The sequence below is a fragment of the Taudactylus pleione genome, unplaced genomic scaffold (assembly GCF_031769625.1).
Source record: "Taudactylus pleione unplaced genomic scaffold, aTauple2 ptg000634l, whole genome shotgun sequence".
Classification (NCBI taxonomy): Eukaryota; Metazoa; Chordata; class Amphibia; order Anura; family Myobatrachidae; genus Taudactylus; species Taudactylus pleione.
In genome coordinates, this window is record NW_028285036.1 from 3,160,680 (window position 1) to 3,221,627 (window position 60,948).

The 60,948-nt window shown below is 48.6% G+C and overlaps 1 protein-coding gene across 1 annotated transcript; it reads left to right on the top strand.

Annotated features, from left to right (window-relative positions):
* Window positions 1–35,152: 35,152 nt before the first annotated feature.
* On the top strand, window positions 35,153–59,637 carry LOC148479188 (guanylyl cyclase inhibitory protein-like). The gene is made up of 5 exons (XM_088454848.1): window positions 35,153–35,229; window positions 42,590–42,722; window positions 47,335–47,484; window positions 51,075–51,180; window positions 56,149–59,637. The coding sequence occupies exons 1-5, from the start codon at window positions 35,162–35,164 to the stop codon at window positions 56,301–56,303; spliced, it is 612 nt and encodes a 203-aa protein (XP_088310974.1). The 5' UTR covers window positions 35,153–35,161; the 3' UTR covers window positions 56,304–59,637.
* Window positions 59,638–60,948: the final 1,311 nt, after the last annotated feature.

The window sequence follows — 60,948 nt, forward strand, 5'->3', positions numbered from 1 at the left end:
AAACGCCCGCAAAGTTTTGGGGAAAAAGGACTTTGCGTTGCTCCTGCAGCAAATGCAGCTAATGCATCAGTCCCAAGCCAGGGAAGCAGAGGAATGTGCTGCTGCTGCTGCTGCTGCTAGGGAAGCTGCCCGAGAGGTTGCAGAATGGGAAACAGCGGAACGTGAGGCAGACAAGGAAGCTGCCCGGGAGGTTGCAGAACGTGAAGCTGCAGAATGCCAAGCAGAGCGCTTATACCAGCTGGACCAGGCTGGATTACAGTATCAGCCTGCAGCTAGAAACTTACATGTCACTCACCCAGAGAATTTCCTTGAGTTGGAACCTGAGCTGAGAACCCCATCAGCACCACGGGATCAGAGTGAGCATGTTGTACCAGATCCAGATGATCCATTGCCCACGATGAGTATAGCAGAGCTAATTGAAGAATGTCAGCTGCAAGGTGTTTCCTGCCACAGCAATAATCGCAGTGAGATAATCAAGCAGCTAATATCTGCACAGGAAGACCCAGCCAATGCGTTTAGCGATTATCGCATGAGTACTATTTCTCCAGGCGGCCCAAAGATGAGTCTTGCATACCAGCTGCAGTGTCTAGAGGAGAGTTTTGAATGCGCTTTTCAAGGAGCATGTGATTGGGGGAAACTCCATACCCCATTTTGGCAAGACCAGTGTCGCCGGGTGGATGCTGAAAGGCACCGCCTGCAACAGCTTATTACACAAGCTAGAGAAGCAGCCACCCAGCCTACAGAGGTTGCCCGCAAGGAAAAGATGCCCTCACCAGCTACAGTTAACATGGAGTATTCTGCTGAGTTATTGCGTCCGGAGGCCAAGTTCACGCTGCTGAGGAAAGCTGATGGTACTAGCAGCGTACCACCACAGGACGCCCAGAATTTGCTACTGGGGGAGGCCAATTTTGCACAGGACATAATTGTTCAGAATCCTACTTCTATGAGAGAGGTGGGAATGTCTGCGAATAATCCCACAAATGTGTTAGTGAACACTGAAGTTGGACGATTCTTGTCCCAATATGTTCCTGCAAATGTTCCTGCTATCTCTATTGCTTCTATTGCACCGTGTGACTCACCTGAGGTTGTATGTGTTCATACTGAATCTTGCAATGTTGTGACTTTGTGTCAAGAACCTGAAATGCTCAGTGATCCTTTTGCATTTTGGAAGGTGACAGAGACATGTGAGGATGATGTCATTGCTGATGTTGATAATGCTGCGATCATAATACAAGCTAACCCTGTTTTCACCCAGGTGAATTATGATGACCAGTGCAATTTGGGTATAACAGTATGTGATGACAAAAATATTGCTGATCTGTCTGTCCCAGAAACTAACCCTTTGCAGATTCCCAGTGCAGAATCTAGGCAGGCAGAACCGTGTTACATTGCAAATATGTGTGATATGGGGTTAGCAAATGATTTGATAACTGTTCCCTTATCAGTATTTGAGGTTAATACTGTATGCAACAATGAATCCAATGTAACCCCTTCATTTACAGTAATGACCCGTCTCACAGCAGCACAGAGGGGCTGTGAGTTAACCCTTGCAGGTGTGGAAACCAGCTCAATAGAGGTTAGTCCCCCTCATTCCCCCCTCCCTCCTTGTACACAGGTCAGTCTCAGACACTGAATTGGGAAAGGGAGGGGCAGCTGCTGCCCTAACTCCTCACAATGACCAGGTATTCCAGAGGGAAGCTTTCAAAGATGAACAGCAAACTGACCCTAGCCTGGAATCTGTAAGAGCAAGAGTTAGCCGAGCAGAGCTAGAAAGAGGAAATTTTCAAAATGGAATCTGGTAGGGTCAGTAATGTGTTAGAGTTTACCCCTGTTTGTATGGCAACTGATGGTCCAGGTATCAGGGCCAAAGTATATAGTTCCCAGTATGTGATGAATCTCTGTGCTAAGATGGGTCATGACGGGGAGGAAAGGATTCTAGCCCCAACTAACTATGACAGAGAGAACCTTAGCCTCATACTTCCTGCTGCTGAGCTTGTGAACCTGTCACACACCAATGACCCAGTCATGAGCCATACAACCCCCACTGGGCTGTTGGATAAGGACCTGACTGGAATGCTGGATAGCAATGCATTAGATGATCCTGTGAGGGAGGAGGGGGTGTCAGAGTCACAGCTGGCACTGTTAAGCATCCTACCCCTTGAATTAGAAGTGCAGGCTGGTGATCAATTTTTTAAAAATGTGGTGTCGTACATGGTGAAGTTCAGGGAGGAGTTACAGTCCCTAAGGGGAATGGCGCAGAATGACCTGAACCCTTCGCAGGTGAAACAGAAGCTCTGGTATGACGGCAGCATGAGGGAGGACACCTTTGAGTTAGGCCACCAGGGCCTGGTGCTGAGCCCTATGCAGCTGACCAAGCTACAGGCTGCCTGGGAAAGTCCCCAGCTACTAGTACCACATCTCCAAGATATCAATAATATGTTGGCACAAGGGGATGGGTGGAAGAGGCAGACTGTGCACCACAGTAATTTGCTCATAGCTTGGCATAACATGGAAGCTTGTGTAATAGCCACGTGTCACCTAAATGAAAATGATCAGAAATCTGACCCCTTGGTGGATTTAGAAGCTGCTGCGCTGCCATGAGAAGACATGGTAGTGGGGGTCACAGGAGAGAATGTGATAGGTGGATCACTGTCTCTCCTGTGCCCATCTTCAGGGGGAGGTGTGGCGTTTATTCCCGAGAATAATCGCCAGGAATGATGTAATGTAAATGTATATATATATGAATGTGTGTATCAACATGGTTTCTAGGCAGTGTCCTGTATTTGACCTGTAGGAATACAAAGCTTGGAGGAGATTTGTCTTCCTGGAACCAGGCATCTAGATAACCATCTCTTCTCTCTACAGGCCATAAAGTTTGGGGGGAGATACATCCTTAATGCAGATGGTCAGACCTGGTCAAGCCAGGTCATGGGATATAAAATCCTTTAGGAGGGAGATGACAGGAATATAGGGTATGTTACCTGCTTATTGGTTTCTAAAGACCCCTTCACACTGTTTCAAGACCCCCTACTTCCTATAGACAATATGGAAGGGTGTGGCCGATTTCTTAATGCCCAGTCTACAGCAATGAAATAGTGAAAAACCCAAAAGTGGGGGCTAATGAAGCTGTGAGGGTATAACTATGCATCTCCCTCAGTGATAAGGGTTCTTGTGCCCAAGGAGAGTCCTGACGACTGGCCGGAATCCAATGCTCCTGTGTCTCCTTCACAACAGGGTCTAGATGTAAAGACTCTGGGTTCTTTTTCATTTTTAATTCCTTTTACTTTCTGAAACCTATTTGTGATATATTTGTATTGTCCATATTTGTACTACCTTTTTCTGTAATCAATAACCTTGGAAATATTTTTCGGATTAAACATTCTTAATCCAGTGTATTCTCCGTTTTCTTGTCGAATTCACGAGCCTGTGAGGTCAAAGCTACATACCTATATGTAAGTGAGTGTGCAAATTGAGATTTGAGCGGAGAACCTAACGACTCCCGTTAACTTCGTTGGTGGTGGCAGAACCGTGTTATAGTAACCGCACGTGCTGAGGTAACCATAAGTCACAGTTGGCGATTCTCAGATTGAGGTATCTGGAGAATCGGCCGGCTGGTCGTGACATAAGGTGATAGACTTTGTGCCAGATAATAAGAGAGGTGGTGATCGTGCTAAAACTTTATTACAGAAGGAGACATGGTGGATACACTATCTAAACACGGGTAAACCTTTTGGGGTGAATGAATCTTTTTCTCTGGCATGCTATCTGTAAAAGGTTTATAGGTAGTTATTGCTATGTTTCATTATGTTCTAACTTATTCCCTTCAGATCTCCGCTGTCATGGTGATAGGGCTTTTGATAATAGTGACATGGTGCTTGGGGTCCCGGTGAAGTCTCTGCTGCTGCCACTGACACTGCTGATGACATCAGCCTCTCCTCCCGAGCACACGTGCTGCTACTCCTGTGGATGCCGGACAGGGTGATGTCTCCTCTCAGCGTTGTCCCGAAAAATAACAAATACTTGTGGTGTCTTGCGTTGGAGAGAACTATTGTAAGTATCGGGAGGCAGCGATGTGACATCATCACATAGCGCTTTCAGCCAGACGGACGCCGCAGCACGAGAAACATCCAGCCGAGAAGCAAGCGCCGTGGAAAAGATAGGCAGAAGTAGGGATAGCTGAGACAGCCCACTCTCCTGCCTATACCGGACAAACTTACCCAGCATGGAGAACGCTTAACCCAGCACAACACGTGGATCTCAGCTACACCCGTTCTTCCTCAATTAGTCACTAAAAGACTATAAACATCACTTATTGATTTGTAATAAAGGTATTGCAATAATACACACTTCATACACTAATAGCGCTTAGTTTTTATTGTCTATGATTCCTTGTATTTATTACGAAGCAGCTTACACAGCCACATTACAGCGCGGTGCCACTACTTATCAATATATACATGGCAGTCAGTGCCGGCTCTCATGCTGGGGATGTAGTCAGTATCCGGGTGAGCGGGATGCCGACTGTCACACTACACAACCCGGAAATACTGACAGCTCCACCCGGCTCCAGCATCCTGACTACCAGCATCCCCAAGGTAAGTATCAGAGGTTATCATTAGGCACCAAGGGGGAAGGATTAGGTTTGGTTTGCAGGGAGGGAGAGGTTAGGTTTAGGGTTAGGCACTAGGGGGAGGTTAGGGTTAGGCACTAGGGGGAGGTTAGGTTTAGGGTGCGGGGAGGGAGAGGTTAGGGCTAAGCCCTAGGGGGAGGTTAGGGTTAGGCACTAGGGGGAGGTTAGGTTTAGGGTGCGGGGAGGGAGAGGTTAGGGCTAGGCACTAGGGGGAGGTTAGGGTTAGGCACTAGGGGGAGGTTAGGTTTAGGGTGCGGGGAGGGAGAGGTTAGGGTTAGGCACTAGGGGGAGGTTAGGGTTTGGCACTAGGGGGAGGTTAGGGTTAGGCACTAGGGGGAGGTTAGGGTTTGGCACTAGGGAGAGGTTAGGGCTAGGCACTAGGGGGAGGTTAGGGTTAGGCACTAGGGGGAGGTTAGGTTTAGGGTGCGGGGAGGGAGAGGTTAGGGTTAGGCACTAGGGGGAGGTTAGGGTTAGGCACTAGGGGGCGGTTAGGGTTTGGCACTAGGGGGAGGTTAGGGTTAGGCACTAGGGGGAGGTTAGGTTTAGGGTGTGGGGAGGGAGAGGTTAGGGTTAGGCACTAGGGGGAGGTTAGGGTTAGGCACTAGGGGGAGGTTAGGTTTAGGCACCAGGGAGGGAGGGTTAGGGGTAAAGGTTAGCGTTAGGGAGTTTACCTTGTGGTGTCGGGATTATGTCAGAATGCAGCTGTCGGTATTCTGACTGTCGGCATCCCAACCGCTGGGATCTTATACCCAACCCCTCATGTAGATGTAAGCCTGCTTATGGTTATACACAGCGCCGTATTCAATCAGACTCACATGCTGCACTTTTTGCCGACTTCACGTGTTTTGGATGTGAAAACTTATCGTGCACGTCTCTGCTATTCGCCATATTCAATTACAAAGGACGCGAAAACCGCCCCCCAAAAAGTCCTGTCAAAAATTGGGAGCTCAGCCTGACACTCAGCCTGAAGCAGTATTTTTAGGGCCGTAACTAGACTTTTTGGTGCCCTGTGCCAGAGAGAGCATTGGCGCCCCCCCTCCCCTATTTTTTATATAGGGACATAAGATAGTGCACCTGAAATAGGGCCATGGCCTCATGGGGAAGGGCCAGGGAAGAGATAGGAGAGGCCACGAGATGCTGGGGATAAATAGGGACAGAAGATAGTGCACCTGAAATAGGGCCATGGCCTCATGGGGAAGGGCCAGGGAAGAGATAGGGGAGGCCAGAGATGCTGGGGATAAAAGAAGAGGAAACTACAAGCGACAATGATAACAGGAAAATTACAGGCTCATACAGCACCCCCTGCCCTGCGGTGCCCTGTGCCATGGCACTGGTCGCACTACCCTAGTTACGGCCCTGCTGGCTCCTGCCCAGAGCCGGATTTACACTTCATGGGGCCCTAGGCAAGTTACTGGTCTGGGCCCCCCCCCCATCCCATCCCTACAAGAAAAAAAATATATAAAAATTTGACGTAAACTAAAAATACTCTGCAAGGAATAAAGCATTGTATAACTAAATGTAATCTGCTGAAAGAACCGGTATTGTGGTGATACAAGTCCTGCTGTAATACCTGCGCTGTCCACATGGGGAAGCGTCACTGGTGACAGCTGCCATATATTACTGCCATCAGGGTTCTCGCCAGTGACAGCAGCGTTATAGAGAAGAAATACAATAATACAGAAGATTGTGCTGACCCGCCATGCTCAGGTGCCCCCACGCCATTTCTGATCGTCAGCCAGCAGGACTCCATCACCTTCTGTAGAAAAGGAGGCGGAAGGTAAGGGGGCGATGGAGGGACAAGTGACAGAAGAAAGGGGGTGGGGGAAGGAGGAGCAGGGTAAGAGGTACAATGGTTTGTGAGGGGCACAATGGAAAGGTGGGTGGTGGGGGATAAATTATAAAATTAGGTAGGGGGACAGATATAAAAGGAGTGTTGCACCCAGCAGGTAAATACTAAACAGTTCACCTTGTGACCTGTATGCTCGTAGCAGGTTCTTCGGATGAATTCGGAGAGGTATGGAGGATGGGAGTCACACAGAGGTACGGATAAACAGTTCCTTCCCGTAGAGCGCGGTTTTGTTAGTAAACAGACTGTAACTCTCACAGATTACTGCAATAATCATGTAACATAGAATTCTTCACAATACGTTCACTTGGCAAATCTTACTTTTCACAAACAAACAGCTGGTCATAAAATGACATCACATTGACGCCGGATGTGCGCCGGACCATTTTTACCGGATTTGGATTTGGTTCTAATTCGTCGTCCGGATTTGGATTTGCCAAACTGCGGTGACTGGCTTTGGATTTGGATTTGGATTTTTTTACAAAAATTTACAAAAAAAGCTAAAATCACATAAATTGGTCTTTTTTTTCTTCCTAGAGTATTATTAACCTCAATAACATTAATTTCCAGTCAATTTAGACCATATCACAGCTTATAATATTGTTTTCAACATTATTGGCCAAAGGTTGCAGTAAGCTGACTGGTTACTAAGCGACAGAGCAGCGGCACAATGACACAGACACCACAGTATAAAGCACATCTATGACACATTGCCACACAGCAGTGGCAGAAATGAAAAGTAGTGCACCCACCCAGTGGGGTACGGCCAGCAGAATCACAGTACTTGTTTACATAGTGGGCTACGGCCCAAGGAGTCACAGTGCACAATCTTATTCACATTACACCACACATAGGGCCTGATTCACATTACACCATAAAGTAGTGTCTCTTATTTATGTTACAACACACAGTAGTGCCCCTGATTCACATTACACCATAAAGTAGTGTCTCTTATTTATGTTATGACACACAGTAGTGCCCCTTTTACACAATGCCCACAGTAGTGATTCTTTTAAACAATTCCTACAGTAGTATGCCCCCCAGTAGTATGCCCCCCCAGTAGTATGCCCCCCAGTAGTATGCCCCCCAAGTAGTATGGCCCCCCAGTAGCAGGCCCCCAGTATTATGCCCCCCAGTAGCAGCCCCCCCCAGTAGTATGCCCCCCCAGTAGTATGGCCCCCCAAGTAGTATGGTTCCCCAGTAGCAAGCCCCCAGTATTATGCCCCCCAGTAGCAGGCCCCCCCAGTAGTATGGCCCCCCCAGTAGTATGGCCCCCCCAGTAGCAGGCCCCCAAGTAGAATGGCCCCCCCAGTAGCATGCCCCAAGTAGCAGACCCCCCCCAGTAGCTGTGCCCCCCAGTAGCACCCCCGGCCCTTACACACATAAAAAAAATAAAAAACTTACCTGAATCCCCGCTCCCGCGCCATCCACTCTGCATCCACGTGCCGAGGAGGGAGTCGGAAGACGGAGCTCCTGAGTGAGCTCCAGCCGGCTCCCTCCGTGCAGCAGCCAATGAGAGTCTGTGTGACTCTCAAGGGCTGCTGTAACAAACACACAGCTGCCGCTGGCGGCTGTGTGTTTGTGTCTGTGTAGGGCAGAGCGCTATCACAGCGGTCTGCCCTACACAATAGGAGCCCTGATGTCGGATTCTCGCCGACATCAGACGGCCGCCGTTCGGCCCCGAACGGGGATCCGAGTCAGGCGGGGAACACCCGAACAGTGTTCGGGTGGACTCGGATACCCAATGTTCGGAGCGGTTCGGATTCTGTGGAATCCGAACCGCTCATCTCTAATTGACGGCAAATATGGTGTGCAAAATACAATTCAAGTGATCTCACAGTGACCGGTAATACTGCATAGTTACTATTTTCATTGTTACTTCACATAACCAATAACTTACATTGCAAAACTCTGATAAACAATCCCACAACCCATTACTAGTGCCCACGAGAATAATACTCTAGGCTGATCAGCACGTTGGGGCCCAAGGGTAAGTATGAGAGGTGATTTATTCTCCTTATATGACATATATGTCCTTGATGATTCCGGTTATAACTACCAGGTGACAATATCATAGTGGGATAGTGTATAATAGCTATTCTACCAGGAAAGTTACTGTAGCTTCGCTCCAAAAACAGGCTGTCCCAATGTACTATGGCAATAATAGTGTCCGGGGCGTATGTGAGTGTGCTGCTTAACCACTTAAGTGACGAATTCTTTTTCCAAAAACCGCACCAAAATTGTCGGTTTCTTTTATGATTGAATTAGGTCACAAACATAATTTTAAACTTATCCATCACTATTTTATTTGAAAATTTTTTTTTTTTAAAACACAGTGGGCCTGATTCAGAGCCGGACGCTATTTGCGGACGGTCGTTCTGAAAAAGGGGCCGGATATTTAAATTAAGTGCTCGCTCTTTGCGGTCTGTGGACGCCTCTATGTCTGAGCGAGCGTCCGAAAAATGCGCTCGCTATTTTGTAAAGACGCCCCTTTGCCATTCGCATCATACGTCATCTCCTGTATTTATTAGATTAATCGGGAACATCGAAAGGCGTCTGAACTGCTCGCAGTGCTTGTGGTAGGATTTACTACCCCCTATCACTGCGAGCAGTTCAGGCTAAAAGACAACCAAGTGACGTGGTCGATGACGCTGCATTGTTAATTATGCACACCCATTAAACGCCGTTTTGACCGTTTGGCACGCCTGCGTTCGGATCTCCACTCCCCCGTTTTCAAGCACCTTCCCCTGTTACCACCCACAAACACCTCATTCTGTCACTCAAATTAGCAGCCCCTCGCTGTTTTACGAGCGCACGATTTCCGACCGCAATGACTGGTTTGCGCATGCGCATTACGACCCATACGCATGCGCAGTTGTGCGAACATCGCTCAGAGCGAACAGCGGCCGCTTACGAGCGGCTCTGAATCAGGCCCAGTATACCATAAATATAGCAATTTTTATGTTATACTGTAGTGATGGCCATTGACGGCTGTACCATCGATGGTTCAACCATCGTTAGAAGCCATCAATTGTTTCGTGATTGATCGAGATCTGTGTAGACCACAACTGCCGATGTTTCCTAAACATCGATTGAGGGTTGCCATCGATGGTGCACCATTGATGGCCACCAGCAATGGCAAACCCACTTGTTTTCACTCAGACCATCGATGGTTTGCAAACCATTGATGGTCGGTTGCCATCCCTAATCAGAGGCTCTGCGATATCCATCGATCGAGAGATATATATATATATATATATTGTGACACAGTTAGGTAAGGGGTCCCTCTCCTGGGTAGAGGACTCCTTCCTTACACACACACACAGCAGCAGGGAAGCAGCACACCAGTCTGGATGCAAGTACAAGCTGGTCGCGCCAGTCTTTATTGTACAATGTCAGAAACATAAAGAAAACATAAATATAAATCCTAGCCCTGTCGGGGCACTAACTTCACAGGTAGTTCCCTCACTACCAGAACCTGGCAGGGCCTAATGCCCTCGCCAGCAACAAAAGCACAGCACAACACTCACGGTTAGGTTTCCAAGTGTCTCTGAGCAAACTCCCTGCCTGCTCTCCCAGGTGAGACAATCAGCCCTAAACACACTAGGCTTATATTGGCCACTCTCAGGTGGAAAACTAACAATTTGTTACCAGGCTGCGAGAACCAAAACCTGGAGTGGCCGTGGGTGGAGCCCTCCCTCTCCTCTCACCCACAACCCCCAGGTCCCAAACCGGCTTTTCAAAAAGCCGAAACTCAAGCCTGCTACACTGCAGACTTTCTCCTGGGGGTTTAAAACACAAAAGACAGGAATCTGGGACAAATGTACCTGCCACAAACCACTTTACCAGTGATCCTATCACAATATATACAAAACAATCAGCAGCGGCAAGCGAGGGAATGCTTGCCACTTGGGGGCGGCCCCACTGACATCACGAGTGATGACAGTGGAGAGCTTCCGGCTCTGTTAGAGCCGAAAGCTCTCTGGGGCTTGCGATGAATGAGACCCTACCACAAGGGTCTCGTCGCAAGCCCGATGATCGCAATGGTCTTGACCATCGCGACCATCATCATGGCCACTCGCAATAGCTGTGGGTGGTCACCCACAGCTATGCGAGCGGCCAAGAGGCCGCTCCAAAAAAAAAAAAAGCCCAGCCCTGATTCAGAGCAAGCAGTCTGTCAGAGCGAGCAGCTCTGAATCAGGCCCTCTGACTGGTAGTATCTGATACGACCATGCCAGGCAAGTGGTTAATGTCACAAAGTTCAGAACTCACCACAGTGCTGCCTGTATCGCTTTGTAGTCTGTCTCTGGGGGAGCTGCCTGACTCACCACAGTGCTGCCTGTATCTCTTTGTAGTCTGTCTCTGGGGGAGCTGCCTGACTCACCACAGTGCTGCCTGTATTTCTTTGTAGTCTGTCTCTGGTGGAGCTGCCTGACTCACCACAGTGCTGCCTGTATCGCTTTGTAGTCTGTCTCTGGGGGAGCTGGCTGACTCACCACAGTACTGCCTGTATCTCTTTGTAGTCTGTCTCTGGTGGAGCTGGCTGACTCACCACAGTGCTGCCTGTATCGCTTTGTAGTCTGTCTCTGGTGGAGCTGGCTGACTCACCACAGTGCTGCCTGTATCGCTTTGTAGTCTGTCGCTGGTGGAGCTGGCTGACTCACCACAGTGCTGCCTGTATCTCTTTGTAGTCTGTCTCTGGGGGAGCTGGCTGACTCACCACAGTGCTGCCTGTATCTCTTTGTAGTGTGTCTATGGTGGAGCTGGCTGACTCACCACAGTGCTGCCTGTATCGCTTTGTAGTCTGTCTCTGGTGGAGCTGGCTGACTCACCACAGTGCTGCCTGTATCTCTTTGTAGTCTGTCTATGGTGGAGCTGGCTCACTCACCACAGTGCTGCCTGTATCTCTTTGTAGTCTGTCTCTGGGGGAGCTGGCTGACTCACCACAGTGCTGCCTGTATCTCTTTGTAGTCTGTCTATGGTGGAGCTGGCTCACTCACCACAGTGCTGCTGCCTGTATTGCTTTGTAGTCTGTCTCTGGTGGAGCTGGCTGACTCACCACAGTGCTGCCTGTATCTCTTTGTAGTCTGTCTATGGTGGAGCTGGCTCACTCACCACAGTGCTGCCTGTATCGCTTTGTAGTCTGTCTCTGGTGGAGCTGGCTGACTCACCACAGTGCTGCCTGTATTACTTTGTAGTCTGTCTCTTTCGGAGCTGGCTGACTCACCACAGTGCTGCCTGTATCGCTTTGTAGTCTGTCTCTGGTGGAGCTGGCTGACTCACCACAGTGCTGCCTGTATCGCTTTGTAGTCTGTCTCTGGTGGAGCTGCCTGACTCACCACAGTGCTGCCTGTATTGCTTTGTAGTCTGTCTCTGGGGGAGCTGGCTGACTCACCACAGTGCTGCCTGTATCTCTTTGTAGTCTGTCTCTGGTGGAGCTGGCTGACTCACCACAGTGCTGCCTGTATTGCTTTGTAGTCTGTCTCTGGTGGAGCTGGCTGACTCACCACAGTGCTGCCTGTATCGCTTTGTAGTCTGTCTCTGGTGGAGCTGGCTGACTCACCACAGTGCTGCCTGTATCGCTTTGTAGTCTGTCTCGGGGGAGCTGGCTGACTCTTTTAATCAGGAGCTAGCTGCAGCCTCCGTTCACTGCTGTGGTACAATAGTTGCAAGGATAGGGGAAAAGGCTCCCAGCTATGATTGCTGTAGATAGCTTGTAGAAGTGTCATCCACTCTGCTGTCTGCACCCTGGTGTGATTGCTGTTAGGATAATGCAGCTCTCCTAGCACTCTGCCTCAGCCATCCACTGCCTGTCTCCAGGGGTCTTGCTCTTCTCACACTGCTGCCCCACTTACTGTAACTACAGGGGCTCCAAACACACAGTACTCCTGCTCTCCACTTGTCCTCTGGTCACCACATGCTTTCCCCTTTGCTCACACTTCCTGGGATCTCTCTCAGTCAGGGCACAAGCTGCTTACACGTGCTCCCTGCTACAGCCAGCTCTGGGTCCTAAAGTCCTCCTCCTTCCTCCAAGCACACTGCAGTCCTGGGCTATTCACGTGAAAGGCTGTCAGGGAGTTAACCCCTGTTTTCCCTGGGGGAATCTTTCAGGGGTGTCACACTATTACAATGCAGGCGGCCAAACTGGGGGTACAAAATGGCATCCGATATAAGGCTTTGGATGACAGTAGACTTTATGGCCTCAAGCAACGCCAGAGTTGGGGCAAAAAAAATAAAAAAAATCGGGGGAGTGGGGGATTGAATGATGGAGCAAGAATTACCCAGAAGGGTGTGCTAGGGACTGAGCCCCAGTTACCCTAAAAGTCTGAACCCCAAGTAACTATCCTGACCTATATGGGGGACACAGTGTGCCTCTTTTTCCAAATCCTGTGGGTGGCCTGAAGGTGTAGGGTCACCCTGAAAATGATTGTGCAGGTGTTTCCCTGAGAAGTGGGGGTAGCAAAAGTCTCTGAGGGGGCATCATGTAAACTGGATCCAGGACCTGACCTAGCAAAGATGGAGGCTGCGTCATGTATGTAGCAGCTTGAAGAAGGGCAGAGCTCAGCCACAGAGGAGCCCCCGTAAATGCTTATTGAGCGCAACGGACAATAACGCTGCCTGAAGACCAAACTGTTAATGTGCGCAGGGTGAAGCTGATGAGAAACCATCCAACGTTATAAGGTTGCTGGAAGATACTGGAAATCCAATCAGCGTGACCACATGATGGACGTAACCCCACAAGACAGTGCTGTCTCTGTGAGACTGACAGAGGTAACTGAACTGGATGGAGATAAAAGTAGACTACTCTAAATTACTTATTGCCCCCTTTAGAGGGCTGAAAGGGACTCCGGGTGAGATGTACTAAGACTTGGACAGAGTGGACAGAAAACACCAACCAATCAGCTCCTAACTGTTATTTTCCAAACACAGCCTGCAATGACAGTTAGGAGCTGATTGGTTGGTACTTTATCTCTGTCCACTTTATTTCTCTCCAAGTCTTAGGGCCTAATTCAGACCCGCTCGCGAGCGGGTCGATGTTTGGCCACTGTGCATGCTCACGCCGGGTCATGAGCGAGACCCGGCTAGCGACGGGTGCTCTGTCACTCCGGGTCTCGCACCAAAAGGGGGCGGCTGTTGATTTTGATCGACAGCCCACACCGTTTTGGAGGCGGGCAAAGGGGGTGGCTGGCCAAACGGAGGCGTTCCCGACGGAACGCCTGCCGTTTGGGGGCGGCCCCACTGACATCACGAGTGATGTCAGTGGTGAGCTTCCGGCTCTATTAAGAGTCAGAAGCTCACTGGGTCTTCTGGGAATGAGACCCTACCGCAAGGGTCTCGTCGCAAGCCCCGATGGTCACGATGGTCGAGACCATCGCGACCGTCACCTGGCCACTGGTCACCTGGCCGCGCCAAAAAAAAAACACCCTGATTCAGAGCGAATCAGGCCCACAGTACAACTTTTAGTACATCTACCCCTCAGTTTGATGGGGGGAGTTTTCTCGGCCTGGGCACCTACTGGACTGGTACCGGAAACATTAAGCTGTTTTAAGGCAGTTGCGGTAAAGATATGTCAGCTGGGAATGGTAGTCAAGTGGCATGGTGGGGTGGATGAAGGAGACTGTGGGCGGGATGCATCAAAACATATTTTGCGATCAAACCTCAGAAAATTACGCTTTTCGGAGGTTTGGCTGTCTACCGCATAAGCACCAAGCTTCGGAATGCGATACATTCCTGAGCTTGGATGTGGTGTGCAACGCCATCTAGATGGCGTTACCCAATAGAAGCTTATGGGCTTCCATTTGCATTACCCCCTGACAGAGATCCAGTCGGGCTCAACGCATGCGCAGAAGAACTCCCGGTCCTTCTATCGCAAAGGACAGCTCTTACCGGGAGATTGATTTTATTCAAGCATGCAGCATTAGTAAACGCCGTTACGCTTGCGATAAGTGGCGGGATACATCACATTCAAAATGCGATGCGTCATCCATCCCGCCCTGTGAGAGCTCATATAACCAGGCTGATGTGACATTAGACAAGATGGCCGCTCGGCTGATAGTGAGACTGCTCTCACCACAGAGGAGACAGCAGAGGAGTCTTTGAGGCAACGTCGTGCCAGCAGCTTTGCTGATGGTTCTGCAGATGACATCACAACAGAAGAGGAGGATCCAACAGAAGCTGCTTCTGGACAGACGAGAGCCAGAAGCCAAGGGCGTAATTTGCTCTAAGACCCAGCCCAGCTGTGATCTGTCCCCAGTGCCCTCTCTTAACCAACAAGAGAGCTGGAACAACAACCTACGTACAAAGAGACCTCTTAATGGGATTCAAGCGATTTATAATGGAAAATATTTCAGTCATCTGGCAAACAACATTTTAGAAGTTAATTTAGTTCCACATTCAATTTCTTTTATTCTAATTTGTTGTTTAAAAATGTGAATTAAAATACAAATGTTCAAGGAAAGATTTTTTATTAGACAAATTTTCTCTGATATTTTTTCTCTGTGAAACCTCTGGAAAGTTATTCTCTGGCCGCAGAACATTTCAGTGCTGAGAATCCAGCTCCGCTGTCATTTGGCTGAGCAGGTTATATGGATAGGAAGAAGTGCTGAAGTATTTGAAGCCTGGAATTGTGGACCTGATTCAGACCCGGACGCGAAGAAGCGTTTGCTCGTAACTGGATGATTTTAAAATTTCTGCCCATGCGTATGCATCGCAGGGCACGTGCGCGAACCAGTGCGAGAGGTCAGGAAGCGGTCGCTCGCTGCGCATAGACTGCCCAGCAGAGTGAGTGACGGGAGAAGCCGTTTGTGGGTGGTGACAGGGGCTGACTGCTAGAAATGGGGGAGTGGAAGTGCGAACGCAGGCGTACCTGCAGGGGCATATCTGCAATGGGTGCAGGGTGTGCGGGGAACACGTGCCCCTGGGTCCAGGGGGGGTCCGCACCACACACTCTGCAGAGAAGCAGAGAGGGGGGCGGAGCAACGGGCAGAGAAGCAGAGAGGGGGCGGAGTAACAGGCAAAGCAGCAGAGAGGGGGGTGGAGCAGTAGACAAAGCAGCAGAGAGGGGGGTGGAGCAGTGGGCAGAGCAGCAGAGAGGGGGTGGAGCAGTGGGCAGATCAGCAGAGAGGGGGACGGAACAGCAGGCAGAGCAGCAGAGAGGGGGGCGGAGCAGTGGGCAGAGCAGCAGAGAGGGGGTGGAGCAGTGGGCAGAGCAGCAGAGAGGGGGGCGGAGCAGCAGGCAGAGCAGCAGAGAGGGGAGCGGAGCAGTGGGCAGAGCTGCAGAGAGGGGGCAGAGCAGTAGAGAGGGGGCGGAGCAGTGGGTAGAGCAGCAGAGAGGGGGGTGGAGCAGCGGGTAGAGCAGTAGAGAGGGGGGCGGAGCAGTGGGTAGAGCAACAGAGAGGGGGGTGGAGCAGCAGGTAGAGCAGTAGAGAGGGGGCGGAGCAGTGGGTAGAGCAGCAGAGAGGGGGGTGGAACAGCGGGTAGAGCAGCAGAGAGGGGGGTGGAGCAGTGGGCAGAGCAGCAGAGAGGGGGGCGGAGCAGTGGGCAGAGCAGCAGAGAGGGGGCAGAGCAGTAGAGAGGGGGCGGAGCAGTGGGTAGAGCAGCAGAGAGGGGGGTGGAGCAGCGGGTAGAGCAGTAGAGAGGGGGGCGGAGCAGTGGGTAGAGCAGCAGAGAGGGGGGTGGAGCAGCGGGTAGAGCAGTAGAGAGGGGGCGGAGCAGTGGACAGAGCAGCAGAGAGGGGGGCGGAGCAGCGGGCAGAGAAGCCAGAACAAGTGAAGATTTATCTACTTCGTACACATAGGGGCCCTAACAACATTTCGCTGTGAGGGCCACAAATATCTTTTTATTCCCCTACAATCTGGACTTGCTTCTAGGGCTTTGGCCATGACACCGATATACAGCAACACTAGAGCTGGAGAATTGTGATTCCAGCATGGTCTCAATCAGGAGACTTTATAAAACACAGTAAACTGCGATTTTCCATGACCTAATTAGTACCTCAGTTAATTTGATTTAACCACCGGTGCTCAACCATGGATATCTCTAACCTGAGCTGTCGGGGTGCCTTGGGGACCGAATGGGAACCTCTGCTCTAATGGTAGGGCAAAAAGGCGCACTTGAAAAAAAGAAATAAGGAAACCCCCCAGGAAACTGGTAAAGAAGTGACCTTATATAGTAGAGCGGCTCATTTTTTATATCTTGATTGAACTTGAATTTGCTCTTTGAAACTGTTGTTTGCAAAAGAAAAGTGGGTGGCCTCGTCGTACGCCATGAGTACACAAGCTGCGTATACCATCGCAGTGGCTAATTTATGCACGCCCATGCAACGGCGTTCCAACGGACAGGCACGCCTGCATTTCTCCGGCCATCCCCCCGTCATCACCCCCAAACAGCCTGTCAATCATTCTGCGATGGCTCTCCCTGGTCTGCGTGATCGCAGTGATGCCTTCACGCACTGCGATACATACGCACGCGCGGTACGCAACAATTGTCCGTCTGCGTACGCTTTAGCAGTTGCGATCGCTGCTGAATCAGGTCCAGAGACCACAAGTGTTGCTGGAATGAACAGGATTTTTGCCTTGTTTCCCAGAGTGCTGTTTTGTTTGCAAATGTCTCCAGTAGATCTTTTGAATACTGTAATTTATGTTTTAGGATTAGTGGCCCTTTAATGAGAAGCTAACAACTTCTAATTGCTTTGTTTGCATGTTTGGTGTCTTTTTTTCCAATTAAAGATAGTAAACATTCGCAGCACATAAACATGGCAATGAGCCATGGGAGGGGGATCAGGAGAGACAGACTCTAGTTATACAACTGTCTGGCACTGGCTGTGATGAGATTATCCCCTTCACTGGTTCACAGGTCGCCGGCTCATTCTGATCAAGACGTTTAACTGGAGCGAGAGAAGAGTCAGTGGGTGATCACTGCGGGATAGTACATTCCTACAGAGTCCTGTCCTAACAGTCCTCACCTAACAGCCTGTATGTTGGCCCAAATTCAGCTTAATAAACTGCTTTGGACCTCACACGATTAACTAACAACTCCTGACTAGTACAGTAGAAGTTCTCGTGTTTTGTTTCTCTCTCTCTCTCTCTCTCTCTCTCTCTCTCTCTCTCTCTCTCTCTCTCTCTCTCTCTCTCTTTCTCTTTTCTCTCTTTTCTCTCTTTTCTCTCCTCTCCTCTTTTTATTCTCCCCTTTCTCCCAATCTGATTCCAGGTATTATCTTCTAGAAGGTGCTAGATAAATGAGAAGTTGAATCTGATTGGTTGCTATGGGCAACATCACTTCTAAATAGAACTCCCATCTTAGTAAATTTACCCCTTTTCCCTTTCCTCTATACCACAGATTCCCAAACTAGGTCATTACAGTCCAGGTTTTACGGTTATCCATGTTTGAGCACAGCTGACTTAGGCCCTCATTCAGAGCCACTCGCTAGCGGCAGTACGCTCGTTCCGAGCGATGTTCGCACATCTGCGCATGCGTACAGATCGTTATACGCATGCGCGAACCAGTCAGTGCGGCCGAAATTCATGTGCTCGCAATATAGCGAATGCCTGCTATTTTGAGTGACAGAATGAGGCGTATGTGGGTGGTAACAGGGGAAGGTGTTTGAAAATGGGGAGTGGAGATCCAAACGCAGGCGTGCTTAAAGGTCAAAACGGGCGTTTTATGGGTGTGCATAATTAATACAGCAGCGTCATTGACCACGTCACTGGGTTATTTTATAGCCAGAACTGCTCGCAAGATTGTGGTTGAAAAAACCAACCACAAGAATAGCGAGCAGTTCATACGCTGTTCGATGTACTCGATTAATCTAATAAATAGCGGACATGACGTATGGTGCGAGCGGCCAGGGGGCGTTTTTATCAAATAAACGAGCGTATGTTTTGCTCGCTCGTTCAGACATGGAGGCGGCAACAGACCGCAAAGAGCGAACGGTTCATTTGAATAGCCACCCCCTTTTTATGAACGAGCGAGCGCTAATTGCGAGCGGCTCTGAATGAGGGCCTTAATTAGTACTTCAGTCACTTTGATTTAACCATCTGGACTACAGCATGGATATCCTTCAAATCTGGACTGTAATGGCGGAGTCTGGGAAACTCTGCTCTATACTGTTAGTTATTGGGTGATTTTCAGGGGTGTCTGCGTTGTCATGATGAGGTGGGATGTGATGAGTAAGTATGGGAAATAAATAACAGAAGTGTTCGGAGACTGTAGATGTGTGTTATGCCGGAATTCCCTGGAAGTGACATCACTGACACTGCTGGGGTTTATACTAACTGTCATCACATGCCAACATGATGACATCATTTTTATCACTCTTCATCTATATATGCAGCATATAAAGTCCAATGTCCTGACCGACTGATTCACTGACTGGCCGACTCTCTGATTCATCAATGCCTAGCCCAAAGGGCTAAAATGTTTCCTCCCTCTGTGCAATGTCCTGACTGACTGAAGGTGCCCATCCACTAGACGAGCTGAAAACAACTGCATGATTACAACAATGTGCAATTTATTTATTATTTATTATTAACAGTTTCTTATATAGCGCAGCAAATTCCGTTGCGCTTTACAATTTGAATCAAGATTAACATTATACTGGGTTGTAAAAGACATACATACATACATACATACATACATACATACATACATACATGACATACATAAGGGTAAGAGGGCCCTGCTCACAAGCTTACAATCTATAGGGAAATAGGTGTTGATACACAAGGAGAGGTGCTATTGCAAATTGGTCCAGCCCGATTGCAGATGTTCTTGGTGGGCTGTATAATCCAATCACACTGGAAAGTTGGCCTAGGGTTAGGAGGATGTTCACTTGAAGAAAGAGAAGATGTGATAGGTGTTTACTATAAGAAGAGAGTTAGATAGGGAGCTATAAAAGGTTAGGTGGGCGGTCCTGGAATCTGATAAGCTTGTCTAAAGAGGTGAGCTTTCAGAAAAGAGCTTGAATGTTTGGAAACTAGTGGAAAGTCTTATTGTGCATGGGAGGGCATTCCACAGGGTGGGTGCAGCCCGAAAAAAGTCCTGTAACCGTGCATGGGAACAAGTAATGCGTGGGGATGAGAGACGCAGATCTTGTGCAGAACGGAGATGTCGGGTTGGAAGATATTTTGAGATAAGTGAAGAGATGTATGTTGGTGTGGTTTGGTTAATAGCTTTATGTGTGAGTGTAAGTATTTTAAATTGAATACGGTAGAAGACCGGCAGCCAATGGAGGGACTGACAGAGTGGATCAGCAGACACTGAACGTTTGGTGAGAAAGATCAACCTCGCAGCTGCATTCAAAATGGATTGTAGTGGGGAGAGCTTGTTTTGGGAAGACCAATAAGGAGACTATTGCAATAGTCAATGCGGGAAATTATGAGTGCGTGTATAAGAGTTTTTGCAGTGTCTTGCGTAAGATATGATCGAATTTTGGCTATGTTTCTTAGATGTATGTAACAGGATTTAGAGACAGATTGAATGTGGGGAACAAAAGACAGTTCAGAGTCAAGGATGACACCTAGGCAGCGAGCTTGTGGGGTGGGGTAGATTGTCGAGTTGTCAACAGTAATAGAGATATCAGGTTGGTAACTGCTATTGGCTGGTGGAAATATAATTAATTCTGTTTTGGATATATTAAGTTTGAGGTGGCAAGATGACATCCAAGATGAAATGGCAGAGAGACATTCAGTGACACGGACCAGCACAGATGGTGACAAATCTGGGGAGGATAGGTAAATTTGAGTATCGTCCGCGTACAGATGATACTGAAAACCAAAAGAGCTGATTAGTTTGCCAAGAGAGGTGGTATATATTGAGAAAAGCAGAGGACCTAATACTGAACCTTGTGGTACTCCAACTGATAGAGGTAGCGAAGTGGAGGTAGAATCAGAAAAGCGAACAGTGAAAGAGCGATTAAATAGGTAAGATGATAACCAAGAAAGGGCTGTGTCTTGAAGACCTATGGATTGTAGTGTTTGTATGAGAAGAGAGTGGTCAACAGTGTCAAAGGCAGCTGAGAGATCTAGAAAAATTAGAAGTGAATAATGGCCTTTAGCCTTGGCAGTGACCAGATCATTTACTACCTTAGCCAGTGCTGTCTCAGTGGAGTGTTGGGAACGAAAGCCTGACTGAAGTGGATCCAATAAGTTGTGGGTGTTAAGAAAGTGTGTGAGGCGAGTGTAGGCAAGTCTCTCCAGTAGCTTGGAGGGGCAAGGTAGCTGGGAGATAGGACGGTAATTTGAGAGAGAGTTAGGGTCAGAATTTTGTTTTTTCAAAATGGGAGTGATCACTGCATGCTTGAACAGTGATGGAAAGATACCAGTAGAGAAAGAGAGATTACAGATTTTAGTTAAGTGTGGAATGAGCACAGGAGACAGAGCTTTACTGATTTGTGAGGGTATAGGATCAAGAGGAGAGGTAGTAGAGTAGGAGGATGAGAAGAGTGTAGCTACTTCATCTTCATTAGTGGGGTCAAATGATGAGAATGTGCCATTGGGTTCAGGTAGGGAATTGAACAAGACCCTGGCTGAGGAAGTGCATACCATTTCATTTCGGATATTATCAATCTTGTTTTTGAAATAGGAAGCAAGATCTTGTGCACTGATAGTAGCAGGTGGGTTGGGTGATGGAGGGTTAAGAAGTGATTTAAATGTATTAAAAAGTCGCTTGGGGTTAGAGGCTTGGGCAGAGATAACAGATTGGAAATATATCTGTTTGGCATTATCCAGTGCATTACGATAAGAGTGGTAGATTGTCTTATACGTGAGGAAGTCACTTGGAGTATGAGACTTTCGCCACTGACGTTCTACTTTACGTGAGAGTTTTTGTAGGTGTCTTGTGAATTTGGAATGCCACAGTTGACGTCTAAGTCTACGCGGAATGTGATGGGTAGCTGGAGCTACTTCACCAAGGGCTAGTTCTAGGGTCTGGTTCAGGTGTGATACAGCAGTCTCAGGAGGAGTGAAAGTAGAAATAGGTAAGAGTTATTGTTGCAGAGAGGTGGATAGTTGTTCAAAATTAATAGCATTAATATCTCTGCGGGTTTGAGGAGGTTTGGTTGATTTGCTTGGCATTGAGGCTGATGTAATGGAGGAGAGTGTGCAGGTGATAAGGTTATGATCTGAGAGAGGGAACTGAGAATTAGTGAAATCAGAGACTGAGCATAGTCTGGTAAATACAAGATCAAGGCAGTGGCCATCTTGATGAGTAGAGGAGTCAGTCCATTGGGAGAGGCCAAGAGAGGATGTTAAGGAGAGAAGTTTGGAGGCATGAGGGGATTGTGGACTGTCAATGGGGATATTGAAATCACCCATGATGATGGTGGAGATGTCAGAGGATAGGAAGTGAGGGAGCCAGGCAGAAAAATGTTCCAGAAATGGATTGGGTGGTCCAGGTGGACGATAGATAGCAGCAATGCGCAGAGAGAAAGGAGTGAAAGTCCTAATAGAATGTACTTCAAATTATGTAAATGTAAGGGATAGTACCTGTGGAATAACTGTGTATGTAAAAGATTGGGACAGTAGTATTCCTACTCCACCTCCTTTACTATTACCAGGCCTGGAGGTATGTGTGAAGTGTAGACCACCATGTGAGAGTGCTGCAGGGGAGGCAGTGTCTGTTTGCGTGAGCCATGTTTCTGTTAATGCCAGAAGATTGAGGTTATTAGAAATAAAGAGGTCATGGATGGATGTTAGTTTGTTGCAGACAGAGCGTTCGTTCCATAAGGCACATTTCAGTGTTTTGGAGGGTGATGGGAGGCATGTGATGTGTCTGAGGTTTGCTGGATTTATATTCCGTGAGTAGGGCATGTGTGTAGGGCCTGGATTTGGTGATATGTCACCAGCTAAGAGAAGTAGAAGGAGAGAGACATAAATATAGTTCTGTGTTTTGTATGAAAGTTTTTTATGGCAACAGGTTGTGGATGTTATGGTCAATTTAGAAAGATAAGTAAATAGCTCATGTGTGTTCATAAGAGGGGAGTAGATTATTGAGGCTGCAATGTGTACAGAGGGGTGAGCTGCAGGGAGAGTAAAGGATGTAATAGCCTTAGAGAACATGCCATGGAGTGAAATAAGAATGAATAATGTTTGGTACATGATGGTTTAGAATAAAAAGAAAATCCGTAGAATATAAATAGTTATTGTTTGCATTTAGAAATTACCTGCTTTATGATGTTTTTCAATGTTTGTTCAACTGTTTAACTGTTCATTTTGATACTTTATGCATAGGATACTTCATGCATGGGATGCCCAGCTCAATCAATAATACATATTGGACAAAACACATTGTGAGTAGCAGTCTCTTACCCCATTTACTTTGACTCCTTTTTTACTCAGATAAGCTGACATCTTCCTTTTATCCATTTACCTATATTTATTTATTATTTATTTTTCATACAATTCCCTTGTGTCCGAATATGTATTATTGTATTTTTATCATGTGATTACCTTTTGTGCATCTATTTGTTTTTATCTTTTCGTAGAATAAATCATATATATTTATATACTTCACTGTTGAACTTTATATATTTGGTAAACACTACATCATCATGAATTATGTTGAATATGACTTATTAACTTATTTATGCATTAGCACTTTTTTAGAAAACTAGTCGCCCATTAGTCAATCACATTATTCCTACTAATTTTTGGTAATTAAACACCAATAGCTCACGTTCATTGACATAAGGCTGACGCCCACTATCCTAGGGCAAGGGTTGCTTAATTTATTTTTTATAGGTTGATTTCATCTAAACATACTGATTGGTCAACTACTGTGTGTTTTGGCGCTGAGGGCCTGATTCAGACCCTCTCGCGAGTGCTGAGTGCTCGCAAGCGGGTCGATGTTGGCCCAGTGCGCATGCGCACGACGGAGGCGGCTCCGTCGTGCGCATGTGTGAGACCCGCATAGCGACGGGCAAGCCGTCGCTCCAGTTCTCGCTACAAAAGGGGCGTGCTGTTGATGTTGAGTGACAGCATGCCTCCTTTGGTGGGCATGCCGGGGGCGTGGCTGCCCAGACGGAGGTGTTCCCATGGGAATGCCTACCGTCTGGGTCCAGCCCCGCTGACATCACAAGTGATGTCAGTGGGAGTGCTCTCGGCTCTGTTGTTGCCGCAAGCCCTGGAGTGCTTTCGGCTCTGAGACCATACCATAAGGGTCTTGTCGCTAGCCCCATGGTCTTGACCATCGCGACCATCTTCCTGGCCGATCAGTATAGCTGTGGCCGCTCTAAAATGAAGAAGGACGGCCCTGATTCAGAGCGAGCGCTCTGTCAGAGCGTCCGGCTCTGAATCAGGGCCTGTATCCACATATTGTTTAAAAAAATATATATATATATAAAAAAAATAAAATATATATATATATATAATATATATATATATATGGTGGGCGACTGCCTGGTTGTTTGGGCTAATCTCAAGAACCAATGGATGGATTTTAATGCAGTTGTCACTATTCTATAGAGCATTTGTGGAGGAAGGTTTAGGTGTATGATACATTACTGTATGACATAAGGGAGCCGAGCAGTGACGTTTTAGTGACACAAGTTAATGAAAAAACGGATGTACGAGTGCTTACCGTTAAACCGTTAATGATATATCACAGCGATGGACTTTATTTTACACCATGTAGAGATTGATACCTATTATCCGGTTTCACCAGAAAAATTTATGTAAGTCCTGGTTACTGATACAACATTTCATATGTTCCCTGTTTTTATAATTCCTGTTTCATTTATGTGAAAAACGATTCTTTTCAAACGAGTCCAATTCCCGGTAAGAGTCGGCTTTGGCGCGACAATAAATAAAGCACAGGGACAGACACGTAACGTGGCCGGAAGTGACCTACATGGAGGCAGCTTTGCTCATGGACAACTTTACGTGGCCCTTTTAAATGTTACGTCATAACTAAGGACCTTATTCAGAGGCGGCCGTACGGTCTACGACCGCACGGCCGCCTCGATGTTTGGCAAGTGCGCATGCGCACGAGGGAGCCGGCTCCCTCGTGCGCATGCGTGAGACCCGCTACGACCGACAGCGCTGACAGAGCCAGAAGCTCTCCGGGGCTTACGACAAGTTAGACCCTACCCTAGGGTCTCGTCGTAAGCCCCGATGGTCGCGATGGTCTCTGACCATCGCGACCATCACCCGAGCGGTCATTAGAGCTGTGGGTGTAAACCCACAGCCTAACGACCGAAACAGAGGCGGGCGGTCAGGATGCAAGCGGCTGCCCAGTTTCTGAACAACCGCTTGCATCCTCCGACCGCCTCTAAATGAGGTCCTAAATCTTTAGTAATTTTTCGTCCTGACATCAACATTAATGTCATCTACAAGGGAATCCTATCAGACCTCGGTTAAAAAAAACCTGTCGCCGTAATTTCAAAATTGCTCCCGTGCGATATATAGAACTATTATAAATGATAATAAATAATAATTATTTTATGGGATAATGTAGAAGGACTATACATTTTAAATATCACAAATTTGCATCAAATGACCATTTGCCAAAAAAGAAAAAAAAAATCCGAATGGGCGCAGATAATCGGCATTAGCTACTTGTGAATGGGTCTCTGACGCTTTGTGACCGTCCCCAGAAATAGCTGGAGTTCCAGCATCATAGACGAGGGATTAGGTAAATTCTGCTAATGGGGATCAATGCCGTCTTACGCTGCTCAATCACTGATTTTTGGCAGAACGACAGGTTCAACTGCGTCAAAGGGAATCATTCACACGCGACATCGGTTCATTAGTGACGTGGCGGCTTAGCAGGTTAAAAAAAAAAGTACATGTTATTTAATCCCTTTTTAGTTAAGGAAGTCGAGCTACAGAGACAATGCGGGTTATTAAGGGCCCCATTTAAGAACGAAGCTTAATACTAGCAGCATTTTTTCATTTAGTATCACTGTGATACAAAGGAAAATACCACTAGTATTTATCAATACTTACCCCTATGGCGAGGTTCAGCGAAGTCCCCCTCGTTGGCGAGGTTCTCCGCTCAGCCTAACGCTGCCAGCAACAGGCTTCTGTGTAATGTGCATTCGCAATGTTCCGTCTGCGCAGGTGCGTGGCACTGTAGCCTCCGCTGAAGCCGGAGAGGCAGCGCTGGATCCCACATATATATATATGTCACCAATTTGGGTCTTAGCATTTCTGACAAGCTCGGACATTCCTTCATTGCAGTCTCCAGGCCTGTGCAGAAACATTCCATTGCAATTACCTGATGCCTATACTGTATTACATTGTGCTTCGTAGTTATTCAGGTTATCGGGTTATACTATTGTGCTGACCTTCTATTGGTTTCCCTGTGCTGTGAGCTATTGTCTTGTGTTGGTTCAGAGAAGGGTGCTGGTTCCAGGGCTTGAGTTCAGTGTGCAGTATACGGTCTGTACACTGAGGTGTCCAGTAAGCTGCAATAATGTCGGCCATCCCCGTGGTGTCACCCCATGTGGGGAGGGACGTTGTGCGAGCGCGCTGCCGAATAGGGGGCGTGACAATGCAGGAAGGGGGCATGGCCACGCAGGAAGGGGGCGTTTCCTAGTGGCCCGAACTCCCGTGCCTATTACTTTGGGGGGAAGGGGGGTTTGCAGGAGGTCCCTGTGTAGAGTGCCAGCCAGCTCCCAGAGGGGCCTAAGGCCGTATGGCCTCCGCAGATGAAGTTTTGAACTCGCTGCGAGGGATACTTAAGTATCCAACTCACAGCGGGGGAAAAGTGACACCGGTAGCAATTCATCATTGCTCCATGGAGGGGACAACTACTTCTGTAGCTGCGTTACTTACCCGCTCCCCGTCATCCCAGCTACGTATGCGTGACCTCGGGGGCAGCAACCGGTTCCTGCCAGTGAGGGGGAGTCTGCACCTTGGTGTCACCCCTCGACGGGTGACACCCGGGTGCGGACCGCACCCCCCGCACCATCCTTGTGATGCCACTGAGCTGTATTACCTATCCTGACTCAGTTTCTGATTTCCTCACTGGTTCCAGTTCCAGGTCTTGCATCAGAGCAGTACCAGAGTTACAGCTTCCTCTATTTGTACTCTGATTATTAGACTCCGATTGCTGACCTGTTCTGAGTTCCTATCTACCAGTACTATACTGTTCTGAGTCTTGGAGGTCACCTTTGTCTCTGGGGTGTATCCCTGGTCTTGCTGGCCTTCAAGGGTCACTGGGCAAGGCGAGGGGGTCACCCAGTGGATCGGGATTGTTCATTCCGGTACCAGTTCGGTATCTATGCACATCACGAGTCTGTGGTTTCTACACTGTCACTAGTAATAAAGTTGTAATGGTTGCGTTTGTACATAGAATTTTTTTGGGGATAAATGTACCCCTGGGGACTGTGTATATATACTATGGAGACTTTTCTTTTCTTTTTTTTCAGAATTTTTGTTTGTCTGTCTGTCTGTCTGTTTGTACCGGCATTACGCAATTACTATGTGATGAATTTGGATTGCGTTTTCAATATAGTATAGCTCAGTCACCAAGAAAGAATCTGAGGTATGTATTATCTGAATGTGATATCAAGGAGAGGAGCAATAAAGCAAAAACCAGACGCTTGACACTCGGCGTGTGCAGTGTGCAGGCTTCTCAAGCCAAAAAATAATAGAGGTTTAAGCAACGGAAACCTTTGTTCTATGAAAAATGAATCAGAAGATTCTGACGAAAATAACGTGCTGGATTTTGATCATACTTACCTACTTTGCTGGGCAGCTTTCCGGGAGCAGCAGGAGGGGACCTGCTGCTCTCCTCTTCGGAGGGCGGGGCCAGATGATAGATGGCATTAGGCCACGCCCCCTTTACAGGAAACCCCCGTGATTCGCGGGTCCGTGAGGAGGGGGCGGGGCTAAATGACGTGATTTGCCTAATTTAGCCCCGCCCCTTCCCGACGGACCCGATAATTTCAGGTAAAATCTCCCCATCCTGCCCACTTCACTAGGAAGTCGGCAGGATGCGGAAGACATGCTTACTCTTCCGGGATCGCGGGGGGTTACCCGAAAAATCGGGAGCTTCCCGCGATTCCTGGGAGAGTAGGCATGTATGATTTTGATGCAGTTGACAAATATGAAGATGAAGTGTATCTCTTTGGGAACAATTATATCAAGTTCTTAATGCCTGTTGGGGTTACCAAGAATAAGCCTCAAGCACTGCATAAAGAAAGCAGAGAGTATAAATGGTACCTTAAGGTGAGACAGAAAGTGAGGAGGAAAATAAATTCTGGAACCTGGAGGATGAGACCACCAGATGACAGACAAGACTCGATGATGTGTGGGAATGTGGTGAAAGGCCCTGATAAGAAGAATGAAGAGGGATTTCACCATGAGAATGCCTCGTCCCATGACGCTGAACTCAGGGGTTTCAAGCTGGGTAGGGGGATATGTGACAGGATCACCAGAGATGGCGCTGGTGAGCAGCAGATTCTGTGTGGGGCAGGAGAGATCCGCCCACACAGAGAAGAAAAGGACGGTGGGAAGATGCCTAATAGCTGCCCAGTGAATTCAGTCCAGGGAGGACTGAGGCAGACCCGTCAGACAGAGCTCATTGTGCCAGAAAGCCATTGAGGGCCAGGAGACCTGAGCCTAGACCTGTGTGAGACGGGGAAGTCCATCAAACTCTGGGACTGAGCCGTGTGAATGTGAGCAAGGAAGCAGGCCTACCTGTGAGGCTGAGGCAGCCAGCCAGCTAAAGACAAGGCCGGAGCCTGTGTCAGGACAGCTGACAATTGAGAGGCCAGAGGCCAGGCCAGGCCGGGCTAATTATCCCAGTGAGACTTTGGAATATGTTTGCAGACTAGCTGACATCCATCTACCCAGCTAATTACCAGTGGCGACACAATGAGGAGGTGTGGGCCCCACCTGGGTGTCACCCACCGAGGGGTGACACCAGAGTGCTGACTTCCCCTTAGTGAAAGGAGCCGAGTGCTGTAATTTAATATTATGTGCAGCACTCAGCTCCTGACACAGTGAGGGAGCCAGCACTGCCCGCAGAGTGGTCCCCAGGTGCAGTACGCAGGAGTTTCCCAATTGTTTCAGGGTTCGGGCCGCGAGGCTATGCCCACATCCATGAGGCCACGTGCCCTTCCGCGAGGTCACGTTCCCACAAAGAACATACATAGAACACACCTGTTGCACAGAGAAAATACATGTGCTACATTGTACAGAAAAACACACACACAGAACACGTGCTACATTGTACATGGAAAACATATATATGCTGCACAAATAAAACATGCATAGAACCCACATGTGTGTCCGGGGATCTTGAGTTTATCACGAACTTACATACATATTGAACAATTATATATTATATATTTGGAACCATAATGACTGATAATAAATAAAATAAATAATAATTATTTTGTAGGATAATATAAAGGACTATAAATTTTAAATATTATAAATTTGCATCAAATGATCATTTGCCAAAACAAAAACAAAAAAAGCAAAAACTTGCAAACTCTTTTTGGGAATTGCTAGTTCATACATACAGTACATGTGAAATCTCATCCACTGGACATGATGAATGGACGTTGTAAATTTGCAGATAATCAGCATTAGCTACTTGTGAATGGGTCTCTGACGCTTTGTGACCATCCCCAGAAATAGCTTCCAGCATCGTAGACGAGGGATTAGGTAAATTCTGCTAATGGGGATCAATGCATGGGCGCCGTCTTACGCTGTTCAATCACTGATGTTTGGCAGAGTGACAGGTTCATCTGCGTCAATGGGAATCATTCACACAAGTCCAGGCGGCATCAGTTAATTAGTGACATGGTGGCTTAGCAGGTTATAAAAAGTATATGACATATAATCCCTTTTTAGTTAAGGAAGAGAGCTACAGAAACAATGCGGGTTATTTAGGTACTTTTTGTTGTTTACCTGTTTGCTTTGCTAATACCCAGACATTACATGTTTATATTGTTCATTTATATTTAAAATCATATGAAGACGTCAGGGAGCCTATTCATGCAACACATTGAGGCAAGCAGTGAAATGTCACTACTTATTAGCAGGGTTTGTTTAAGAGAGGAGAGGGGGCTCATGTGCTGGCTCTACGGACCCTCTACCCTCTGGCAGTGCAGTAAAGAGTGCAGCCCATCTATTCACCATGTACTGGTGACATCACTGAGAGTGCAGCCTATCCACTCACTAGGAACCAGTGACATCACTGAGAGCGCAGCCTATCCAGTCACTACAAGCCAGTGACATCACTGAGAGTGCAGCCTATCCAGTCACTAGGAGCCAGTGACATCACTGAGAATTCAGTCTATCCATTCACTAGGAGCCAGTGACATCACTGAGAGTTCAGCCTATCCAGTCACTAGGAGCCAGTGACATCACTGAGAGTTCAGCCTATCCAGTCACTAGGAACCAGTGACATCACGGAGAGCGCAGCCTATCCAGTCACTAGGAGCCAGTGACATCACTGAGAATTCAGCCTATCCATTCACTAGGAGCCAGTGACATCACTGAGAGTGCAGCCTATCCAGTCACTAGGAACCAGTGACATCACTGAGAGTGCAGCCTATCCAGTCACTAGGAACCAGTTACATCACTGAGAGTGCAGCCTATCCAGTCACTAGGAACCAGTTACATCACTGAGAGTGCAGCCTATCCAGTCACTGGGAACCAGTGATATCACTGAGACACTATATATGAGGAAAAGGATCCCACCAGGGGTGAAACATGTCATCGTAAAACTTGAGCGCATGCTTGGAAGAGGCCCCCATTCTATTCTGAGAGTAGTGGAATCAGCATTGCCGGGGCCCCTTCATTCTGTTCCCAGCTTAAAAAGCTTCTTCCCTAGGGCATATTAGCGCCCGAAGGGGGCCATGTGCAGTGCCCACCCCCCTCTCTGAGTAGCGCCCCCCCCCCCCCCTACCCCAGCCCTGCAGGTTACATTATGCCGGCTCTCTCCTCCTTACCTGCTCCATATTCCCAATGATATTTGGCAGGATGGCAAAATTGCCAGGTGCTTTCAATGCACGGCGCCATCTTCCCGAAGGGGAAGATGGTACCACAGAGGAGGAGAGACCCATTTGCGGGCCCCTTTGGACCCAGGGGCCCGTGTGCACCGCACACCCTGCACCCATTATACCTATGCTTCTGTCAGCTCTGACACTCTGCTGTTTGTTACAAGCACAGAAATAGCAGCCTGACAACTAGACTTGCGTACCTGGCGTTTGCATGTGAGCAGACTGAGGGTGTTAGCTAAGTACGGGCATCAAGGTGCAGATAGATCTCGTGCTCTACATAAATCAGGGCCACATTGCAGGAGAATCAGGAGAACTCTCGGCAGGTTCCTTCTCTGGGCCTATTGTCACCTTTTATATAAAGCTGCCTACATTTAAAAGTGAACATTTCCCTGAAAGCAGGAAACAATGAAAACATATGTCGCATCAGATTTACAGGGGTCAGTGGTCCAAATACCCCGTGCTCTAAGAGGATAGTTCCGTTGTACTGACACATGTCCCACGTTTGTTTTATAGTAAATCTTGTTTACTGGCAACAGTGACCAAGGGGCCAATTCGTCAACCTTAAAGTTAGACGTTTAGATGGCAACTTGTGTTGCAGCGGGATATACTTTCCTGCTTTCAGGGTGAGCAGGTCCTTCTCCGGCTCTCCATCGCTCCCTCCTCAGGCTTCCGGCCCCAGCTGCACTGTGTGTTCATCCCGCCGCTGCATGTTGCTGCTGCTGCTGGGAAGCGTCTCCCCTCTGTTCACACGTGGCACTTGTAAATGCTTCTTAAATTAACTGGGAAACAGACAGAGCGGAGACACTTCCCGGCAGCAGCAGCAGCATGTAGCGGCGGGGAGAACATATGAAAGTATATTTTAAAAAAGTCTCCAGCACCTTCTGCGTGACGCGTCGTCCCTTTGAAGATGCTTGTGACTGCAAGGCAGACGAGTACACCAGCGAGGGTCTGCCCCAGCGGCTGCTGCACAAATGACAGCCGGGCAGTCCCGGCCAAAAAGGGTGGGGGTTTGCGGGGGACATAGGATGCAGGTAGGGGGGTGCGGAGGACATGCAAGAGAGAGGTCTTGAGCCGTGGCCGCTTACCCCCGTCCTGACACAGTGGATGGAGCGGGCAGCAGGCAGGTTGGAGCCAGACACCCCGCAGGGGCACAGATCCCTGCACAGCACTGGCAGTGCAGAGCTGAAGGAGCGAGGGAGATGGAGGACAGCAGTGGATGCAGGTAGGGAAAAGTATCTATGTCCCGAAAAGCTGTCATCGCAAAAATGACAGCTATTCGGAATAGATAGTTATGGAGCGGAGGAATGATGAATTCCTCCGGTAATTAGGTAGAACTCAATGCCAGTTCTAAACCTAATTACCTCCAGAGAATTTTAAGTAATAATGAATAGACCCCATAGTCTCCTGATTACTACAATTAATATAATGACAACAGTTTAACAGTTTTTCTTTTTCTAACCAGTTATTTTTTAGTTATTTATGACTCGCCAACATATTAGTCAGTGTTACACATTGAGGGGATCACGGTACACATACATTGGGCCTGATTCTGAGTCAGACGACTCTCGCCTCCTGCCATTATCCTCCACGCAGGAAGGCCTACCCTGAGAGGAAGGGGGGCGGGTACTAATTACCTGGGCCCGGGCTTGCTGGAGGGGCCTGGCACCGCCCCCCTCTTAAATCACAGCAGCCCAGCACACGCTGCTATGTGCTGGTCTGCACTGGGAGACTGCTTGCGGCTGTTAAGCAGCCACAGCAGTCTCCTAAGCCTATGGGGGGAGCGATCAAGCTGATCACGCCCCCCACTGTTTATGCACCAGGCTGAGGGGGCTCACTGCGCCCCTCTCGCCAGCGTGCTGCCTACCACCCTCTATTCAGAAAGGCCTTCTCCGACCACCCTACGTGCAGGAGAGCCTCCACCTATCACCCTCTATTCAGTAGGGCCTCTCTCGAACACCCTACGTGCAGGAGAGCCACCCCCTACCACCCTCTATATCAATACAGTTACTCTAAAGCCCATTTCTCTGAAGATCCATTATAGATATTTTTCTCTGTATACGATATTGCCTGGTGTCTAGTTTATAATACAGAGCCAATTTCCTGGTGGTGAGTGCATCACAGATCTCACTACTGGCTGACAAGAGTATAATATACGGTAAATTTCATGGTAACCAGTGTGCCACAGTGTTCCTTTCCTGGTGGCCCAGTGACATCACAGTCCATTTCCTGGTGGCCCAGTGACACCACAGCCCATTTCCTGGTGGCTCAGTGACACCACAGCCCATTTCCTGGTGTCCCAGTGACACCACAGTCCATTTCCTGGTGGCCCAGTGACACCACAGTCCATTTCCTGGTGGCTCAGCAACACCACACCCCATTTCCTGGTGGCTCAGTGACACCACAGCCCATTTCCTGGTGTCCCAGTGATACCACACCCCATTTCCTGGTGGCCTAGTGACACCACAGCCCATTTCCTGGTGGCTCAGTGTGCAATACATCTAATTCCCTAGTAGCCCTACAATAATGTCCATTCTTTTATAGCCCAGAAGAAAATAAAGTAAATTTCTTGCTTGACCAGTAGACAACAGACCCTAGCCCCCATTTATCAACGATGGTAGACACCAGCTAATTTTTTCGTTTAGTATCACTGTGATATATTGTAAATGAAAAATGTACTAGTATTTACCAATAGTTAATCCTTCGGCGATGTCCCACGAAATCCAGCAAAGCCCTCCTTCTCTGCAAGGTCTTCCACAAGGCTGCCAGCGATGGGGCTCCAGTGTTATGCCCATGTGGGACGGTCCGTCTGAGCAAGTGCATGACACAGGGACCCGACAGTACCTGGAAGGCTTCGCTGAAGCCGGAAAGGCACCGCCGGGTCTCCATTGCCGGCAATGGGGGCCGCATCGCTCTCGCCATCTAAAAGATGACAAACAGTGGTAACCTTAAATTAAAATAATTAAATCCAGAAAGGGTGTCATAACCCCTTTAGCGAGCGCTAAAGGGGTTATACTTTGTTGATAAATGGGGGCCCCTATTCCATGGTAGCCCAATGTACATTAGAACTAATTCCCCAATATCTCAGTGTACAGCAGAAGATCTTGTATGCGACACGCAGGACCACGCAATTGTGCATACACACTATACGATGTAGATGATTTGTCGCTCCAATACGGAGAATCATCCCGATATCGTTCAAGTTTGTACCCGGCCTTCCCTCTGCAATGGCCCGGCACTGCCTTCTATCCAAAATCCTTGTGTTAGTACATTCAGTGTCAGACTGAGTCATGAAGGGCCCAGTGGGGGAATGCAGTGATTGGGGCTTAGGGGTGTGGCCAGCCACAAGAAGGGGTGTGGTCAGCCTCCACAACCATTAGAGTTGCCCCTTTAAAACAAACCATGGTCCCTTTAAAACAAAAAAAATATATAGTAAATACTGCTAGTGCATGCATGATAATGTGCCAGATTAATAACAGCAAAGCGTTGTAGAAAAAACACCATAGTGCTGTGCAGTCTAATGTGTAACATATGTATAATTCAAGTGCACAGTCTGGAACCTGATTCCTAGATGAGGGGGTGGGCCCTCAGGCAGTGTTTCCCACCGGGGGTTTCCCCTGTACACCTGAGGGCCAGTCCGACCCTGAGTACATTACAAAAGTAATGAAAATTAAAAAAAATGTGAAACAAATGAAAATGAAGTAAGGAACCCATTTATTTGGTGTCCTCTGAACAGGACATGCTTCTTGCCTATATGGTAGTGGTGGACAACTTGCTATATTTTATTAGCATGAATTACAACCAGTGACCCCTCCCACACATAACTTATTTTTATAATATGCAGCAGGGTTGCCTACCCTCCCGATTTGGGCGGGAGCCTCCCGATAATCGGGTGCAGCTCCCGCCCCCCCGGAAAGGCAGGCAAGCCTCCCGGCGGCCGCCGATCCCCCGACATCCCCCCGCAATTTACACCTAACCCGCGCTGCGAGGGCAGCCAGTGACGCGATTCGCGTCATTTTGGCCCCGCCCCCTGCTTCACAATGCCTGTATTATCGGCATTGTGTAGCGGGGGCGGGACCAAAATGACGCGATCGCGTGACTCCGCCCCCGTGACGCCTACAAATGCCAGGCACCCGTCCGGACATGCCCCCTTTTTTGGCCACGCCCCCCGCTGCCCTGCCTATCTGGCTGCTCCCTCCCGGAAGGAGCAGCCAGAAAGTCGGCAACTATGATATGCAGTAATAATCTTGGATTTGGTTATTAACATCTTTGTCGGCATATTGGACAGATCCGCCCATTCGTACATGACCATGAGTCCAATTAGGGCAGCTGGCTGACATTTGCTGCTGACCATTAAGGGGTTGCACATTGGACCGCCCGTGTCTAAACTTGTCAACAAAGTCACGTCGCCCAGGTCTTCACTGCCCTTAAACTTGTCCATCAGCCACCTGAGCTGTGAAATTTGCATTTCTCCTCCGTCACGATCATTACACCCAATTAATAAGTACAAATATTATCTTTAGTGACCAATCTGCAGGGTTCAGGCTGCGCTGTGTTGCAGTTAAAGTGGATTATAGGAAATGTAATCACATTAGGGAGAGGGCAGGTCGCCAGAGCAGATTAAATACTTTCAATGCAATCTGGGAGATGCAAGTCTCCTAATCTTTCACCTTATATAAATTCTGACCAACGCGAAGAGCTGAATCAGGTTTCCTGATGTCTTTCAGTGATGGGTCAGGTGGCATCGATACCACGGAAAAGCGGCGTTTACGTCTTGGAGCTTCATGAATGGTATAGGTAATTTTTTTGTATATATATATATATATATCTTGCTTAAACTTAAATGTGATTGATTCTGCGTTGGGAGCATGGAACAAACCATGTTGCAATGCAAGGGGTGCACTGCAAATGCATTTTTGTTTTTGCATGCAAGGTAAATACTGGCTGCTTTTGCATGTAGCACATACAGGCTAGACAGCTTTATTTTTACATGGCAATTAAATTTTAATTTAGACATGCCCCTCCCAAATCTAAATCTCTCTGCACTTTTTACATCTGCCCTCCCTCCAACCACATGGTGTTACCCAAGTGCAACGTTACCTGCTGTTTTCTTGTTTTGCATTCTTAGTAAAAGAACAGGACTGGGACCTATTATTCGGAACACTTGGGGTATGGGGTTTTTAAGATAAGGGATCACATACCGGTGATTGAAATTATATTTAAAATAGCTCGTACACAATTGTCTGGTCAGAAAAAAAAATACTGTTTGTTACGTTTTAAATGGTGGGAACTGAGAAATAGCGTTCTGTATGGGCTACGGAATACTAACACTTATTATTATTAGCCTGTTTCTGTCCTTCATCCCCTAAATCCCCCCACCCTTGCCTCAGGCATTGTTCAGCTCTCAGCGGCCAGTGCCAAACGCAGGATTTGTAGAGGGGGGGTTTCCAAATGCTTGATTTTAGAGTGAGAGGGCAGAATTAGTACATATCCAGCTTTAATATGCGTCATACAATGTGTTTTGTGTGTCATAATTCCAGCATATACAGGATCACAGTAAGTCATTTGATGCGGCAGTAGGGCCATCCTGCCTGAGCTGAATGTGTTTATTTTAGATGTGGGCACCATTCCAGAGCATTGGAGCAAGTCAGGGAGCCTGAACGAGCAGCAGAAGAACCTAACACTGTCCTGGACATATATGTACATTTTGGACTCTATAGCAGTGCATCTCTAACAGTGCATGTTTTCCAGATCTCCTAGTTGGTGCACAGGTTATTTATTACTGGCTGATACATTTTGAAAGATCCACAGGTGGTGCTAATTATTTCATTTATGATACTGAGAAGAACTTGTAGCACTAGTAACAATCTATTATATTACTTTTTCTACTGTGGTCATGGTATGTGCTGAAAACCCCCCTGCGTTTGCCTATGTTTGCCCTGTCTGTGCTTATTCTGTCTACATGGAGACACAGTAGTACTCTTCTTGTTCTTTGTGCAATTCCTCAGGATAAATTAGCTGAGCAGCGCTTTTCAAAGTCATCAGGTTTTTTTGGCAGTTTGGCTGCTGCTGCAATAATTAAATACAGAACACTCGGGGTTCTGTCCAAGTACAGGCAGGCGGTCAACTGATTATTATTAGAGATGTGTGGTTCGGTTCTCCAGAAATCCGAACCCACCCGAATTTCATGAATCCGGGAAAATCCGAGTCGCGGTTCTGATCTCCTGAGGAGATCCGAGTAAATCCAGGTCGCGGTTCTGATCTTTTTGCGATTCGGAATTTCGGATTTTAAATCCGAATTTCGGGTTTTGGATTGCATAAATGACATGATTTTAGCTGTTTTTAAAGCTTTTTATCTATTTTTTTGAAAAAAAAATCCAGATTCAAAACCAAAACACGTAAGGGTGGTTTTGCAACACCAAATCCAGATACAAAACCTTGAAGGAGATCCAGATCCAAAAATCAAAGCCGGGGCTCGGCGCCCATCCCTAATTACAATGCCTACACGTTACTATTTGTGTAATGCCTGCTACACACTAGACCAGTGTTGGCTAACCTTGACACTCCAGCTGTTATAGAACTACATAACCCAGCATGCACTGCTACAGTTTTGCTATTAGGGCATGCTAAAACTGTGGCAGGGCATGCTGGGATATATAGTTCCACAACAGCTGGAGTGTCAAGGTTAGCCAACACTGCACTAGACGATATAGTATGTAGCCGCTATGTTGCTGACACTGTGCACTCCCGCGCGTCTTCAGCGACATCGTCCATCGGACCTGCAGCATAGCCCGCGCTGTCACTCCCGGCATGGGCAAGCGTGTACGCACTTGCTGTTGCCGGGACCCTGCCGGCATCGTCTAGTGTACTGGCCTTAAGTCGTATAACTATTGCAGATGTGGTGACTGTAAAGACAATAGTTAGCATATTATTTGCAGTGGACCGCTACTTACTATTAGAGATTTGTGGCAAAACCACCCTCAAATGTTTTGGTGTGGAATTTGTTTTGGATTTGGACTTCTTTTAAATTGATAAAAAAAAAAACAGCTAAAATCATGTAATGTGGACATGTTTGTGTACATGCAATCCCAAGCCAGAGATTCAGTTTTTTAATTCGAGGTCAGGACCTACGGAAGACTCAAGTGAGGACTCAGGGCCTGATTCAGACCCAGTCGCAAGCGCTCGCTCCGGGACTCACTACAAAAGGGGCGGCTGTCGATGTTGATTGACAGCTCGACCCCTTTTGTAGGCGTGGCTTCACAAATGGAGGCGTTCCCAAGCGAACACCTGTCGTTTGTGGACGGCCTCACTGACATCACCAGTGATGTCAGTGAGAGAGCTTCCGGCTCTGTTAGACCTGAAAGCTCTCTGGGGCTTGCGGCCACGAGACCCTACCACAAGGGTCTCGTCGCAAGCCCGGATGGTCGCGATGGTCTTGACCATCGCCATGGCCGCTTGCATAAGCTGTGGGTGGTAACCCATAGCTATGCGAGCGGCCAAGAGGCCGCAACTTAAAAACCAAGCGCACGCCCTGATTCAGAGCGAGTGCTCGCTTTTTGCAAGCACCTCTGAATCAGGCCCTCATTTCTACTCGGGACCCTAAAGTTTGGGTGTGTTTGGTTTTTACTAGGAAAACCAAACCTCACATCTCTACTTACTATCAATGAGAGTTATGTCTTTTGCTCTGGGCTCTATTTATCTACATTATTTTTACTAAAATAATGTGAAAAAGGGTGTTTTCACACCCTTTTCACATTATTTTAGTATCACCTGTAGTTATTACAGGGTAATTGGAGTAGAATTCGTAAAATTCTACTCCAACCCCTAAGTATCACTTATTTTTAGTAAAGCAGATCGCATTTCCCATAATTGTAATGGGAAATGTGATCTGACGATAGCTACTAAAAATAAATGTGAAAGCCCTGTGATAATAATGCCAGGGTCTCCCCCAGTTACCGGCCTCCTGCCCTGCTCTAACGGGGAGAGCAGAGCCGGGAGTCGGTCCCAGTAATCAGCTGTGTGGTCTAAACAGGCCACAAGCTGATTACTGTAAAAAAAAAGAAAAAAAAAATAGTAAAAAAAAAATTACTTACCTGACTCCAGGGACCGGTGATCTGGCCTCCGGTGAGGACTCCCCTCCGGTCAGCTGGTCTCCCACAGTGCACTGCTGCCCGGTCATCAGATGATCGGGCCCCAGTGCAGTATGAAAGATCACCTGACCGGAGGAATGGAGAACATCACCGGAGGCCTGAGCATGCAGGTAAGTGTAAGTAAGGGAGGGGGTGTCGTGGGGGGGGAGGGGGGGTTGCGGGGGTCCGCGATTGCGGGGGCGTGGCTTAGCGCCGGGGGCGTGGCTTAGCACCAGAGGGGGGGTAGCAGCGGCGATCGGTCGGCGCATGCGCGGGAACTTAATCACGGTATTTTTTGCGAAAATACCGTGATAAGGCTCCGAAGGGGATTAGCAGGGACAGAGCTTTATCGCAAGCTCTGTCCCTGCAAGGGATTTGTAGTAAATCCTAGTAATATTGCCTGAATTCGCAATGCGAATTCACTCGGTAATATCACACTACAATCTGCATTACCAATGCGGATTGTAGTAAATAGTGACATTCTACATATAATAAATTAGGGATGACCCTATCCTGAATACACATATTTGAATGTAATTACGGTCACCACGTCTGCTAATAGATAATAGTTATTGGAGATCATAGTTATCGGTGAGCGCTGGATGAACGCCAGTCTACTGAGGCAACTTGAATATCTCGGTGTCAAGTTACCCAGCAGCACCCTGCAAACTTGTCCCTTCTGTTTTATTTCTTCTACCACCTACACCAGCGTTAGTGCGGACTTTAGTATCACGCAGTGGCGTAAGTTCATCCCAGACGCCCGGAGGCAAGTTATAATTTGGTGCCCCCCGTCACAGCTGCTGACACTGTAATGTAGCAATTTGCATGCAGACAGGCTATAGATGAAGGCAGCAGCTGATGGTCTGACATGGAGCTCTCCACTAGTGTATGGTGGCTTCTCAGATGCCGGGAAAGGGTGCCATGTATTGGGCAGCCTTGATGGTACACTCCGGGTACATAGTTATAGCCCTAAGTGGGGTGATCATGTTGTGGACAATGGAGGAGGTGCCCCTTCAGAGCTGGAGCCCGGCGGCAGGCGCCTCCATTGTCTCCCATAGTTCTGCCCCTGGTATCACGCCAGACTGGTTTGTATTTAATATCATTGTCCCTGTAAATCCAGTGTCCAAAATCTCTGAAGACGCTGCGACTTTGAATGCGCTGCATAGTAGATGGGCCCTTTAGTGCGTTTGTTGTTGTACATGTGCTGACTGCAGCAGAGTAGAAGTCATGTTGTGTAGTCCAGGTGCATTTATGAGGATTTGTAGATGTTCCACCAATTATGGAGAACTGCAGCAATTATCTGGCTACGTGGCACAGGATGGGTGCAGTTCTCAGTACCCGTTGATGCAGTTCTCAGTATCCATTTTTATTCTAGCTTTATATGAAAGAAAAAACGTACTCTTTGGTTGTATAGACTATTAGCGATTCTTGGAACAGAAGCACCTATGTTGCTCTGTAAGGTCGGCGCAATTCACAATATCTGTCCTTAAATATAAGAGACACAAAAATTATACTTTTTTGGATGATGCCACTTTCTATGAAAATTATGTTCAATTAAAAAAAAAACGATTAGGCATAAAGCTTTATACAGACAATGCAGCCATACTATGATGGGTGCAGGGTGTATGGTGCAGGAGAGCCCACTCCCCATACCCTGCATTCATTGCTGTACTTGCCTTTCGCCTTCCCTGTTATATTTCCGACATTGCCTTCGGAGACACTGGGCTGGCGTCACATTTCCAAAGATAATACCTGCAAATATGGGAATATGCAGAAGTCTCTGGCACAGTCCCAGGTTATGATACTCTGCGCTTCTCCATATAATGTGAAGGAGGGGCCGCAATTAAGGGATTCAATGTGAATTGCTCCATTAAAGCAGACTGGACCGCCCATTTCACTGGGGAAGAAAGAGACAGTTACCAGCATGCTGGAGATTTGCCTTTTGTTCCCGGAGTCCGGGAGAGCCCCCCCGTGATTCAGGAGCATCCCGGACAGGGCAGTAGGGAGGGATGTGCAAGCAGTGCCGATGCCCAGGGTGCAGGGTCTTTAGGGGCGGCACAGTCTCTTGCCCTTGGCTACTGCATCTGGCTAGCTGGTGTCTGGAATGGCACCCTGTGGCTAATTGCGCTGCTGCAGTACTGCTCAGAGAGCACACATCCTGCAGTGTCTAGATCTAGAGCCATCCGAAGCAACCAGACAGCTCTATACTGCCCCCTACTGGTGGTCCTGCCCCCCATGTGACATCATATGTTCAGTGGCTGAGTGATCATAGGGCGCCAGGGAGCACTGCTCCCAGACATTCCAAGAGAGCAAGTAATACTGCTTTTACACCGAAATTCCGGGTCTGACCTGGAGTTGGAACAGAGTTCCAACCCGGATTAGACCCGGAATTTCCCCGGCGCCGACCCAGGATATTCCTGAATCAGCGCCATTCAGACCGGAGCCGGGTCTGCATAGACCCAATTTTTCCTGCGTTGAAGTGGACGCTTGGAGATGACGTAATCTCCAAGCGCCACTGAAGCCGGACCAATCGGCCGGCATGCGGCGCACTCCAGGTCATCGTGACATAAGCGTGTGGGAAGGTGAAGTGGGCAGGGCTAGAGCAAACTGCAGCCAATCAAAGCATTAGAATGTTGACAGCAACACAAGTTCCTTGTGGGAGGGGCTAGGTCCATGGGGAAGCCAATCGGTGGTTACTAACAGCACATAGTAGTGTTTTGAGACTCCTGCAAGCCTGTGCGGCAATGTTTAAACTTTTATCTATATGAAGCCTAGTTCATGCATCAAGAGAAACCGGAAGATTGCATAAGAAAAGAGGTGTTTTAAACCTCTAGGATGGGGGCAGGCATGTATGCAAATTACTTGTTGGAGTTAGCCTATGGCAAGCAGGGGCGGGTGTGTAACAGGAACATTATATAAAGGGCTAGAAGTGTGGGCCAAAGCCTCTTTGTTCCAGATTCCCCACCCTCCCTCCCCTATAAATTTTGGTATGTTGTGGGTTTGGTTTTGGGTGGCGGGAAAGAACGGCAGGTCGCCAGTCCGGGTGCAATTATGATTTAAGGGCGCTCCCTTCGTTGACTGTTAGTTGGCTGTACCAACCTAACGGGGGGCAGTATCACCACCTAAACGGGTGGGAAGTCAAGATGGAGGTGAGCGTTACCTTTTGTTGAGGATATGATTTACATGGTTATGTGTATGCACTCTGGGCGATCTACGCCTGCTATGCCCATTGTTGTTTGTGTGTGGGCATAGCAGATTTGGCTGATTTCTGGCCGTCCTTTCTTTGCCATCATACATCCTTAAATAAATAATAATTATTATTGCTCCAATAAATCGCCATCAAGTTATCTGCCAAATCCACGTCTCAGTGTCTTTATTTTATGTTAGTATGATAAGTGGTTTGCACACATGACAACACCTCATCCGATAGAAGGTTTAACTTGTTTATTGCTGTCCCTGTGTCTGTATAGCAAGGGTACTCCACAAAGCAGCATTACAATGGTAAACTTCCAACAACAGGGTCTTGGATTCGATTCAGGTTATGATGCCATCTACAGGGAGTTTGGATGGTGTCTATGTATTGGTTTCCTCAATCAATACTTTTTCACCAAATCAAACTGATAGGTTAATTGGCTTCTATTTAAGTAGGTTGTAGTGTTTGTGTGCCTTTGGTAGTGAAATTAGATTGTAAGCTTCACCGGTGCAGGGACTAATATGAATGAATAAACAAGCATCTGTACAGCGCTATGATATATGTAGACATAGATTGGTTGCGAGTCACCAATGCCATTATAATCAGCAAATTAAACAGCCCAGCAGATTGGGTCTTCTTGAGTGAAGGTCAGATGTCTTCAGGTGTCCACCTAACATAGAGAAAGACACCAGCAATGGAGGAACTGGAACTTTGTAAATACTTGGGGGAGGGGGGGGGTCAGTCACTTTTAAAAATAAATTACCTAAAGTAGAATTGTCCTTAAACTAAATTGGAATTTTCAGGTTGTTTTACACAATCAGTTTGTTCTTTGTAGAAAATTTGTGCAGGAGTGTCCCAGCGGCCTGATCACTCTCCACGAGTTCCGGAAGTATTTCTGTGACTGTACGGTGGGAAACGAGTCTTCGGAGTACGCGGAGCAGCTTTTCCGCGCTCTGGATAATAACGGGGTAAGAGACACCTGTCGCAATTATTCCGTATATAGATACTTTTACAGGAACCACATCCAGTATGTCACTACAATGTGTTGTGTGTTATATATTGGGCACTTGTCTACGTTTCTGTATATCTGCATTTCTGACTTTATTCTTTACAAGATCACTAAGTTCCCTCGCCCTTTGAGCGGTGTAAGGGGGAGGAACACACGGATGGACACACCCACTTTTGCGACGTTATGGGATTATACCACAGCTTCAGGCCTTTGCTGTACTCATTTTATCTGGACAGCAATTTACAGCAATGGTGTCCTTGTATGTAACTAATGCCGGGTACACATTGGCGGTGACGCGATTCACGCTGAATGTACCGTTAATTTACACATAGCAGCCAATCAGATTATAGCTCTCATTTATCTACCGTGTTTCCCCGATAATAAGACACTGTCTTATTTTTTTTTTTGTTCCAAAAAACCTCATAGGGCTTATTTTCGGGGTAGGTCTTATTTTAATTAACATTGACAGCCCCTTATGCAGGCCCCCCTGTAGCAGTGCCCCTTATGCAGGCCCCCCTGTAGCAGTGCCCCTTATGCAGGCCCCCCCTGTAGCAGTGCCCCTTATGCAGCCTCCCTTGTAGCAGTGCCCCTTATGCAGGCCCCCCCCTGTACAGTGCCCCTTATGCAGGCACCCCTTGTAGCAGTGCCCCTTATGCAGGCCCCCCCTGTAGCAGTGCCCCTTATGCAGCCTCCCTTGTAGCAGTGCCCCTTATGCAGCCTCCCTTGTGTAGCAGTGCCCCTTATGCAGGCCCCCCCTGTAGCAGTGCCCCTTATGCAGGCCCCCCCTGTAGCAGTGCCCCTTATGCAGGCCCCCCTTGTAGCAGTGCCCCTTATGCAGCCCCCCCCTGTAGCAGTGCCCCTTATGCAGGCCCCCCCTGTAGCAGTGCCCCTTATGCAGCCTCCCTTGTGTAGCAGTGCCCCTTATGCAGGCCCCCCCTGTAGCAGTGCCCCTTATGCAGGCCCCCCCTGTAGCAGTGCCCCTTATGCAGGCCCCCCCTGTGTAGCAGTGCCCCTTATGCAGGCCCCCCCTGTAGCAGTGCCCCTTATGCAGGCCCCCCTTGTAGCAGTGCCCCTTATGCAGGCCCCCCCTGTAGCAGTGCCCCTTATGCAGCCTCCCTTGTAGCAGTGCCCCTTATGCAGCCTCCCTTGTGTAGCAGTGCCCCTTATGCAGGCCCCCCCTGTAGCAGTGCCACTTATGCAGCCTCCCTTGTGTAGCAGTGCCCCTTATGCAGGCCCCCCCTGTAGCAGTGCCCCTTATGCAGCCTCCCTTGTGTAGCAGTGCCCCTTATGCAGGCCCCCCTGTAGCAGTGCCCCTTAAGCAGGCCCCCCCCTGTAGCAGTGCCCCTTATGCAGCCTCCCTTGTGTAGCAGTGCCCCTTATGCAGACCCCCCCTGTAGCAGTGCCCCTTATGCAGGCCCCCCCCTGTAGCAGTGCCCCTTATGCAGGCCCCCCTGTAGCAGTGCCCCTTATGCAGGCCCCCCCTGTGGCAGTGACCCTTATGCAGGCCCCCCCTGTAGCAGTGCCCCTTATGCAGGCCCCCCCTGTAGCAGTGCCCCTTATGCAGGCCCCCCCTGTAGCAGTGCCCCTTATGCAGGCCCCCCTGTAGCAGTGCCCCTTATGCAGGCCCCCCCTGTAGCAGTGCCCCTTATGCAGGCCCCCCCTGTAGCAGTGTCCTTTATGCAGACGCCCCCTGTAGCAGTGCCCCTTATGCAGGCCCCCCCTGTAGCAGTGCCCCTTATGCAGCCTCCCTTGTGTAGCAGTGCCCCTTATGCAGGCCCCCCCTGTAGCAGTGCCCCTTATGCAGCCTCCCTTGTGTAGCAGTGCCCCTTATGCAGACCCCCCCTGTAGCAGTGCCCCTTATGCAGGCCCCCCTGTAGCAGTGCTCTTATGCAGGCCCCCCCTGTAGCAGTGCCCCTTATGCAGGCCCCCCCTGTAGCAGTGTCCTTTATGCAGGCGCCCCCTGTAGCAGTGCCCCTTATGCAGGCCCCCCCTGTAGCAGTGCCCCTTATGCAGGCCCCCCCTGTAGCAGTGCCCCTTATGCAGCCTCCCTTGTGTAGCAGTGCCCCTTATGCAGGCCCCCCCCTGTAGCAGTGCCCCTTATGCAGCCTCCCTTGTGTAGCAGTGCCCCTTATGCAGACCCCCCCTGTAGCAGTGCCCCTTATGCAGGCCCCCCTGTAGCAGTGCTCTTATGCAGGCCCCCCCTGTAGCAGTGCCCCTTATGCAGGCCCCCCCTGTAGCAGTGTCCTTTATGCAGGCCCCCCCTGTAGCAGTGCCCCTTATGCAGGCCCCCCCTGTAGCAGTGCCCCTTATGCAGGCCCCCCCTGTAGCAGTGCCCCTTATGCAGGCCCCCCCTGTAGCAGTGCCCCTTATGCAGCCTCCCTTGTGTAGCAGTGCCCCTTATGCAGCCCCCCCCTGTAGCAGTGCCCCTTATGCAGGCCCCCCTGTAGCAGTGTCCCTTATGCAGGCCCCCCCTGTAGCAGTGCCCCTTATGCAGGCCCCCCCTGTAGCAGTGCCCCTTATGCAGGCCCCCCTGTAGCAGTGCCCCTTATGCAGGCCCCCCCTGTAACAGTGCCCCTTATGCAGGCTCCCCCTGTAGCAGTGTCCTTTATGCAGGCGCCCCCTGTAGCAGTGCCCCTTATGCAGGCCCCCCCTGTAGCAGTGCCCCTTATGCAGCCTCCCTTGTGTAGCAGTGCCCCTTATGCAGACCCCCCCCTGTAGCAGTGCCCCTCATGCAGGCCCCCCTGTAGCAGTGCCCCTTATGCAGGCCCCCCCTGTAGCAGTGTCCCTTATGCAGGCCCCCCCTGTAGCAGTGTCCTTTATGCAGGCGCCCCCTGTAGCAGTGCCCCTTATGCAGGCCCCCCCCTGTAGCAGTGCCCCTTATGCAGGCCCCCCCTGTAGCAGTGCCCCTTATGCAGGCCCCCCCTGTAGCAGTGCCCCTTATGCAGCCTCCCTTGTGTAGCAGTGCCCCTTATGCAGGCCCCCCCCCTGTAGCAGTGCCCCTTATGCAGCCTCCCTTGTGTAGCAGTGCCCCTTATGCAGACCCCCCCTGTAGCAGTGCCCCTTATGCAGGCCCCCCTGTAGCAGTGCCCCTTATGCAGGCCCCCCCTGTAGCAGTGCCCCTTATGCAGGCCCCCCCTGTAGCAGTGTCCTTTATGCAGGCGCCCCCTGTAGCAGTGCCCCTTATGCAGGCCCCCCCTGTAGCAGTGCCCCTTATGCAGACCCCCCCTGTAGCAGTGCCCCTTATGCAGGCCCCCCTGTAGCAGTGCCCCTTATGCAGGCCCCCCTGTAGCAGTGCCCCTTATGCAGCCTCCCTTGTGTAGCAGTGCCCCTTATGCAGGCCCCCCCCTGTAGCAGTGCCCCTTATGCAGCTTCCCTTGTGTAGCAGTGCCCCTTATGCAGACCTCCCCCCTGTAGCAGTGCCCCTTATGCAGCCTCCCTTGTGTAGCAGTGCCCCTTATGCAGACCCCCCCACCTGTAGCAGTGCCCCTTATGCAGCCTCCCTTGTGTAGTAGTGCCCCTTATGCAGCCCCCTTATTGCAGTGCAAGTACGGTACTTACCTGAGTCACCACCGTCCGGGATGTCCCTTTCACTTGCGCGCTGACTGGATCTAATATGATCCAGCAGGCACGGCCGCACAGGATCCTCAGCGCGCGGGTGACGTCATGACGTCACCCTCGCACTGCATGACTGGGAACGCTGGTCTCTGCAGCGTTCCCAACTCAATAAGAAAAAAAGGTAGGTCTTATTTTCGGGGTAGGGCTTAATTTAGACCGGGCTACAAAAGTAAGGGTAGGGCTTATTTTCGGGGTAGGTCTTATTATCGGGGAAACACGGTAGTATATTGAATTATATAATAACTAGTAGAGGGTAACACCTCCACTTTTCAGCTTTAACAGATTTGATAAATCTCCCCCTAAATCAGCAAGCAGAGGGGGAAATGTACTAACCCTAAGGGGTCTATTTACTAAGCTGTGTTAAACTTAGGAGATAAAGTGAACGGTGATAAAGTACAAGCCAATCAGCTCCTAACTGCCGTGTCACAGGCTGTGTTTGAAAAATAACAGTTAGGAGCTGATTGGCTGGTACCTTATCACCGTTCACTTTATCTCCTAACAGCTTAGTAAATAAAATACCAACCAATCAGCTTCTAACTGTCATTTTTCAAATAGAGCCTGAAAGTGACAGTTAGGAGCTGATTGGTTGGTACTTTATCTCTCTCCACTTTATCTCTGTCCAAGGCTTAGTACATAGACCCATGCATATGAGTCATATTTGCAAATGAGGATGAATGTTATAGGGGATTTATTAAGTCTCATTGCTGGAGATTGGGCTTATCTTTTCCTCCCCCCAATACATCAACCCCTCGGCGGTAGGTGGGTTTTCGAATCGATGTTTTTTTTTGCGGCAGTTCTTGTACTTTCATGGGAAACTGGGACTGCTGCACAAAACATGGGGCAGTTGTAACGTTTGCGGTGGTCATGTACCTTGAAGAATACCCTGTAATGGCTGTATAAGAGCACTAAGGTAGACACCCCGTGTGCTGATTAGTGACATGTTACTCTGGCTGTAGGACGGTATAGTGGACTTCCGGGAATATGTCACCGCTATCAGTATGCTGGCGCACGGCTCCCCCGAGGACAAACTCAAGTGGTCGTTCAAGCTGTACGACAAGGACAGAGATGGGGCCATTACCCGTTCTGAGATGCTGGACATCATGAAGGTCTGTACACTATATATATATATATTATATATATATATATATATACACACCATACAGTATTTAGATTATGTCTCTGGGAGATCGTTGGGCCTATTCAGAGTTGTATGCATGTAGAACGCTATACACGCACCTGTGTACAGACTAGAGTTGCATATATTTGTGTGTCTGCAACGTCCCTTCCATCCGCTTGTACAGTAGAAGTAGCCGCCATCCCTTGCGCCATCCTTATACCTGGTGCAAGAAATCTGTCTTAAATCAGATGGATTTCTGGGTGCGCTCACCTCAGTATAGCCCACGTACCACTTACACAACCTTGCACAACTCAACCTACGTACGCATGCCCCGTTGCCACGCAATTGCGCCCATTCAGCCGCAAATGGAGGCTTCTTCGTTCAAGCCTGCGGAAAAGTCCCTGTGGAAATCCTGCGTTTGCCCCTGCCCCACGCCTTGCGTAGGATACTTAGTAAATTTGCTGACCTCCTGCTTATTAGTTAGAGCGTCAGACAGCTCTGAATAGGAAGATGTTAGGTCTGGCCATGTTAGACTTATTGTCGCTTATTTATATAGCGCCCCCCTATTCTGCAGTGCTGTACAATGAGCTCAGGTGAGGCACAGTCAGGTCGGTGCTCGGTAATGGGGGTCAGAGTATAATAATGTATACCAGGCATGTGAAACCCAAAATACCAACCGGGCCGAATATTCAAGGTCTACGAGTGTGTGGGCTGCAGCAACAAAAAAAAGTCTTATATGCAATTTTGAAAGGTTTATTAATAAAAACCAATACTGTGCCCCCTGTAGTAGTGCCCATTATGCAATGCCCCCTGAATATGTGCCCATTATGCAATACCCTTTATGCAATGCCCTAGTAGTGCCCATTATGCAGTGCCCCAGTAATGCCCCTTATGCAGAGTCCACAGTAATGCCCCTTATGTTGTGCTCCCATTAATGCCCCTTATGCAGAGCCCCCAGTAATGCCCCTTACGTTGTGCCCCCAGTAAAGCCCCCTCCCAGTATAGAACAGGCCCCACTCACCTGTCTGTGCAGTACTTACCTTTCTTCACAACGGCCGCTGGGCACCCCTCCAGTCCACGCCGTCCCGCGTCGATGTTGCCGCTGACTGGATCTAATTAGATCAAGAGCGGCAGGCGCAGGCTCCGCTCGTCATGGGCGATGTGGGTGACGTCATGACGTCACCCGCTCGCTGCATCACTGGGAACACTGGCTTCTGATCACTTCAGAGACCACAGTTGCCAGCCTGTAAAGTAAAACACTGCCCGATCGGATCTGTACTCCAATCGTGGCAGGGGTGTGGCCCGCATATTATATATATATATATATATATAATATATGTGAGCCCACACTCTGGGGCCGCAGAATATGTTTATTCGGGCCGCATGTTTGACATGCCTGATGTAGATGTTTGGAAGGGATAATATGATGGGGGGATTCCACATGGCGCAATTAAGACCAAATTATGTCTAGAGGAAAACGGCTTTAGATTCATCACTCATCTCTATGGGGCCCATTCATTGGCACATTGCAGGATGAGATCATAGTATTTGAAAGTACTAAAGGGCACCCGCTGAGACAGGGGCTCCGAACGAAGCCCGTCCCTGCGTTGTGCTGGGAGTGAAGTGACCGTATTAGCGGTCTCTTCACTCCTGTGCCATCATGGTCTACAGACCACACACGCACGGCGCCCATTGTCGGGGGAGGGTTCCTATGGAACCTTTTGCTGGCTAGGATTGCGATGTGTAGCCCGTAGACTACAGGGGCTTAAGCTGCAAGGACCAAATATCCGAACTTGGTAAATCTGACAGCATCGCATCCCCACCAGGGTTTTATGGGGGGTGCGCTGCTGGAAGAAATGGAGGGACAGCAGCAGATATTGGAGATCCCCCCATAATACATCTGGGAGATACTAATACTTGTGGGTATCCCCCAAAAACAGGTGTTTTCAGAGAACACACTCACAGAGGGGATAAATGGACCTCTCTGTGAGGAAAGCTGAAGGATTTTCATTAAAGTCAAACTGAGCCAACAGGACTCGCATCAAGTTCTGCTGCCGGTGTCACTGGTAATAGGGATTCCCAGGACCTACCCAGTTATTATTACATGGAATGTGTTCCCAGGACCTACCCAGTTATTATTACATGGGATGTGTTCCCAGGACCTACCCAGTTATTATTACATGGGATGTGTTCCCAGGACCTACCCAGTTATTATTACATGGGATGTGTTCCCAGGACCTACCCAATTATTATTACATGGAATGTGTTCCCAGGACCTACCCAGTTATTATTACATGGGATGTGTTTCCAGGACCTACCCAGTTATTATTACATGGGATGTGTTCCCAGGACCTACCCAGTTATTATTACATGGGATGTGTTCCCAGGACCTACCCAGTTATTATTACATGGGATATGTTCCCAGGACCTACCCAATTATTATTACATGGAATGTGTTCCCAGGACCTACCCAGTTATTATTACATGGGATGTGTTTCCAGGACCTACCCAGTTATTATTACATGGAATGTGTTCCCAGGACCTACCCAGTTATTATTACATGGGATGTGTTTCCAGGACATAGACAGTTATTATTACATGGGATGTGTTCCCAGGACCTACCCAGTTATTATTACATGGGATGTGTTTCCAGGACCTACCCAGTTATTATTACATGGAATGTGTTCCCAGGACCTACCCAGTTATTATTACATGGGATGTGTTCCCAGGACATACCCAGTTATTATTACATGGGATGTGTTCCCAGGACCTACCCAGTTATTATTACATGGAATGTGTTCCCAGGACCTACCCAGTTATTATTACATGGGATGTGTTCCCAGGACCTACCCAGTTATGATTACATGGGATGTGTTCCCAGGACCTACCCAGTTATTATTACATGGAATGTGTTCCCAGGACCTACCCAGTTATTATTACATGGAATGTGTTCCCAGGACCTACCCAGTTATTACATGGAATATGTTCCCAGGACACGGGGCCTGAATCAGCAAGGATCGCAACTCCAATTGCAGCTGAGATTACGCACACGCTGTCTGACTGCGATGATATGCTAATCCATTGCGATCGCTATGCCGTCGCAGCACATGTTAGGATGCCCCTCTTACCTTACACACAGCCATAATGTTTAGCAAGACTGCGAACCATCGGTAACATGGAGTACCATCGCAGCCTCACACACACTGGCACAAGCTCTGACCATACTCAGGAATTGGTAACCTCATCGCACGCTATGAGTGCTCAGGCTGCGTATGGCATCACAGTGGCTAATTTCTGCACGCCCTTGCCACGGTGTTTAAATGCACTGGCATGCCTGCGTTTCGACGCCCCCCCCCCCCTAAACGGCACTTCCTGTCAACCACTCTGCGATGGGTCGCAGTGGCTAGTTTGCGCACGCACACTGCGATGCATACGCATGCACAGAACGCAACAAGTGGCCGATTCCGTGCGTAATCAAAGCTGCGATCCTTGCTGAATCAGGCCCACTCTCTGTACTGTAAGAGGGAGGTGCAGTTATATTACATGAATGGACTTACACTGTAACAATCCATCTTACAGGCGGTCTACAAAATGAGTATCGCTGCCTCCATCACAAAGGTCAACCCCCTGACGGCTGAAGAGTGCACTAATCGCATCTTTATTCGCCTGGACAAAGACCAAAATGGTAAGTGAAATGCTAAAAATCCTATTCTCACGAAACGCTTCATTTAAGAATATTTCCGGCAATGGGGACTGTGCGATCTGCACCAGGTGTCACACTCCGAGGCGGTGACATCAAAATGCCTGATCCTCCTCAGGGACCTTGTGCCGGGAACTACATTGTGATGTTATTGTGCCGTGCCCGGCTTCTGGTCATTGAGGAGAAGCTGGCAGTGCAGGGAGAGTCTGTAGGGGCATCCCGGCATCCCCAGGAGTGCTGGACATGCCCCAGAGTGATGAAAATGGGAAAACCACACCCCCTTCCCCACAAGGCCGCACGCCCTTTTCGGGGTCTATCTATCACACTGGGTGACACTGACCCCAGTAACGTCACTGCCTACGCCATCTGTAGATGGCGTAAGCACTGAAGTCACAAAATGAGTGCTGAAGGGGTCATGTCTCGTTCTTAAACAGACCCTTCTGGATCATTTATGAACTGAAAATAGTGGGGACCTTGCATAACGGTGGATTTCGTTCTGATCAAAATGAAATAGTACACACACGTGACCATTTGATTACAAATGAACACACTTTATTTACAAGTAACAAACAAACAATTAACATACAAAGTATACAGTATACTCAACTTTGGTCTATATATTCAGATGACACTGGTAGTTCATCATCTTCAACATAAGATGTAGTTCATCTTCATCTGGTGAGCCCTCGTTTCACAACGCCCAGGTCATTCAATATACATTGCAGGCACCCTACTGCAGTCTCAGGTCGATGCACGAGCCGAAAAGCCTTTGTCTATGGGGCCTATTCATCAACACTAAAATAACGTTTTTAAGGACATTTTCCTTAAATAACGTTATTTTGGTATTCATGAACAGACTTAGCACAGGAGATATCACAGATATCTCCTTGCTAAGTCCCCCTGCGTTAATTTCCACACTCCCCATACATTAGTATGGGGATGTGGAAATTGTGGTATTCATCAAATTCCGAAAATTATGCATTTTCGGAATTTGATGCAGTTACTATTCGCCACTGTGAGGTGGCGAATAGCAGAATCGACTTACCTGTATCTGCGTGTGCAGGTCCCCCGACGAGTCCCTCCGGCGCTCTGCTCCGTCCTCAGGCTCCGGAGGCTGGTCGGATATGTGTGCTCCCCAGCAGAGCACAAGAAAGTTTAGTAAAAAAAAAAGTTTTGTTTTTTTTTCTAACCTGTCATGTGGTCTGCTGGGAAACCACATGACAGACCAGCTGGACGCACCCGGAGGCTGCTGCGTGGACAGTTTAGTCGTTGGAGGTGAGCGGAGGGGGTGGGGGGGGGAGGGGGGGTACACAAACTTAACGCATTTGCAGGCAGTGCTGCGCATGCGCTGGTTTTACAGATGTTACAGCGCATGCGCAGCACTGTTTCCAGACGCGATAAGGTAGTGTAGGCAGGGAAAAGTATCTATTTCCCGAAAAGCTGTCATCGCAAAAATGACAGCTTTTCGGAATAGATACTTATGGAGAGGTGGAATGATGAATTCCACCTATAATTAGGTAGAACACCATGCGAGTTCTAAACCTAATTATCTCTAGAGAATTTTTAGGTTTAATGAATAGGACCCTATGTCTTGATTTATATACCATACTATATGGGTGTTGGTTTTCCGGATATTAAGTCCATATTAGTTACATACTGGGTATCAAGCACTGTTTGGTACAACATAGCATGGACCATTCTTATCTCTTGCACATGCTCTGTAAGCACTAATATATACTCAGACAAAGAAATACAGTAATGACGTGTCCTAATGTCTGGAGGTAAACTCTTTCAAAGCCCCTTTGTTTAGAATAACCCATAATGCTTAGCGTCTCTACACAGCTCACAATGGTCATCCCACTGGAATGTGGCTCACTGTCTACTGATAACACCATATAAGGTATGGATGGCTCATTATACATCTACTAATAGTGACAGGTACAAGTTGGCCCCTCAAGTTATGGCTTGTTTGACCTCAAAAGGTGAATCTTACCAGTGTATGGGTAGACTGCAACTACAATCTCTTTTCAAACCTCAATGGGGCCTAGCACAGGTTGTGTGTTACAACTTATATGCTTATGTAGAAATTAATTATTTAACCCACTGGTTACAGGACCTGCGCTGTCTAATTTGCAAAACCTATGTGTGCCTGCACTTGCACGCTGGTCATTGCACTAGATGCTTAGGCAGCATCAGTACAGACATTGTCCTACAGATAAGTGGCATCAGGACTGACTATGTGCCTGATTCAGAGCCGGACGCTCTGACCAGAGCGCTCGCTCTGAATCAGGGCCCTCCTCCATTAAAATGGAGCGTCCTCCTGGACGCTCGTATAGCTGTGGGTCACCACCCACAGAATATACGAGCGTCCAAAAAGATGGTCGCGATGGTCTTGACCATCGCGACCATCGGACTTGCGACGGAGACCCTGTGGTAGGGTCTCCCTGCCACAAGCCCTGGAGTGATTTTGGCTCTATCAGAGCCAAAATCACTCCCACTGACATCACTAGTGATGTCAGTCGGGCCGGCTTCAGACGGTAGGTGTTCCCATGGGAACGCCTCCGTCTGACAGGCACGCCCACCAAAGGGGGTGTGCTGTCAATCAACATCGACAGCACGCCCCCTTTGGTGCAAGACCTGGAGCGACAGCTTGGCTGGGAACATCGACCCACTTGCGAGCGTACTGCCGCTTGCGAGTGGGTCTGAATGACCCCCTATATTACATGTGTCACATTTGTGTATGTTTTCTTTAGACTGACAGAACGTTTGCCTAGAAATATACTTTTCTGCAAAAGTGCAACAGAAAGGGACAACGGGGCTGATTCAGAAATTCATGCAATGCCCGTCACTGCTGCGATCTCTTAGGTGGCGGACTTGCGAAAATATCCTAATGACTCAGTCGCCATCTTGTGCTCAGAGACGCCCACCTTCGGTGTCTCACATTCACCATTAATGTACAGAAGAGTAACATCGGTGGCACACTGAACCTCTGAGCAACTCTTTGCTGTCTCAGAATAAGCGTCTCACCTAAGATGCCGGGACCTCTCCGGCTGTCTGCAAATTCACGGAGGGTCACTAGGGCACGCCCAGAAACCAGCCCCCGACACACCTGTATTTTTGTAGCCACTCTCCAGTATCTCTCCCAAACTTTGACTACATGTCACTCACTTTGCGAATAAATCCACACTGCGTCCACCGATTCAAACCCATCGCTGTGCAAACCCAGTGTGGATTTGGTGCATGACCAGTAGCAAAAAATCGCTTCACTGCATCCAAGATCGACGCTGCGTCCACCTCTAAATCAGGCCCAATATACGTCACGTTATACATAAAGGAATAAGCTTGGTTTCCAGTATATCCGACAGCTCGATTCCCACAAATTCTTTTGTGGTGCGGGCCGCGGAGGAGGCTGTCCTCCCCACTCCTGAGGTGATGCAAGTGTTTGCAACACCACCATTTTGGCCGTACGCACCACACACGAAACAGCATAGCGACACAAGCACTCTTGCCAGAACTGAAAATCCAGATATGGGTCTTAGTAGCGCTAGTATTCAAAATATTAAATAGACCACTTTCCACACAGAAACACAGCATTCTAGATAATATATAACAGGCATCACAGCAGTACAACCACCTCTGCGACATACTGAGGTTAAACTCAACTAAAGCAACATTCTCTTGCATTATGTATAACTTCCCACCACAGCCCTTTCCCAGCTGCAGGTATAATCACTTTACTTACTTACCAGATATTTATAAAGTTGGCCATACACGCTACAATTATCGGGGCGATCCGCCCGATATCCGCGGATCTATCCGATAATTGTAGTGTGTGTGCGGCTGACTTAGGGTTAAATATTTCTGGGTCGGGCATGCCGGATTGTCCAGCATGCCCGTCTGACGCGAGATTTATGGGGTAACCTGTCGGCCGCATCGGGCAGTGTATGCCCAGCCGCGGCCGACAGACAGACATTTCCTGTGTTCCTTCCCATGGAAGGAACAGGGAAATGTCTCCTCCCCCGGGGGCGGAGCACAGATGTCGGGCATATACACTGTGAGTAATCTCACAGTGTATGTCGGCGACATCTGCGGGCTGGCATGCTGCCAGATAAAATGTGTGTCAGTCTGACAGGCATTTTATCTGGACGTGTATGCCCAGAATTAGGAGAGGAACTATGTGAAAGGAGGAAGGACAGTTGAGGGGGAAGGGGAGGGAAGTCAGAAGGCTCTGCTCTAGCGATGGCCATCGGTGTGGTTTCCATTCATGGTTACCATCAATGGCCATATAGCAAGTGGCCATCAATGGTTAACAACTATGCAATTGATGACCATCAGTGGTTTCACCAACCGATGGTCATCCCTGTTCTTTGACTGACTGGCCGGTGGACCAATCAGAACCTGGGGGTGGGGCTTTGTCGGTGTTGGGGGTGGAGCTATGCTCTATGTCCCTGCATCTTGTAAAATAAAATAAAATAATTGGTTATGCTTTACCATCGATGGAGGGAAACCATCTGGTTGACCCCCATCGATGGTAAAATCATTCAACATCGACCATAAACCTTCGATGATTATGATTCATCGATGGTTGATGGCAATCTCTATTCTCCTTTGACCTCCTTTGTAATATAACAGCTAAATAATTATCTGAGAACTGGAGACACTGAGCCATGAGGCACTTGTTCGCTATGTCTCATTAATGTCACCTGCTGACACTGAATTGGTAGCCTGAATTTTGTATCTGCCCAGGGTGTTATTAGCCTCCATTGGGTCATGGGTGATGGATCCACCTTGATACCGCTCAGCATTCCCAGTGGAAAAATCAGGACCTAACAAAGCCTCACCTCTGATAAGCCCAATACACGTCCTGTCCCACTGTGAGTGCACATATTGTATGGGAGACCAGACCACAACCATATAAAAATGCCCATCTTTTGTCATTCCTCTTTATTGCAGCTGTCATTAGTCTCCAGGAGTTTGTGAATGGTTCCCTGACTGATGACTGGATTCGGGAGATGCTGGAATGTGACCTGAGCACTGTGGAAATGCAAAAGCCCCCCAAATATTTCTATTCACGGTCCAGAGAGAGTATGTTCAGTACTAAACCGTAAAGCTCTTTCATGTACAAATGTTATCTCTCCAAAATGTTGTTCATTTTATTTTTAAAATGTATTATGCATACGTACTGCCTTTATAAAGGGAGAGAGAGCTGCTACATGATCAGGCCAATATGAAAGCCTTACAGATGAAACAGACTGTAATATACCATGTAACTCAGTGGGCTCAGCAAACAGCACAAATCACAGAGTTATACAGTGTAACTCTTTTTGCAGTAAAGGGAACAAGTAGTTGTGACGTGCAATATCACCAGGGCCGGTTTGGGGGTGTTTCAATATTATAGGTGGGGACCACCACAATTTAGTTGCCCAGGGGCCCCCACAAGCCTTAACATGGCCCCGAATATTACACAACACAGAAAGTTAGCTGAAGTCTATCTCCTACATGCTCAATGCTATATTGCACTACATATCCTCTGATCACAGCAGAATGCTTATTTGAAATGACATTTGACCTAAAATAGAAATAAACAAGAAATACCATAAGAAGGCAACATGAATACCTCCCTGCTGCCTCCATACCCCTCACAGCATGGTACCTGCAGCCCTGTGCGCACCAACACATCACTCGTCTCCTGCTGAGGGACCTGCTCCTTCTACTGTATAACTCTCAGTCTGTGGCTCAGCGATTGCCATTGTTGCCTGTACCATCGATGGCTGATGGTTTTAAACCATCGGTAGAAAACCATCGGTGGTTTAGCAGTCAATAATTGGATGCTGTGCCATCGGAGTGGTGCCACTGACGTTTTCTTAACATCAGGTGCCACCATCGATGCCACACCATTGATGGAAAAAACCCACTTGTCAGCTGCCACATACCATTGATGGTTGCAAAACATTGATGGTCGATGGCCATCCCTGCTGTGGCTTCCTGCTGCTTTCATTCCCCTTCTCACATCATGTCACTGCCCCTGTCACATGCAGCACTGTCCTCACTAACACATCACTCATCTCCTGATATACTCTGTGCTGCTGGGGACCCTGCTCCTCCCACTATATAACTCTCAGTCTGTGGCTTCCTGCTGCCTCCATTCCCCTCCTCACATCATGTCACTGCCCCTGTCACATGCAGCCCTGTCGTCACTGACACATCACTCATCTCCTGATATACTCTCTGCTGTTGGGGACCCGGCTCCTTCCACTATATAACTCTCAGTCTGTGGCTTCCTGCTGCCTCCATTCCCCTCCTCACATCATGTCACTGCCCCTGTCACATGCAGCCCTGTCCTCACTAACACATCACTCATCTCCTGATATACTCTGTGCTGCTGGGGACCCTGCTCCTCCCACTATATAACTCTCAGTCTGTGGCTTCCTGCTGCCTTCATTCCCCTCCTCACATCATGTCACTGCCCCTGTCACATGCAGCCCTGTCCTCACTAACACATCACTCATCTCCTGATATACTCTGTGCTGCTGGGGACCCTGCTCCTCCCACTATATAACTCTCAGTCTGTGGCTTCCTGCTGCCTCCATTCCCCTCCTCACATCATGTCACTGCCCCTGTCACATGCAGCCCTGTCGTCACTGACACATCACTCATCTCCTGATATACTCTCTGCTGTTGGGGACCCGGCTCCTTCCACTATATAACTCTCAGTCTGTGGCTTCCTGCTGCCTTCATTCCCCTCCTCACATCATGTCACTGCCCCTGTCACATGCAACACTGTCCTCACTAACACATCACTCATCTCCTGATATACTCTGTGCTGCTGGGGACCCTGCTCCTCCCACTATATAACTCTCAGTCTGTGGCTTCCTGCTGCCTCCATTCCCCTCCTCACATCATGTCACTGCCCCTGTCACATGCAGCCCTGTCCTCACTAACACATCACTCATCTCCTGATATACTCTGTGCTGCTGGGGACCCTGCTCCTCCCACTATATAACTCTCAGTCTGTGGCTTCCTGTTGCCTTCATTCCCCTCCTCACATCATGTCACTGCCCCTGTCACATGCAGCCCTGTCCTCACTAACACATCACTCATCTCCTGATATACTCTGTGCTGCTGGGGACCCTGCTCCTCCCACTATATAACACACTGCCTGTGACTTCCTGCTGCCTCCATTCCCCTCCTCACATCATGTCACTGCCCCTGTTACTTGCAGACCTGTCCTTAATTTGATGATGCTGTTATAAACCAGGGTAGGGTTTCTTTGATTTTTATTAAATTACCTTATTTGGCACATAGACCAGGGTTGCCTACCTTTAACATTCTCTTCCCGGGCTCGGGAGAAGCCCGGGTAAGAGATGCAGCAGGGGGCCGACGGGGGCGGGGCTTGACGATTCGCGTCATTAAGCCCCGCCCCCTCGCGGTAAAATTGCCGCGATTGGGCACAATTTACATAGGGGGCGGGACCAAATGCTGTGATTCATGCAGAATCACAGCTTAAGCCCCGCCCCCTTCACGGAGACCCGCGATTGCGGGTATTCTCCTAATTCTGCCCACTTCACTAGGAAGTGGGCAGAATGCGGGAGAAATGCCTACCCTTCCGGGGGTGCGGGGGGTTACCCGAAAAATCGGGAGCCTCCCGCGAAAACCGGGAGGGTAGGCATGAATGACATAGACAGTGCTTTATATATACTACACTACATATACATGTAACACTATATCATCCGAGTACAAGTTACAGGTTTTAGTTAATATTTTATCTGATTGCCACAGAAACACCTGGAGACATATTTACATTGAGGAGTATAGTTACTGAAGTGCGGGTTTTTAGAAGTGGAGATATTGCCCATGGCAACCAAACAGATTCTAGCTATTATATTCTAGAAGGTGCAAGATAAATGTTCAGTAGAATCAGATTGGTTGCTATGGGCAACATCTACACTTCTAAAAACCCGCACTTTAGTAAATATACCCCATATTTAAAGCACAAGATCACACACAGTAACCGGATCTGTATGCAGGACGGGGCCCAATAGTGTAACTCCATGCAACAAACAGTCTGTCATTAGCATAGATCATGTATGTAAGTACCTGATAGGCTGTAGGTTACCATGTGAATATGTATACACAGCAGTTGTCACATGTAAGATGATAGTGTGTATCTGGAAATGGGAACCATTTATAAAGCTGGCATCACTGGGTACTGTGCCATGGAGACTGATGCCACAAACCTACCACAGCATCAGATATAGAGCAGAATAACCTTGGAACCCGTCTATCCGATGCACAGATTACATGCCGGCTTACATTCTGCATCACTGATTTCTACTTTATTCCCAAATCCGCATTTTCCTGTGTAATACTCACCTGACTGTATTTTTTCATACAGAATTTTTTTTATATCTCTGTAAGAATAACAATAAATAATGTTTACAAAGCAAGAATATATCTTATCCCCAGGTACAAGTGTACAGAATGCGCCTTATACCCAGGTACAAGTGTACAGAATGTGGCTTATATCCAGGTACAGGTGTGCAGAATGCGTGCGCCTCTCTCTCTCTCCCTCTCTCTCTCTCTCCCTCTCCCTCTCTCTCTCCCTCTCCCTTTCCCTTTCCCTTTCCTGTTCCCCCCATCATTCTCTACCTTTCTTTTCTCTTTTGCACAGATACAGTAAGTTGGGAGAGAGTGAAACCCGCACATAGATGTTGTGTCTTATGGGGGCGTGGCATTGTTCCCGCGAGGTCATGCCCCCAGGGGTATGACATTTTGAGGGCGACTTGCCTATCGTTCTGGGGAGGCACCAGGCCTCTTCCGACACTCGCTGCTCGGTGACACCATTGGAGGGGGTGACACCTAAGTAATAAAACAGCTCTGCTATTTTGGTGTCGCCCCCTCAGATAGTGCGGGTTTTTTGCTATTCAATTAGGTGCTTTTTTTTTTTCTATTTTGCGCACCGGGAGGTTTTTATTCTCGCACCTCCAGAGCAAGTGTGATTTTTTTTCTAAAATCGATAATTTTAGGACAAATCTGTGGGACTTGCTCTGGGACCCCGGCGTCACCCCCTCTTAATGACTAATTAAGCTTTTGGAAGTTTCCAGTTAGCTTAGTCAGTCAGTAATTACTCACCTTCCAAAGTTCTGTCTTCTGCATCCAGCGTCGGGACCCGGACTCCGGCGGCAGCGGTGAGTATGTCAGTGTGTGTGAGTGTGTGTGAGTGTTTATGAGTGAGTATGTTTGAGTGTGTGTGTGTGTGACCCTGTGTATGTGTGTCCCCCCCAGTGTCAGTGTGGCCCACCAGAGAATGGGCGCTGGGAGAACTACATCTCCCAGCATCCCTTGCCCCTCCCACTAAGCCGCTCGGGGTTTCCAGAGCTGAAACTCCCGCAACCACCTTTTTTTTATTGGATACCGCGGGTATCGGGAGCGCGCATACTTGCGGTAATCCAAAATTGGGCGCAAGGTTTTTCCTCGCTAAACCCCGCACCCAATTGAATATGCCCCTATGTGTGTAGGAAGGGATACAATCGGGAAGCCGACTGCCGGAATCCCGACAGCCAGCTTCTCGACTGCTTTATCCCGGCGTGGGATAAATGACCGGCGTCTATTTCTAGACGCCTGTCATTTCCCGACGCCGGGAGACCGGTGCCCGGCATCCCGATCGAAGGGATGCCGGGCGCCGCGAGCGGACAGCCGCGGGGGTGGGGTGGGTTAGGTTTAGGGCACCCGGGGGGGACTTAGGGTTAGGCA

Bases quoted from the DNA above. Each gene is read 5' to 3' on its own strand.
- LOC148479188 (XM_088454848.1), top strand. From the start codon at position 35,162: ATGGGTCAGGTGGCATCGATACCACGGAAAAGCGGCGTTTACGTCTTG. The intron at 47,485-51,074 runs GTCTGTACACTA...TCCATCTTACAG, and splicing joins AGATGCTGGACATCATGAAG to GCGGTCTACAAAATGAGTAT. The intron at 51,181-56,148 runs GTAAGTGAAATG...TCTTTATTGCAG, and splicing joins CCTGGACAAAGACCAAAATG to CTGTCATTAGTCTCCAGGAG.